Source organism: Hirundo rustica, chromosome 18 (assembly GCF_015227805.2).
Source record: "Hirundo rustica isolate bHirRus1 chromosome 18, bHirRus1.pri.v3, whole genome shotgun sequence".
In the NCBI taxonomy this organism is placed as follows: Eukaryota; Metazoa; Chordata; class Aves; order Passeriformes; family Hirundinidae; genus Hirundo; species Hirundo rustica.
The window spans coordinates 5,109,545-5,177,313 of record NC_053467.1 but is presented as its reverse complement, the minus strand read 5'-3'; the positions used below and the strand labels follow the sequence as shown (position 1 = coordinate 5,177,313).

The window sequence follows — 67,769 nt, the reverse complement described above, 5'->3', positions numbered from 1 at the left end:
AGGAAGCTGGAGATTTGGGGGACAAAATCTCCCCATGAGATTTTGGGAGACAGCCTGCTGGAGATTTGGGGGACAAAATCTCTCCACAAGATTTTGGGAGACAGCCCCAGCTGGGGATTTGGGGGACAGTCTTGGCTGAAGATTCCCCACAGTCTTGGGGAGCAAGCCTGGGGCACGGCTCATGCACAGTTACTACTAGCGGTTTCTCTACTTGCGGTTTTTCTTCTCACTAGAGCAGGAAGCAGGTGACATGGGGTGACATTGCCACAAGGCCCCAGACAGTTTCTCAACAGGTAGGAGCAGGAAATCTTGCGGCTGGGGGCAGGGCCCAGTGGAAAAGGCAAGTGAATTTAGAGACATCGCCCCGACCGGGTACCCACCAAGCAAGGTGAGAAGATGCCGGGTGGGGTGCTGAGCCGATTTCTCTCCAGTGAGGCAGGAACACACTGGTGGCCTGTTCCCGGCCACTGGCAGGCAACTGGGGCCAGCTGCTCCATCCCCCCACAGCCCCATCCCATCACTGTGGGTTGGTGGGATTCCCTGGGATCCCACCCAGGGGAAGCGGGAGATTTGCACGTGTCAGAGTCCTGTTTGCTTTATTGGGCTGGACTTGCCTTTATTTGTTTAACAAGCCTGGAGACGCTTAAGAGCTGGGAGAGCTGCTTGTGGTGAGCAATGTTTAGCGTCTCCCACCTCCCAGCAGAATCTATTCTCCCTCCAAACCATGCTGGGTCCTCCATGATTGGGACTGCCAGGGGGCTCAGGCACCCCCACAGATCCCTGAGGCAGAATCAGATCCCTTGTGGGAGACTCATCATGGGTTTCTTTTTCATTCCTATAAAACCTTGAGTGTGTAAATCCCCCTGATGCTGTGGTGGAGATTTTGAGCCTCCCTGGGGAGCTGATCCATGCACCCCTGTCTGCAGTGCTGAGCCAGCATGATGACAGTTTCACACCCCTCAGGTCTGCCCAATTTCCTGGGACCCTGTGCTGTGGGGGTGTCCCTACACTGAGAGCTGTGACAGTTCGTCTCCCCCCATGTTTGTTTCCGGAGGCTTCAGCTGCTCAGGAGTGTCTTGAGAAAGTTTCATGCAAACCACACAGTGTTCCCAGGGCAGCACCAGGTGCTGCCAGCATGGTGCCCTGGTACAAGGGCAAGGCACTTGCTACCAGCCCCGGGCATCTCTCTTGCAAATTTAGTGTTAAATTAGAGCTCTCCCTGCCAGCAAGGCTCATCCCTCCTTGTAAAACGTGGGAGAGCCTTCCAGGGCTGGCTTTCAGAGTGTAACAGGGAGTAGTTCCCCCAGCACTGGGAGCATTGCACTGGGGTAGCTGGTGTTTAATTAGGAAATGAATTAATTCCTCTCAAGGCAGCTGCATGAAAAGCAGCTCCAGTCAAACAGGACGTGACAGGGATGCTGCAAGGAGGCTGCTTTGCATCCCCTTTGTATGAAACCCGAATGTGTGCGCCAGATTTTGGGACCCGTGTGAATTTGCTGGCTCAGGCGTCCTCAGAGCTCTTGTGTTTCTTTTTGAGTAACTGGGAATGTTGCTGCCGCCAACAGGCTTGATGCTGCTTGTAGGGCTGCAGGGAATTTCCTGCGACTTGAGGCTTCAGAAGCTGTCCTGAAATTGCTGTTGGGGGGCTGGGAAATGGGGACTGAGTCCTGACATGCTGTGCAGCTAGGGTTCCCCCCAGTCCTGGGATTGCTGGTCCTGCCAGGTGGCTGAAGGTGCTGTGGAGGAAGAAGCAGCTGGGTGTGCCCCAAATCCTGTTTCAGGGTAGGAACAACAGTGCAATTCTGCAGAAGTTCTCATCCCAAGCAGGCATCTTTGCAGAGAGAGGCCTTTCTGCCTTCCCTGGGTATAGAGGAGAGGGGTGGCATAGCATGCCTGTGCAGGGGGCTGATTCCTGCTTCCCCCGCTGCCCTCCCTGAGAGAGGTTGTAACTGCTTGCAACATGCCGGCTAATCCCAGCGGTGGGAGAGCTGCTGGCCTTGCAGGACAGGATGCAGCAGCTTAGAGAAATTAGGGGCATTTCCGCTGCCCAGCTCCATAGTCACGGGTCTTCTCATGTCCTGGGTGTTGGCTCCAAACCCTCTTACCTCACATTGCTCAGTCCAAAGGGGACTTTGGGGCTGGAAGGATGCCCTGCCACGGGGTGCTCTCCCCGTAGATGGGCAGGATACGGCTGCTGGAGGATCAGTTGCATTTGTTTTCCTCTCTGGGAGGCAGAGTGGTGGATGCCCGCAGGGTTTCTGTGATTTGGGGAAGGCGCAGGCAGCCTGGCATGCTGGGCTGGAGGAGCTGCTGGTGGGGGGAATGCTGCGGGGCCGGGTCATGGCTCAGCTGGGCTACCCTCACACTGAGTGCTGCTGCCTTGGCCAGCTGCCTTTGCAGAATCAGTGCCTCCCTCACCGCTGTGACCTGTCCCTGGTGTCCTGAGACATCTGTCCAACCTGCAGGACTTGCCATCCCCCAAAAAATTCATGGCACCAGCATCTCAGGGAGCCCAGGCTGCCAGGGCTTTGTTGGTATGGGTGGGAGGGAAGACCTCCCTCCTCCTCCTCACCCGGGAACACTGCCAGCACCACTTGCTGGGTGCTCCCTCTGGCTTTGTCCTTAGCTATCGGCGTGGAGCAACCCCACAGTGCTGCCAAGGGCACTGGCAGCGTGGGTGCTCCAGAGCCTGAACTCCTTGCTCAGGGTCGAGCCAGGGCAGGGATCTGGGGAGCTGCTGCCTTCCTCCAGGCTCCAGCAGCTCCTGCCTTTTGTCCTTATTTTGGGTATTGTCGGTCCTCACCATTGCTTGGGATTTCTGCTTGGGTGGAGGATGCTATCACACCCTGTGAACCTGCTGCCACTTGGGTACGGGAGGGATGGGAGGGCAGAAGGGGCGAAGTCAAGGGGGTCACAATCCTCCTCCCAGCCGGGGAATCCACAGCCGGGCTGTTGCACTGGGCATGTGAAGCTGAGACACGTGGAGAGCAAGTCTTGCATGCCAGTGCTGAGGCATCCTCGAGATCACCTTCACTCCGGGCAGATGTGCTGGGTGCTGCCTGCACCTCCCTTCCCAGGGTGTTGTCTGGGGTGGCAGCCAGCCTTGACCATGAAGGAAGTCATTGCGCAAGATGATGGGGCTTTATCAGGGCTTTATCGTGGTGTTTGGCTTAGCAATTGTAAATGTGTCACTCTGGCCCATGTGGGACTGTGTGCCATACCAGTGTGTCAGATATGGGGTGTCAGCACTCCAGGACCCAGGTTTTCCCTGCAGTGGGCAAAGGTGATTTTGTAGCAAGATGCAAGAGTGCTGTGCAGGGGGCAAAGAGTATCCCAGTGCAGGTGTGGGAGGGAAAATTGCTGCAGTGTCTGCCCTCAGTGATGGGTACCAACAGAGAAAAAATTATCTTGGATGGAAGATTAAGTACTAGCCCCCTTGGTGAAGAATACCTCAGCAGTTTGAGTGAGGCTTGGCTGCTGGGAGAGCCCAACCGAAGCTCAGGTTCCGGTGGTCACGGTGTGATCAAGCCATTTTATATATAAATTTTAAAAGTGGTATTGGGTGCTAGGGTCAGAGCAGTTCTGACAGTGCCACATGCAGGTGTCTGGTTTGTGTTACCTGGTTCCTCTGATACTCCCTGGACATCCCACTCCCTGCTGGGTGAGCAAAGGCAGTTCCTGTGTGCCAGCCTCCCAGGGATGCTCCTGCTTCTTCCTGCTGCTCACTGTGTGGGGAGCTTAGAGAGCATCAAGTGAGTGGCTGTGGCTGCTCCAGTATGGTTCCCTAGCTCCAGGTGCTGGTGGATCCACAGCTCAAAGTGAAACCAGGTGCTGATGAGCTGGGTGTTGCTTCCTGGAGAGATGAATGTCCCAGTCGCACCACCCCAGTGGAGCTGGTTTCTGTTTTGCAATCCTGGAAGGTCATGCTGGGACATGGAGGTGCCTTGGTATTACAGCTCCTCCATCGGGGTCCCAGCTGCCTGCCTGAGCCCTGTGTACCCCTTCCTTGCTGACAGTGGTTGTGGGGTGTTCTGGAGTGGGGGATCTCCCTGAGCCCATGGCTGGGTTTGCAATGGAGAGGGGCTACAGCTGGCAAGAAGGTGATGGAAGGGACCTGTGCCAGCACCTGAGACTTCTCCAGCAGCCAAAGCTTCCCGAGCTGGGTGGGATGGAGTGAGGGTGCTTCCCAGCAGCCTGGGCTGTGTTTCCTCTTCCATCTTCAGGGCATTTGCAATCCTGATCCCAAAAGGAAGAGCATAGGCTGGGAACACACATATGATACCATGTTTCTTCAGTGTTTCACTGCAATTGGTGTGCTCTGCACCTAATTAATTAATTAGAGCCCAGGATCATACGGTGTTTGGCACCCTGCATCCCATCTTGAGGTATCAGTGCCCACAGGTGGTGGTCAGATGGTGTCCCTGCCACTCCAGCAGCTGTCTGGGGTTCTTGGTGCTATCCTTGGGTGTAGGGGGGTCCAGGAGCAGTTCCACCCACAGGTTGTTCCCATTGCAGGAGGAGCTGAGACCTCGGCTGTGCCACATGAAGAAAGGCCCTGATGGCTACGGCTTCAACCTGCACAGTGACAAGAGCCGCCCAGGGCAGTACGTGCGCGCTGTCGACCCTGGCTCGCCAGCTGAGGCAGCGGGGCTGGCCCCTCAGGACCGCATCATCGAGGTGTGCTGGGGTGAGGGGGGGTCTGAGGGCTCTCTCTGAAAAGCTGGGCATTCCCTTGCATCCTGGTGCCTGGGAGACAGCTGACCTTGGTCAGGAAGGCATGCAGTGTCCCTGGTGCTGGTGGTGACTCATGGCACAGCCACCCGACCTGCACCAGCCTGCCAGTCCCCACCCAGGGGTGCAGCACTGTGGAGTGCTGGGACTGAGCATTAATTAGCTGTGTGGGGGTTAATTAGCGGCAGCACTGTCCCCGGGATGCTGCTGGGGTGGGGTAGGCTGGGGACAAGGTGCATGATGGTCACAAGTCCTGCTGTCAGGTGTGACCGGGGTGGGGATGAGCTCAGGTTTGTGCCAGGTGGGATGATGATCCATAAAAGCAAGGACCAACTGAGCCCCAGCCCTGCTGTTCACCAGGGTGTGGGGCTGCTGCCTCTTCTGGGGTGAAGCTTTTGGGGTTTCTGGAGACCCTGGGTTTTGTGCCAGCCCCGGGTCCATGTGCTGCTGGGAGTTTCCTGCCAGCTTTGCCCATTCAATCCCATGCCAATCACTCAGAGGAAAATCTGCTTTTAATGAGGTTTTTCTGGCTTCACTGCTAATCCCTGCGAGGCCACCAATGCCTGTGGGGCTATGGGGTGGCTGTGCTGGTATTATGACTGGTACCTGACCTCTCAATGGTGCTTCTGAGGGATGGATATCCACTAGCTCCTCTGGTGATGTGGTACCTGCAGGTGAATGGTGTGTGCATGGAGGGCAAGCAGCACAGTGACGTGGTGGCAGCCATCAAGGCGAGTGGTGACGAGACCAGGCTGCTGGTGGTGGATGTCCTCACAGATGAGTTCTTCAAGAAGTGCAAAGTGGTGCCCTCGGAGCAGCACTTGACAGGTGGGATGGGGACTGTGCTGCTGGGAGGGGTTTGTGCCAACTCTGCTGGCTCTGTGTCACCTTCTCACCAAACCTTAGGGGGCTGAGCTCTGGGAGGTGGTCGTATCACCCTGGGGCCAAGCAGAGTCACTTGGCTTTGGCATCTCCCTGCCTGGCCCCATGCCGGGCTGGTGGGGCTGACGTGGGCAGGTTTATGGCCCTTGGTTGCACTTTGGCAGGGTTTATGGCTTGGGGAGCAAACAGGCATCAGCTGCCCTTTGCTCTCCTCTGCTGTCACAGTGGTCCCCAGAAGGATGGAGAGGGGGTCTCACTGGGCTCCACATCACGGCTGCCATCATGGGGATGTGTCTGGCAGCATTCCCCTGTGCCACAGGGCTGGTTGCAGCAAGTGGTTAAAAAATCCAGGACCTGGCCAGACCCTGGGCAGTGTTGTGTAAGCATTGGCCATGTACAGCCTTGGCTTGCCCTCCATTGGCAGGGGGACAAAGCAAACACATCCTCACCCGGTGCCCACGTCTTTATCCCACAGGTCCCTTGCCAGAACCAGTTGCCAATGGTGATGTAGGGAAGGTAAGAGCCTTGTCTTGATTTCAATCCCATCTCCAGTCAGGGACCCTCCTGTTCATGTCCCCTCTGCCCATGGGTGGGTGATACCACCAGATAACACAGCGGTCTCAGGCTGCCACACCAGAACTGGTGCCACTGGGAAGGGAACTGGTGTCCTCCAGGAAGGGGGATACTTGTGATGCTGAGTGTCATGGAAGTGGCTGTCTTCCTCCTCTCTTTGCCTTCTGATGCTCCAGGAATGGGAGCCCTCGTGCTGCAGTAGGGAAGTAGCATCCAGCCCTGCAGCCACCCTCCCCCTCCCGCTCCTGCTAAAGCCAGGGCAGTCAGTCCGGGGTTTAATCCTTCCCCGCCCTGGATGGGCAGCGCTAGAGGTATTTATGTGCCTGGAGCTTGCAGGGGATTACGTGTGGGGAGGACGGATTTCATGGCCCCCTGGGTGGGACTTGCAACTCTGGAGGCTGTTCTCAAGCCCCAGGGCTGGAGCTCACACTCCTTCCCTGCTCCCCCCAGGAAAATGGCGGAGAGCCACAGTCCAACTCGGTGTCTGAGAGCCCGTCCAGCCCCACGCCACTGGGCGTGTCCCCCAACTCCAGTGAGACCCACAGCAAGGTAGGGCTGGGAATGCCAGGGGGAGGTGGTGGCTGGAAAGCAGGATCTGGGCTGTGCCCCCACCATGGGGCTGTCCAGGGGAACACACAGTGGGGATGACACTGCCTTTCATCCCCAAACACACACAGGAGAGTGACAAACGCCATTCAGCATCTGGCTCCCTCCTGGACCTTGACATCCCGCTGGCTGTGGCCAAGGAGCGGGCACACCAGAAGCGCACCAGCAAGAGGGCACCCCAGATGGACTGGAGCAAGAAAAATGAACTGTTCAGCAACCTGTGAAGGCCCTGAGGCAGGGTGAGGGTTTTCTAGCCCCTCCCAGCCCCATACCCACCTCTCCTGCACTCCTCTCCTCCCTGCCATGGGCTCCTGGTGGATATGTGGGGCTGCTCCCTAGCACCCTGACCCAAGTGCTGTGGTTTGGTGGCCAGTGAGCATCCCTGCAGAGGGGTTCTGGGCCGGGGGTGCTGGGGGTGCCCCCTCCCAAAAGCTCATCCCCAGGGTGCTCCTTCAACCCTGCCTTGAAGCCCTGCACACCCTGGTAGGCACAAGCAGGGGTTTGGGAGGGATCAAGGATTTGGGGTGGCCTGATGCCCAACACACACTCCTGGTCCCCACTGTTCCCTGTTTTTTTCCCCACCCCAAACCCCATCTCCATTTGAGATCCCTCCAAATTACCCTTTAACTGCAAAACCTGAGGTTTTTAGTGTCTTCTACCAAACCCCACCTGCCCAGCCACTGGCCACAGCTGGGGTGTTTGACCCTACCTGGCAAGCTCCGTCCACAATGACCCTGTCCCTTTGCCTCTTCAGCTGCAAGGAGGGGTATGGGTGTCCAGCATTGGGGAGTGCCCAGCACCCTGCCTAGGGCAATTTTGGGAGAGGAGAGGGTGTCTGGAGCCAGCACACCAAGCAATAATAGTCTCCTTTGCTCCTGCACACTCCTGGAGACAGAGCCAATCAGGGTTTGAATCCAACACTGTTTAATTTAAAAGCTTCTCTTTTTTTTTTTTTTTTCCTGAAATAAGCATTTTTCCAATCACTTTTTTTTTTTTTTTTTTAAACCTGTATTTTGTGGAAATTCTTCCTGTGGATGTTTTGTTTCCATGTACTACAATCAGGTGTTGTACTGTTGAGCTAAAGAGAAATTCTGTTTACTGGAATAAACTTTTCTGACTTCACAAGTCTAGTTTAAGGCTAAATCCTTCCAGAGCCTGAGTGGGTGCAAAGGGCTTGCTGTGACCAGGGGTTTGGGGGAAAGGCAGGTAGCTGGGGGACACTGGGCCTGGTTTGGGTACCCCTCAGCACGTGCTGGTGACAGGCTGAGGGGGGTTGGGGAGGCACCGGCTGGTCCCAGTGGGGGTTAATGCCTAGGGGTGATTAATGAGCTTTAATTCCCTGGGGAGTTTGAGGCGGGGGGGGCGGGTGGTGGGTGGGAGGGGGTGGTGATGCAAAGCTCTAATCTGGGTCTGCCAGCCAGGCTGGAGGGCAGCAGCTCTGCTGGGGGCAGCTCAAATGTGCCCCCAGCCCCGATGGGGGTTTTTGCGATGAGCCTGGGTTCCACCCGGGTTGAGGGAAGGCAGAGGGGATCGGTGAGGAGAGGGGTGCTTGTCCCTCTGAATGAATGGATGTAGACCTGGGTGGTTCAGTCGGGCCAGACTGGTCGCACAGTAGGACAAGGCAGGGCTGTGCCTGGCCTCTGTCTGGTATCTTCACTTCCTCCTCTTCTGCACATTCTTGTTTTGTGCTCCAAATCTGCAAAGAAGCTCTTCCACCTGGGCACACAAGTCTTTGCACCTCAAATGACACCCAAGTGACAAAGTGCCACCAGAATGCTGGGGAATGTGCAGGCTGTCACTTTCTCCTGGACGCTGGGGGAGCCCATTCCAACCTGTCTCATCCTCTGAATGTGTGTCCTCTGAGGGAAAGTGAGCCCCTATGCCCTGTTTTCTCATCCTCATCTCACTGGGGCAGCACGACACCCCTACCTGGGATGGATGCATGCAGGGCAGGAGTGGGGGCACCCAGTGGGTCCCAGCAGAATCTTTTGCCTCTTGGCCTGGTCAGAGCAGCTGGGCACTGGTTCCCTGTGGGAACCTGTTTGAGCCCTGCTGGGACTCTCCCCCCAGCCTTTGGGGCGGGCTGAGCTCCGGGACAGACCCAACTTTGTTTTGGGTTGCCAGGGAAAGGCTGTTCCCAGCCGCCCGTGGAGCTGGGGCAGCGCCGGCGTTGCCGGGGACCGGGGATGCCAAGCAGGGCCCTCACTGGCTCCAGAGCAACCAGCTGGGCATGGGGAACTGCGACAGGAGATCACCCTGCCCCTTCCCCGTGGCAGCAGAGGTTAAAAGAAATTTTTTCCCACCTTGGTCGGGTTTTAGGGGAGCAAATCCCAGCCCAGCTACATCTTTCCTGCCGGTTTGGCCTTGCTCCTCTGGCAGAGGGATGAGACGCTTCACAGAAGGAGCACCAGAGCCAGCAGTTCACCCAGCAGGTTCTGCAAATCTTGTTCTGGAGGACAGAATCCATTTCTGCCTGCAGCAGGTGACGAGGAGCAGGAGGATTAGTAGCCCTTGTCATGGTAATCCCAGCAGGAAGTAGAGCTGCTCTTCACTTTACTACCACACAAAGCTTTCACTACTACTAAATCCACACTAAATACTTGTTTAAAATGCCATGATACACTGTTCCTACACTTGGCTTTAATATTAGTCACAGGAATCATATATTTAAATTTGCTAAAATTGGAAAACTAAAGCCCCCCAGGCCCTAAAAATACACGCACAGCAACACTAAAAATCCCACATACTGCCAATCTCCAAAACATCCCTGGGCAAATATGAAAGTTATTACCTGATCCTCCATTACTGAAACGGGTAATTTGTGGTCTAGGATTACCCATTACAGCTGCTGTTATAGTAGGAAAATACACAGGAGCATCAGTTATCCTTCTTACCTTCTGTCCTCTCCTCTTAGCAACTTCCCTGCTGTGGACAGTATGTGTAGGGCAGGAGAGGTCAGGCTGAGTAACTGCACAGAGAAGTTTGTCTAGTGGGAGTCAGGCAAGAGTCTCTTTTTCATCCATGGATCTACGACAGAAAGGCTGGATAACTCCTGCCCTAAATATATCTGCCCCCCAGTAAGAGATATTTTCCTCACATTCATCTTTATCTCAGTGGAGCGCAGCAAATGGAGCCTCCAGGCTCAGCAGAGCAAGTCCTGAGCTGATGGAAGAAGGGAGCTGTCTCCTTTCAGTGTGTTCTCCTCCTTGCTTTCATCAAAGCAGCCAAGGAAAATGAAGTGCAACATCACTGCTGGCCTGAGGTTTTCAGATCTGGAGCATAGCCCTGAAGCTGAAGGGGGGTTTGTAGTGGGGCTCAGCTCTACTCTTGATCAGCTAATATCATCAATTTCCATCATATTAACTTGTCCTTTGTGCTCACCCACATCTGGGCTTCTCCCTGCCAGGACCCAGCACTGCCCCCCTGCAACCTACCAGACCCCAGGAAACTGGGTTTAGAGAGTCTCTCCTGTCCTTTACAACTTCTAAACCACTCTTTGAGCTGCCAAAGAGAGCTGCTGAGCCCCACATAGTGCTCAGGCACCTCAGATCTTTTGTGATTTTTTTTTTTATTCAAGAGTAAAAAAGACTGAGATGCCAGTATATGAAACCTCACTGATGAATCCCGATTTAAGAGCAGTGGGAGAAGTTTCTGCTTGTCCAGGAATCAACTGTTGGTGATTTTAGGCTCTGTTGGAACAGCACATCAAAGTTAGAGTCATTCCTAGCCAAACCTGTGAGTTAGTGGCTGTTCCCCAGGTCCAAATTTCAGACAGTAATCCTGGCTGGTGGAGCAAAGTGCAAAGTTGACAAGATGACAAAACAGCTGAAGGAGACAGATGAAAACAGTTCCAGTGTTGGCTCACTGGTGTCTCCCACACCCAGACCTTGCAACAACGTCCAACTTCTCCCTGGAAACCCAGCCAGCGTCTGCCGGTGTCTGTCAGGTGTCCAGAACCCCAGCTGGCTGCTTCAGCTCAGCGTAGCTCATCTCCTCCACATGGTTTGTCTGCTCCAGGAGCCACTGTCTCTCCTGGTCACTGACATCCAGCCTCAGCGTCACCTCCTGGAAAATGCTGTTCACAGCAACCTGCAGCATACAGAGAGAAAGGAGTTCAATCCCAGCCACAGGGCAAATGCTGTTCACATTCTCTGGGGAGATGGGCTGCTACTGCACCTCCTTGAAGTGAAGCTTTTTGAACATGCAGATACTGGCTTCATTTTCCTGACCAATCTTAGCCTCAAACTTGGTGATCCCGAGTTTTCTCACTCCTGCAGGAGAAATCAGAGAGAGAGGCACTTCTATTACGTGCCACATCTATAAAAGCACAGGACTCCAGTTGCAGGGCAGATGCACCCCTTAGGACCCTGCCTGTATCACCAGGAATTATGTGCTCCCCGATCCCAGCCCCATCACACTCCTGTTCCCATGCACTGAGCCACCCTCACCATAGGCCATCATCAGCAGAGTTGCCTCCTTGCCGAACCCTCTGCCACGGCAGCTGGGCTCTGAAAGAGACAGCACAGAGTCAGCATCCAGTTAGGGGAGAAAAACCAGCCACACCAGACACTTCTCAAAAGAGGCTGTGACCTGCACACGTCATGGACTGATCAGGGCTAAATAGCCATGGTAAAGCATGAGAATAAAAAGCTGATGCAGGAACATCAACATCTGTCTGCAGCATGCAGCCACAGTGATAGAGCCCCGAGCTATGAAGCAGAACTTGACCTGCAATCATGATTTCAATCTCGCCCACAGTCGGATCCTCGGCGTTGGTGAGGAAGAGATTCACATCCCCCACCATGGAGTTCTCCTCCACCTGCCCAGGCCAGCGCTCTGAGTCCAGCACAATGAAGGTGCACTCTGGGGAAAACAAGAATGTCTTCAGAGTGCCGATAATTATTCAAAGATTACCAAAGAATGAAATTAAAGGTGTATAATGGACAGAGGAACAACAGTTTACATGTTAACAGCAAGGAAGTGTTAATAATTTGGCTTCCCACACCAGGTGTGCCTGTTCCCACCCACAGAAATGAAAGAAATACTTGGAAAAACCTGTTGTGAGGGTGACACAGACACCAAGACTAGAAACAACCTGTGGAAAGAGGTGTGAAAACTTCCTTCCCATGTCTGAGGCCTCCTTGCCTTGTCTTACTCAGCAGCAAGCTGGGGCAAAGAATTGTTTGGTGCACAAGAAGCTGACTGAGTGATTCACCTGACCCATGTTACTGCTGCTCTGAGTAAGGTTTTTGATGCCACCTAAGGCACATGCTCCAGACTGAGGTCTTTGCCAGCTTCAGTATTTCCCTGCTCACTAAATTTCTACCAGGCTTTTATGGGCAGTGATTCATTACCTGTAGGAGAGTCAGGGAAGCAATTCAATCAACACACCTCAAACAGGTGACCATAAAATCATTCAATTTATCAAGGAGAAATACAACCTCCTTCCACCTTTTTGCAACGATCAGACCTGGGGAGTGTTGGCTGTGCAGGAGTGATGCTTCACAATTTTTAGCTCAGCACAAAATCCTGTGGGAAATGAATCACTACAATCTCTGGAAAACTGCATAAAAAGGATACAAACAGCTCAAGGAAGTGGATATTCTCCACTTCCCTGAGTATATACCGGCTGTAATGAGAAAACCAGTTCAAGCTGCTGTTGTAGAAAGTCTCACATCCCCTCTGGTTTAGGGGAACCCACTCACGGGGCACTCCCAGCTCACTGTGGGTCCTTCCCAGAATGGAAAAGACCTGCTCACCACTCCCACCCTCCTTCAGGAAGCATTCCAGATGCTCACTGTCAGCATCATCCCGCCAGCTGCGCTGCATTTCGTGCTCCTGCTCCAGGCTGAGAGGCTCCGAAGCTGTCAGTCGCTGCAGCTCCTCCGACTGCATCCACTCGTGGTACCTGGCAATGGACCCGGCCCCACATCACTGCCCCAGCCGCAGCACCAGAGGAGGATCCCTCCCAGTGCTCTAGGGGTCAGGCCGTCACAAAGCAGCTCTGGAAACACCAGCTGGGCTTTCGTGGCAACTTAAAATGTATCCACAAGCCCTCTGTCCCTAAGCGCTCTCTGGAACTTTAGGAAGTTTGCCCCTCCTGTGGCTTTGTCTGGAGTGCCCAATGCACACCTTATGTTTTTGAGTTCTGGTGCGTTTCATCCTGAGCGACACTGACACAGCACCTCCTGGACACTGATGAAACACTAACACTGGTATCTTTGTGCTGATTTACTTTACAAACTGTTGACATGCCTAATTTATCAAATATCCACCTGGCTTTACACACTGAAGCTTTGCTCTTCCACCGTTACCGGGGAAAGACCTCAATGAACAGAAGAACTGATGTGTTCACTCACAGCTAGGTATTTCTTAGTGGCACAGGTGAAGTTCTCCCTGACAGCAGAACTGGCACAGAGCACAGCCCTGACAGGGATGGTGCTGCTGGGCACGGAGGGCACCTCACTGATTCACAGGGGAAAGTGGGCCCTGCAGCTGGCAGTCAACAGCTTTCCTGACCCCGACGCTGTCTTCAAAGGGAGAAGCACAATCAGACCATGCAGGAGGACCATCACACCCGAGGAGGGCATGGGGCACGTACCGGGGCACGTGTGCAGCGGTGTAGGGCACCAGCGTCACCTTCTTTCCTCGCAGCACCGTGTCCTGGTTAATCTTCATGGCCTCTGCACCGAGCGAGAGGCCCAACACCGCAGTCCGTGTCTCCTGCGAGGCCAGGGGATGGGGCAGGGTAGCCTGGTACCTTTCGGCAGCGAGAGGCGACTCACACTGGCCAGATCTCCCAGGTCACACCTATACCCCCGCATTAACACGCCCGAATCCCTGTGCCAACATGCCGACGGAACCCCCGGGGCTGGGGGCGATCCGGCGCAGCCGGTACCAAGGGGGATCGACACCGGGAGGTCACGCGTGCCTGCCCTCCCGCTTCCACGCATGCGCACAAACCCCGACACCTCCCCGCCGCGAAATGTGTGGCGTCATCGCTCCGCCCCACGTGACCCCGTCCCTTTCGTGCCGCGCCCACGCCCCGCCTCTCCCCTGCCCCGCCCCTATTGCCCCGCCCGATGGCCCCGTGCGGCTCCGCCTCTGCCTCGGCCCTTCTCCTCCCGTTCCCCAATCGCGGTCCGTGCGTTCACCCTGTCCCCGCCCCTGCTCTGGCCCCGCCCCTCTCCTGCCATTCCTGGCCTCGCCCCTTCGCGGCACGGCCACGCCCCTCTAGCCCTCGCCCCATTCCCCTTGCCACGCCCCTGTCTCGGCCCCCCAGTCGTGTTCACGCCCCCTGTAGGCCACGCCCCATCCCCACCCGTGCCCCTCCCCCTCCTCTTACCCAATCGCGGTCTGCGCCTTCGCCCCGTCACGCCCCGCGAGCTTGTCACGTGCGCGGAAGGCCCCGCGCTGGGGCAGCGCGTGCGCCGTGAGTGCCCCCGCGCGGCCGGGGGTGGGGCCGCCGGCACGAGCTTCTGCCGCCGGTGAGGGGCTGGGGAGTCTTGGGGGGCCCCGGGCGGGACGCGGCCCTCAGAGGAGGTTGAGGGCGGCCCAGTGTGGGGACAGCGTGAGAGGGAGATGAGGGCTTGAGAGGGGCTCGACGGGCGGGAAGAGGCCTGGGGAGAGTCCTGGGTGTGGGGCGGGCTGTGCACTGGAGCGGTGGGACCCGGGCGTGGGGAGAAGGCCGTGGAGTGGAGGGGCTGCCGGGGTTGCGGGCGTTCTGTGGGGCGGAGGGAGTTCCCCCGGAGAGGGCAGGGTGGACGAGCAGCGTTCCGTCTGTGGGACAGGCCCGTTGGGAGCCAGGCCGGGGGGCTCTGGTGCCCTCGGTGGGCCCTGAGGTCAGTTCCCCCTTTCTAGGGTGGGGACCTGCACGGGGACACGCTGTCACCGTCCGCGTCCTGGAGTGTCCGTTGTCTTGCTGCTTGCTTTGGTTTACCAAGCTTGGCTTCAGTGGTTTTAGCCGAGGTTTGTTATAAAAGGTGGTGTTTGATCTCTTCTGAGGCTGGTCCAGTTATGACCTCAGCGAGAGCTATGCTGCCTGATTCTTTTCTGGCATTCAGCATGGGTGTACGAGCTTATACTGGATTTTTTAGTGGCGCTTGACTTGTGCTGATGGTTTGTCCCTGCTAGTGTGGCTGAGTAAGAGCACATGGAGAAGCGTGAGGCTCTTAATTCAATAATGGCTAATCATTGACACTGAAACATTCCAGAAGACTTCAGTTCCCCAATACATGTCTAGGTTTTTTTGAAACAACGTTAAGCTTCCCATATGCTTCTGCTTTGGAAATGTTGGTGCATGAAAAGCATCTTCATGTGTCTTTAATAGGTCCAATATTTTCATTTGTCTACTTATTTCTGTACTTGAATTTAGGAGAAGAGACTTTAGGCTGGTTTTTTGATTTGCAGGAGGCACGTGTTTGCAAGGAGTAGTAGCTGCATGAAAAGCAGCAGTTTGAGATCATCCTCAAAGCAGTCGTTTTTCCTCTTGAGGTTTTAGTTGTCTGAAACAGCCCCTCTGGCTATTTGAGGAAGATCGAGTTTGGTCATCACATGCTGTGAAAGGGCAGGGCCTTTTGGTTGTTTTTAAACCAGTTTAACAGGTGTGAAAACTCAGAGTATTGAACAAGTAGTTCTGGCGAGTGGGGTCTATCTGAAGGGCGAGACCCTGCTGAAATCTGTTCAAATACCAGAAAAGTGATGTGCCAAAGCTAACTTGTGAGTTCTTCCTTTTTCCAGCAAAGATAACACAGTGTTATGATGTTTCCCTAGGTTAAAGGCCACAGAAGTTGAAAAAACCCTCCCAAAAATACCCTTCTGGCTTTGCTCTGGGGTTTCCCTCCATCTCCCAATGGCTGGTGGCATCACTGACACCGGAGAGCTTTACTCTCCCTATGTAAGTTCCGCTGCTTATGGGTTTGGTCAAGTTTTTTTCAAAATTGTCTTTCCTCAGCATTGCGTTTGCAAATCCTGCTTCCTCATGGACATAACCTCAGCACTTCAGGAGATGATGGAGGTCAAAGGCTCGTTAAAAATGCGTAGTGTTTGTAGTTATATGGGGGTTTTTTACATCACAGATCACTTTTCATAAAGTAAAGGGATGATGTATGCTTAAAGTATAGATTTAAAAGTGCTAAAAGAGCTTCATATCCCGTACCAGCTCTTCATCCTGCTGCCCACTTTCTTACATTTTGTTAATGTTTTCATCAACTCAAATTGTCATTATCATAAACAGGGGGGACTGGGACATTGAAACTATCCCACTTTCTCCCTTTTGTTGCTTTATGTAAACATTTTCCCCTGAATTTCTCAAAGTTTACTTAACTGCAGCTGTTGCAGTAATTTGTTTTATACCACTTCACTGAAAGTGAGTAATTAAGAGGTTTCTTCCCTGTAATGTGGTGTCCTATGCAACTACAGAGCCAATTACTGCTTTCCTATATTACTGGAAATACCAGTTTTCATAGCCACAAGCCTTCACAAAATGCCAGCTTTTATAAACAGCACTTTATAAACTCTGGTTTTTTTTGAAGTGATCTCAATAAATTTAGAACCAGCCCTGAAATGTGTGTGTTGGATTTTAAATGCTTTAAAATTTTCATCTCCACGTTAATGACTAAATGTAGGAGAAGTGGATGTTAGGCTGCAGAAATAGGTCACAACTGAGAAAATGGAGAAGACAGTAACTGGGAGGTCTGTACCCTTAAATATTAGTGTCACCTGCTCTAATGTTGTTACGCTGGTGCTGCATGAATTTCCTAGAGTAATCTCAAAGGCTGAGACTCTCCTCTTTGCCTGAAGATGTCTAATCAGGCTGAGCATTACAGGCACCATTCTCATTCCTGCTTTACCAAAGGAAAATCATCATTCTGGGGTGTTCAGCAAAAAATGAATTTGCTGTGCTTATGCCAGTGAAGTGCTCTCAGGGTCGTTGGGGAATAGTTCTGATGTTAATTGCTCCACACCCAGAAAAGTCTGCTAATATACAACTCTTTACTGGCTTTCCTCTGAAGAGATTCTGACTTGTATTTAAAAAAAAAAAAAAAAAAAAAAAAAAAAAAAAAAAAAAAAAACCACCACAAAACAAAACAAAAAAAAAACCCAAAAAAACCCCACACCAACAAAAACACAACACCAAAGCACTAAAGTTTGGCAGTTTTTGATCTTGAATTGAGCTAAATTCATACCCTGGGGGTCCTGTCCAAATACAGAGTCCTTTTTGTCTCTGGACACTGAAAAAGCTCATTGCCAGAGAAGATAAAATCCTTTCCCTTCTGGAAGTAAAATCCCTTCTTCAGAATATGCTTCTTACTGGTAAAATGGCAATTCAAAGCAGGCTTTGAATTAGAATTCTGTTTGGATATTTCCTGTTTGACTGGGAATAAAAGGTCCTGAAAGGTACAAAGTCATGTGTTCAGGTCAGAAAAAGCGGGGAAACCCCAACCCACAGCACAGGCCTTCTGGTAGAAGGCAGTGATTTGAAAACAAGCAAACAACAACAAGACTCTCATGTACTTTATAACTTTACAAGTTAGAGAGAAAAAATAATTTAAAATAATTAGGAAAATGGAGTGGAATATCAGTTTCTCCAGAAATGTTCTCTTTAGATTTCAGTCCCCTCCTCCAGTTATTTCTCACAAAAACTTTTTCCCACCCTGCTGGCTCAAGGACTGCTCTCTCCTTTTAAATCAGGGTGTATGTGAGGTGTTTTGGATGATTCCTGGCACACTCTGATGCTGGACCATGTGGCTGATTGCAGGTTGGCCTGGTGTACATGTTCAACCTCATCGTTGGAACGGGAGCCCTGACCATGCCCAAGGCTTTTGCCACAGCAGGGTGGCTTGTCAGCCTCATCCTCCTGATGTTCCTGGGGTTTATGAGGTAGGATGTGTATGTGTGTCTTTAGGGAACTAACTGGGAGGCTCAGCTGGGTGAGCACAGTGTAAGGACTTTTGCTGTTTTTCTGTGTGCTCTGGCCCTCTGCTCCCTGAGTGTTGGTTTCTGCAGTGGTGTTGCCTGTGGACCTGATTTGGAGGGATGCACTTCCTGACTCTCTGGTACATCCCATTCCCTGGCTGATGGGAAGGTCTTTTCCTCCCGTCCAGAGTCTTCTGGGACCTTTTTCCCAGCTACCTTTTTGACATTGTCCTCACTGTGGATACATTCCATGCTTCCCTCTGTCACAGATCAGCTCCCCAAACGCCAACCAGGTCACAGGTGGCACAGGGTCAAGTCTTTGCTTTGTGACTTGCAGATGTGTAAGCTTTCCCTTGGCTTCTGGCAATGCTCTCACAGCTGCAAGTGTGTCAGGAACACAAATTCCTGTATAGTTGGGCCTGTCTTAGCCTCTCCAGATGTTTGCTGCTCAAGACCTTGGAGGTGGCCTCCTGTTTGTCACGCTGGTTCACTGTGAGCCCCTGTCCAGGTGCCTCCCTGCTGGAGCAGCAGGTGGAGCTCAAGGCTGCGGATATGGCACTGATTTCTGAGGCGTTAGTGCTACAATTGTCCTCTTCTGGTGAGCTGAGAATCCCTGCTTGTTTCTTGCTTGGTTTTAAAATAAAATAAAACAAAACAAAATTCCCTCCTGCTATTTGTACAAATGGACTTTTTAGGTGCCAGCCTTTTCAGTAACCAACCCTGCCAGCCTGGGTGTGCCTTTGGTTTGGAGGCAGAGCTTTTGGGATCTGTTCTGTGCTGCTGTGCAGGGAGACTGTGTGGTCAAATACTTGTGCATGCCCCACCTCAGAGCTGGGTGCTGCAAAGGCTGTTTGGTAAAATGATATCTGTGGGGTTACCAATAACTGGGAGTTTTAGAAGCAAGTCCTTTTAGCTACATTAGTTTAAATGCATCAATTCAACTATGGAATTAAGCACCAGCAGACAATCCTTCAAGGTCAGCAGGAGAGCACAGACCTCCAAATCTGTGCACCAGAACTGCACTGGATTACATTGAGAAGACACAGCTCGAAGTACTGCATGTCTTGGGATCTCTGTTGCTTTTGTTCTGGTACTTGTGACTTTCTCATGCCCCCTGGGCACCTTTGGTACAGGAAAAGCCTGGGCGGAAGTTGCTACATGGGACTCAGCACTTCCTTTTATTCTTGCAAAACTGATCTCTTATTTGAGCTTGAGAGATGAGTCCAGTTCCTGAAGAAGTGAGAAACCACTTTAAAGCCTCAAATAAGATTGATCTGTGGGGGTTTTAAAATTTATTATTTAATATTATAGGACTGGTTTTAGCTGAGATAATGATATTCCTTCCATAAGTGGCTCTCCCTGTCTCCCTGGACAGCTCTTTCACTGGCCTCCAGTATTTGCCTGCAAGTGTGATGTGCTCCTTGTTCTTGTATTGCTGCTTTGCTTCTGATGCCATGTGTAAGATTCTTTAAGGGATCAGAGTACCTTTGCCATGAGCTTCAGAATAGAACTGGGTTTGTCCTAGGTTGTAAAAAGAGGAAAGAAATTTGCTTTCTAGCAAAAGTCAACGTTCTCTTGCTGCCTTCAACACACAAGAGCACCAGGAATGTGCTTTCCAAATACCTAGAGTGTCATCCTATATCTGAAGGTGTGTCATATTTTACTGCATACTGTGGTCTGCTTGAACACCTGAATCTCAAGAGCAGAAGGGAGCAATAAAATGAAATGAAACACTATCAAAACAGTGTGTGGGGAGCTGGAAAAAGGATTGTTCTGGTTTGTTTGTTTGCACCTACAAACAGATGGGAATTATTCTCCATCTCTCTTCAATGACAGTTCTTGACTATTACTGATGATACCAATTTAATTCTTCTCTCTGTAGCTATATGACTACAACCTTTGTGGTGGAAGCCATGGCTGCTGCAAACGCCCAGCTGAGATGGAAGAGAATGGAAAAACACAAGGTTTGTGTGGGGTTTAATTTTCCTTTTCCTCCTGTTGTTTTATCATAGGATTTTCCTGGCATTCTCCTGCATCTTTGCCTTGCCTCAGTAGTTAACTTTGCCATATAAAATACAGCTGTTAATTCCCTGTGGGGTTGCTCATTAAAGACGGGATTTTCTCCTCCTGCTTTGAAAAATCTCTTGTGCTGTTCACATTTCTTACTGATCATGCTCTCCTTGCCCAGAAGCACTGCTCAGTGAATGTGGAGAGGTGGCAGCCAATATATTGGTGCTATTTGGAGTGTGCTGAGGACTCTAAATCCTTTCTGATCTCAGGGCATTTAACTGGGACAGCCTGGGATGTCCTTGCTGTTACTTGGGCAGTATCCCAGGTTGTGGACAGTTCTGAATTATATCCTTGATGTAAAACTTACTTGTGGCTTTACTGGATCAGAGAGAGGCATAATTGTTTGCACTGATTTAGACCCCTGGCTTGGTGTTAGTGGGATGGAGTTAGGAACCAGACCTGCTTGTGCTGGCTAGATAATGCTTTGATTTATTTTTTTGCTCCCAGTTCTGCAATATTGCAGATCTGCCTGAAGTTTCCAACTTCCTTGTGCTACTTACCACTACGTGAATTGTGCAGTGCTGTGTGTGTGACCTGGGGCTGGGACAGCAGAGCCTGTCACTCACTTCAGCCTGCTCTGCTACTATCCTCTTCTGCCCTCCACAGCATCCCCTGAGCTCCCTGCTATTGCCTCTGCTTGCATGTCCTCCCCTCCCTGTTCGGGGCCTTCCTTTGAGTGTCTGGAAGTGACCATGACTCTAAGGGTGGCACAGCCTATACTGTGGGTAGCAGATATCTCAGCAGTGGTCTGGTCTTTTTGTCCAGGAGGATGATGAAGATGAGGATTCTTCCTCTGGAGTGTCTGACAGTGATGTTCTCCTCCAAGATGGCTACGAACGAGCAGAGACGCGGCCTATCCTGTCAGTTCGTGAGTACCCAGTTCATGCTTTCACTGGTGTGAGGCCTCTTTGCAGACAGTATTCCAATGGATTCCTCTATTTCACCATTAATTCCACATGCTCTGATCCCAAAGTCCTCAGCACTTGCACGATAAGACTCATTGAGAATTCAGTTTGCCTTCTGCAGCCTGATAAAGATCTTTTCCCTCTAGGTCACTAAGGTGAGAACATCTTATTTTCTAAACACATTTAAACTAGCTTCAGCACGGTAATTGGCCCAGTGACTCTGCTGCTGTGGAGTTGTACATACTGTCCTTCAAACTGCTGCTAGAGCTTTCCAAGTATCCAGGTAATCTGGCTTCAGGCCTTATTGGAGGCACTAGTTGAAACACTTCTTGTTTTTTAACTTGCAGAGAGACGTGGCTCAGCCAATATCTTTGAAATCACTGAGAGGGTGGAAATGGGACAGATGGCTTCCATGTTCTTCAATAAAGGTAAATGTTGAACATTTTCAAAAGTTCCTTTGGGTCCTCCTGCATGTTTGCGTGCTTCTCAGTGTGGGTTTGCATCCTGAGTTTGAGATAATTCCACCCAAATGTGCTGTTCCTTCTCTCTGTGGACTGTATTCATCCTCCTGTGTGGTGTTTCCATAAAGTGTTTATGGGCTGGGTGGGCCAGAACCTGCTGTGGTGGGCATGGAACCAGCAAAACACTGCAGTTTATGGGAGCAATTTCTTCATACATGCAAGTGTAAGTCAATGCCTCTTCTCACTGCACTTCGCCTACCTCTGAACTGCATTTGTCCTCTGTGATCTTCACTGTCTGAAGCAGTAGAGCCCAACTGTAGTGTTTTTCGGTTGCATTTTGGTTGTAGCATTTGAGAATCAGATATTCAGGCTTCTCTGAGCCTGAATAGCAGTAAATAGCAGTCTGAAGGAAAGAGACTTCTGATAGGAGCTTCTAGGAATTGTCTGCATCTGGGGCATCATCAAGAGAGCTAAGACGTGAACTGCTGAAGAGGGCCCTGCTGAGGATGATAGACAGCTGGCTTGTCTTTTTGCTTTTAATGTCTTTTATATGCCAGGGAACAAACTTGTAACCCTGCTCTAATAAAGCCTCATCCATTGCTGCATATGATAAAAATGCAAACCACAGTGATGAGGATTCTGAAACCTGTAAAGCAGGACAATGAAATGCTGCACAGAGCCAGAACATCATCAGACACCATGGCTGTGCAGTTATTAGCCTGTCAGGCCCCATTTTTTGTGGAAAGTGATGTTTCCCCTTGTTCACTGGCCACCTTGCAATGAGGCGATGGAAGGCTGGGTTTTTTCCACTACATTACATCAGTGTTATGCCAGCATAAAGCTGTTACCTCTGAAGGACAGCTGGGCTTAAGAAGTGAATATTCTTTGAACTCTATTTTTTGATTTTAAAGTTAATTAAAAAAAAACAACTAAACCTTTATAATTTTCTTGCATTCCTCTTCTGGGATTTTGTAGATTTGAATCACTTAGGACTATTAAAATAATCTGCATTGGACTAGACCGCCACATTTTTAGTCAGAGAAGTGTGTCAGAAACACCTTGTTCCTGGTCTTTCTTGCACCACTGAGTTGTTATGACCATAGTCAAGTTTTCTTGCTTGTTTGCTTTGCTTGTGTGTAAAATATGGTGAACTCATCCCTCTGTCTCTTGGTGTTCTTCTGAGGAGTAATATTTGAGAAGTGCTTTGAGAGCAATCCATGTAACAGAGTTTAGCAGTATTGCTGAGGATTGGGCTGTGGAGGGATAGGCATCACAAGAGTCAGTGTTCTCATCAAGTTTCAGGAGGCCCCTTCTTTGCATGTGCTTCGCAGGGGAGCTGGAAAGGACCCCCAGAAGTCAGGCAGGTTCTGTTCCTCTCTGGTGCTCAGCCAATAGAGGGTGCTGAGAATATGTGTTCTCTCTCCATCGGCACTGATGTAGCTTCCAAGCAGAGAGAAATAAACTGCTTAGTACTCTTAATCCCTCTTCTTAATGTTGCTTTAGCCAGAGTTAGCTGATTTCTGTGTTAGGGATCCTCCCCAGGGTCTCCTCAGCCCATGGAAAAGGGATGAATCCATCTGCAGGAAGGTGGCTGTAACAGCTGCAGGCCATGGCCTGACCCTACTTGTGACTTCCAGATGGGATGAGGTGCCCACTGCAAAACTGGGGCAGCTGTAACTCATTTGCTGTTTTCCCTTTGTCTGAGCTCAGCAGTGACTTCCATCCTTGTCACTGTTTCATAGATACCCTCTAGCCTTTGAGTGGCTGCAGAGACAGACAGGTGAAGGACCTTCCTCTGCAGGTCCCTGGTGAGGTGCTCCCTCCCCATAGCTGGACAGAAAAGCAAGGGCAGCTGCTCTATGACGATTTAGTGCTGAGAAACTGGGCCACACTGGGGAATTCCCAGCTCCAAGCACCAGCCTGTGAGGTTTCACAGCTGGCAAATGTCTGGGTGTTTACTCATGATATACAAAGTATAGATCCAAACCCAAGATGATGGAAGACTTTACGGTATCCAGAGGGAAGGCTGATGAAAGCTATGAAGTAGACCTCAAAACTCCTGATTTCTAGTGAGTTCTCTGCTCTTTTCCCTTGACTGATTTTTATTTTCAACAATCTGACAGGAGTTGAATCTGCAGTCCTAGGAGGTAAGCTGGGGATAAATCTCAATTTCAGATTGTCTGCTTTCTTAAAGGGAGGTGACTTAGGTTTAGGCTGTGAAGAGACTGTGTGCTCTTTTGAAAGAGCTGGCTCTGAAAAATGACTATTTTTCTTGGGTTTTTTTTTTTTTTTTTTAATTTTTTATTTTTTAATGTTGGGTGCTTTCTTCTGGGGCTGAGCAGTCATTTATTGCAGTAATAGATTCTAGGCACAAATATCATGCTGTTTCCTCACGGGAAGTAATTGCTTTTTTTTCACCCTGTTTTGTACCCAGTAATGAAAGTATTGATCAGGGAGGGTCAGCAGCAGTTTATAAAAGAACTGTTGCTAAAGTCTTCCTGTCTTGGAGAGGATGAGTTTGTGAGAGGAGTGTCACCTGTGCTTCCTGCAGACAGAGAGGTCTGCATTGGAATGGGGTGCTGCAGAGTGGTGCTCTGGCTGGTGCTGCTCTGGCTCAGCTGATCATGTCAGCTTTATTTTGTATGTGTGGGGCAACTGAGTCCTGAGACCAGGCGCAGATCCCAAAACAGAATATTCGAGTCGGTGTAGTCCTGAGCTTCATGTCTCTGCAGCTTCTGTCCTATGTCAGATATTTTTTAAAACCTTCAACCCTTTTCAATGGGAAATTGGAGAAGACTGGTAGGTAGTTTGTTAACGTCTCCAGAACAACGCAGGGACTCCCTAACTGTGAAGACATCTTTCACAGAGCAAGAAAGCAAGGAGAGAGTTATATAGAATGATCTGACAATTTCTGTAGTAAGTCCATTTGTCCCCAGGAACAGCTCTAGAGCACTGATTTAGTGTGCTACTGTACAGAAGCAGTAAAGTTCTCTCAGTGCTTTCCTGACACAGCCCCTTTCAGCTAAGCAAGCTCAGCATATGGAATAATTTATCTGAACAAAGGAGAATGCTTCATAATGTTTCCTGACATCCAGAGATCCAGGGGCAGTATGATGGCAAAACATGGTAAAGCTTTGGAGCACCCAAGCACAGGAATACGTCCTCATTCCTGCAGCAGTGTTGCCCTTGTTTGATAGTTGTCACAGTTGTGAGTGTGATGTTTGTTCAAGCTGCACTGGGATTAAGCATCAGGTGGCATCACAACTTGAAAGTATGGGCAGGTTTCTTGAGCTGTTTTCCTTCAGTGTCACCTTCCTAAATTAAATAAATTTGAGGCTTTTATTCTGTAACTCATCTGACTCTGAAATAAAATAACTTCCAATTTGTTGGTGAGATTTATACAGACTTGCTTGCAAGAAGAGAATCCTGGAGTCTCATCAAGCATTTCTTTATCCCTTTGGATTTTAGCCCTTCACAGTAGTATCTTGTTGTGCCTCAGTAAGGCTGTTCTGTGCACCCAATTAATTTGTGTAAAATTTTCTTTTAATCTCATAGGTGAAGGCAGGGCAAGCTTTAAATTAAAAACAAATTTAAAAAATAAAAATTAAAAAAAAAAAAAAAAAAAAAAAAAAAAAGAGAGAGAGAAAAAAAACTTACCCCCCCAAAAAAATATGAGAGTAGGGGCAGGAATAGTGTATGTGGTGTCATCAGGGTAAGTGGAATGCAGTTTTAAACAGTTTTAAATCCTTTACAGGATTGCACCTTGGCTCAAGTTGCTAGTGGTAGGGAATCTCCCAAAGCATTGCTCCATTTCGGCCCATTGGAATCTGAGCTCTGCAGAACCAAATCCCTACAAGTCCATATTGTGAAGGTCTGTAGGTTTGAAATCAGAGGATTTTAGGCAGAGCCTAAAAACATTCTCTCTGCATTTCACTTTGTCAGGCTGTGCTCACACTGAGTCTGAGAGCATCACCTGGATGTTTGCGTGTGGCTCTTCAGAGCTGACAGCTTCTTCTGGCAGGTGACTTTTGTGAGACCTGTTGGTCTTGACTGCAGGATGGGCTTGAACTAGAGGGTTTATTTAGTGTCAGGGCCAGGTATTGAAGGAGGCAGAGTGGAGCTCTGAGGCCCCTCGTGCTCCATCAGTTCCTGTTCCATGGTAAGTTCCCTGAGCTTGGGTGGAGTTTACTGCAGAAACTATGGAGGCAAATGGTGATTTAAGATCTTAAAAATGTTGTGTATTTGAAGTGCAGAGAACAAGAGTCTCTGTGTACTCTGCTGAATCTGAACAATATTTTCTTTTTCTGCAGTGGGTGTCAACCTCTTCTATTTCTGTATAATTATCTACCTCTATGGAGATCTGGCAATCTATGCAGCAGCGGTGCCAGTCTCCCTAATGCAGGTGACCTGGTAAGTGTGCATACTCCTGAGAGGCTGTGTGCTGCCAGGGAACAGGACAGGCTTAGGGTTTGATGGGATGATAAGTCTGTCTAGGATCAGCTGCATTTTCCAAAGCATGGGGTGGAGAAATGACTCAAGGACAGCTCATCTCTGGTGGGTGGAAGGTGAAGTTGTTTTGTATTCCCCACCTGAGCTGGCTGCAAAATAGCTGACCTGATTCCAGACAAGTCCTCAGGTGTGAAGTATTTCCAGCTTCAGCACTTGCAGACACAAGACTTGTTGCTCCATAGTTTGATTGCAGTACTCTGCAGTATGTTGTCTTCTCTGTCTCTTTGGGTAAGAGTTGAGGGGTGTGATGTCTACTAAGCCTGAGGCCAGTGAGTGGTGATGGTACATGGCCTTAGCTGTGGTCTGGGGCTGGTGTCTTTCTCAGAAAAACAGATAATATAAAAGATTGGTTTGATCAAATCTGGGCTGGATTTGGACTTTTATCTCGAAAATGGAAAACCTCAGCGATCCATAAAAGATCTAAGCTCACTAGCTTGATGACTAAATGATAGAACTTGCAAATAACTTCAGGCAATTCAAGAATTTGCCTTTAAACCTCTGGTACTCAGTGACTTGCAGTGTTACACAGTCCAGAAAATGTAAGGAAGTGAGTGTGGTCAGGGACAAAGAGGAGGATTGGCTTCTGCTCATTCTTTTTTCTTGAATGCAGGAGAGAGGGGAAGACATCTGCTAGGAGTTAATTACTGTCTTTTGTTTCTCCCTCCTATCCCAGCAGTGTCACTGGCAACCATTCTTGCAGTGTTGGAGATGGCACGAAGTACAACGACACAGACAAGTGCTGGGGGCCAATTCGAAGGATTGATGCTTACAGGCTGTATCTGGTGAGCTCCTGGAATTGGGATAACCACTGTTGCCATTTAAAGTCTGCTTCTAGTGCTTAGGGATTTTTTTTTTTTTCTTGTAGAAATAATGTAGTTCAAGTGAACACCAGACTATGAAACTTTTGGTTCAGTCTGACTTTTTTGGCCAAATGCTGCCTCCCTATTCTTGGTGGCATAGCTGTGTTTGAACTTGTTGGCAGTCAGAATGATCTTAATGTTTTGAGTTCTGTCCGTCTTGGTGTGTAGTTTTATATTGCTTAAGCAGGTGGGGTGTTTTTGTCAAAGGCTGGGTTTTTCTTCACTGGGTTTTTCAGTGGCTGGCTAAGTAATATTCGCTTGGGGGTAATTGTTGTCAAGATACTGAAGTATATTAAACTCACTTGAGTGCTTTAGAATATAAAATACGCAGAGTTAGAAGGGACTTGCAAGGACCATTGAGTCCATTCTTTGTGTGAATAAAATTGTCAATGCTGCAGGAGAATCTGCTACTTGAAAGATGATGGAAACAACCAGGTTAGACAACATCCAATGCCATACACTGCCTTAGTAATAGCTTTGTCTAGTTCAAGATTATCTATTGCATCTAATGCTGTGCTGGCATTCTGCTCTGAACCCAGGGTTTTTCCCATAGGATGATGAACATGGCTTCTCTAGAGCCTGGGGAGTGCTGAGTGCTCGTATTTGGAGTCAGATGTCGGTAGGGCAAAATGGGAGGAGGGAAGGATGCTAGTGCTGTGGAGTGTGGCTTCTGTTAAGGGTCTCAGTGAGAATTTTAAGTAAAAGGAATGAGGGTGGCTGCATGTGTGCAGAGAAATCCAGAGGTAATTTTGGAGTTTGTACATTTTGGATATGCAGTGGATCACATCCAGTGTTATTGCAGAAGTAAGAGCTGGGCCTCAGAAATATTAGTGAATGTCAAAGTCTAGTTAATTATTTAAGAGAAATATTATTGCTTTATTAAATTCTGTCTTGGTCTGTTTCTTTAAAACTTCTAGAAGATTGAAGATTTCCTTCCTGAATTTCAATAACTCTCCCTGACCCAGCAGAAGAAGCTAGTCAGAAAAGGCAGACATACATTAATTACTGCCTGTGTCTCTCGGATATTATGTCTATAATTCATGAAGATAATTGTTGTTAGGACTTGCAAAATTAAAAAAATTAAGACTTTGTAAGCATTAGCCTTGCAGTCTGTGTACATAACTCTCAGAGGAGCTTTTCCCTCTGCTTGTCTTGTGGATTTGGAGAATAAATATCTGCAAAGTCTTTGCTAGTGGTTAATCCTTTCCTGCTCAGTAACTGGGATGAGGCTTCAATGTTGTTCTCTGTGCCCTCTTAGATGGAGGGTGGGATTGTTTGTGGCAGAGCAGACCAGTCTGTAGTGGCTAATTGGTGGGGGTCAGTTCTCACAATCACTATTTTCAGGATACTTCTGGGTGTCAGCATTACCTCTAAGTTCTGCTTTTCTGTTAAAAGTCTCTAATGCTTCTTACTGGGCGAGGATGGGAGTAAACTGGGACTTGTTCTGCCTCCAGCTCTTCTGGTCCCACTCCCTGCTTGACCTGTGTGATTTCATTCTCCAGAAACCAGAGAGGATGGCGACCTCTTCAGAGAGGCATAAGAGCTATAATAATTTATAAAACACTCAGATCACAGTACTGACCCTGGCTTTGAGTTTGGGCTGCCTCTGACGTGGCTGTGCTGCCTAATATTTTTCACCTGCTGTCCTGGTTAATATTTTCCCCACTGTCCTGTTTGCAGTGTGGACATCTAGTGACCAGTTGAACTCTTAAACTTCCTGAGAGAAATCTGGGGGTGAGAGGGCAAGACAAGGAAGCCATTTGACTTCAAGCAAAGAATTTAGTAGTAAACCATTGTAATTATCTCTACACATGTTGTCCAAGCTTCTTGTGTATAGGAGTTTTGAACATGCCAGAAAAGCTGAAACCTGCCTGTCTGAAGGGGAAAATGCAACATGAAAGTAAGGAGGGGAGAGATGCATCAAGAGCACAGCTCCTCTTGGTCCCAGGGGATCATGCCCATAGAGAACTATGCTGTTTTCTTAACTTTCTATTTTGAATTCTTGCCTGATGGAATAATTCAGGTTCCACATTTCAGTGCACAAACAAGGTCTCTTTTTGCAAACAAGTTCCCCTGTAGCAAGGGACAGATGGACACTGTGATCCCAAAAGAAAGCAGCTGAGTTTTTGGATGAGTCCTTTTGTCCTAGATCTAGTTTTCCTACCTTATCTTAGTACTGTATTTAGGTTTAAGTGACTTTTAGGAGGAAGATGTGTGGATGTAACTGAAACTTCTTCCCTGTTCCAGTGAAGAAGCACTTCTCTGGAGATAGTATTATATTTCATACGCTGTGCATGACCCTACAGAAAACCTATTTTGGAGGAGAATAATCTATTTGAGGTTTTCTGGACAAATGGTGCCAATGGGAGCTGCTTTGTGCCAAGTCCCACCAGTCTGCCAAAGACCCGTGCTGCCTTCCTCCTGTCAACTTTTTCTCTCCCAACACTGTGTATTCTTTTCAACAAAAAATATTTCAAACATTGACTCTTCAAACTGGGGATGGAGAGAAGAATAATGACTGACATAAAAATCCTTTTTCACACCTAATTGTCTAAAAAGGCTTCTGAAAGCAATCTCTGCTCTGATTACTGTGAATGGAAGTTGAAGACTATGTATATAATGAGAATATTTAGATATAATTCTTCTCTTGAGACTTGCTTGTCTGTGCAGCATCTTTATTGCTGCTCCAAGATTTCACACCTGAGTGTGTCGGCAGAGTCTTCAGAGACTGCTAGGCCCCTATTAACCTTTGTCTGAACAAATGCTTGTCCTGCTTCTTGTTTATAAATTGCTTTGGAAAATAAAAACTTGCGAAGCAAATAAGTGAAGGCAAGTGCACAAAATATGTAAATAGACTTCTGCCCCTCTCCCATCACCTCCTTGCTAATATTTGCCTCCTTTTTGGGACCATAAAAGACCTGGGAGGTTTGAAGGGTGAGTCTTGTTGTGTTGTTCCACTCCTGTGAGGGCAAGACCCTGCAGGACAAATTTTCTTCCAAGAGAGGTGTGTGCTGGGCAGCCCAGTGACCTTGTTTAAGGCAAGCAGTGATCACAGTTAAAGCAGATCGATGGCTTTCTATCTTTGCTTCAGACCCATTACCACCCTGCCATGTCCTCAACAGCTGGAGTGACTCCCAAGTCCCTTGGCTGTCTCTGGCAATGCCGAGGACAGAGTCACGTTCTCTCACTGCTGAATTCACACTTCAGTGCAGCTGCTTTATCATGCTCTCTTGTAGGTTCCACTGGGCTGTGTTGGGGAGGTCATGGGGAAGGGGTAGCAGATTTAAGTTTCAGATCTTTCATTGTAACACTTTCTTGTCTTTCTGTCCAAGTCATGTGGGACTGTGATATGATAGTCCCTATTTCTAGAAAGCAGATGCTGAGATAAATAAGAGATTAAATCCTGGGGATCAGCAGCCATTCAGAGTGTCTGATCCAAACTGTGTTCATGACCTGGCAAACAAGGCTTCTGTTCTGCATCAGGGCAGCCGTTGAGGCTGAAACCTCTACTCTTTTCTCAGCCCTCCTCTTCTGGCAATCTGGGACATGGTGTCTTCCCATGATGGAAAGGAAATGGCTTAAATTCTCAAGGGAAGCCATGTACCTTTCAGAAGAGGCAGTGGCAGAGGTACTCCTGGTAGCCTGGCTCGGTAGCACGTCAAAGCCACCAGGTGCATCTGTTCTGTCTGAGTCTCTCTTGATTTTTTTAGCTGATTGGGAAAGGGACACGGCATCCGCTTGTGCCGGTTCACAGATGCTGCAGTATCGCAGGCAGCCCAGCGGGTGCAGGCCGGGCGAGGATGGGAGCGCAGATGGTTTAATGGAGATTATCCCAGTTGGAAACGTGCTTGTGCAGTGAATAAAATGAGCGGGCTCGCAGGCGCTTACTGTCCCTCTTCAGGAGGGGACAATGTCACCCCGGCGCGACGCTCTGATCGGTGACCAGAGCAGGGTCGGGCTGCAGCTGCAGGAGGCTGTGCAGGGCGGTGAGGGGTGGTCTGAGGACACACGTACTATTGTACCATTGCTCAGTACCAGCAGAACTTAATCGGCAGATGCAAAGGCTGAACTGGTAAGTGTTGATGTGGATCCCGTTGGCCTTGGCACAGTGCTGCCTTCCCGGTCTGCCTCGGCTGTGGGCTGGAGTGCTGGGCTTTGTGTGCCTGCTGTACGTGCGCTGCTTCCCTTCACAGCATTTCTCCTTCTTAGCTCTGCCTGTGCCCTGCTCTGGGTAAAGGTATCTCAGATTTTTATTGTTGAAATAGATCTTTCCAAATGCATTTACCTGCACTTGGGCAGCTTTATCAGCTTGTTTGGTACAATGATGCTCTTGAAGCCTCTCGGTCCACTGTTGGCCTCTGTAGATTTTTTGTTGTTGTTTTTTGGTTTATATTTTGCCTCCCAGCAGTGATATGAGAGGAGCCTTCATGGCAGTACTTGAACATCCATGCTAACCTGTCTGTTGCTGACAGGGAGCTGGAGCAACAGAGCTGGAGCAGTGCTGCAGGCAGAGTACTTCTTCCAAGGGCACCTGGGTTTTCTCCACCATTCCCTTTGCACCAAGTGCTTTTCCTCTGCCCTGCCATCCTCAGCTGTGCCTTGCAGCAACATTCGGTAATAAATGGGTCACAGCTGCTGTCTCCTGGATATTTATTCTTACTATGTCTAGAGACATTGAGAACCTGTGGTGGGGAAGGAAGCTGCCTTAGTGGCTGGAGCTGGACCAGGGAGGGCTGATTTCACAGCACATCAATCAAAAAGGTTTGGGGCGCTTGTCCTGGGCTCCCAGAGTGAGCCAGTGAAAAGGAAGCCAAGCTGATGGAAGTTTATCTTGATGATGTGAAGTCATCGTGTTGTTTAAATAAATTGCTTAAACTGTAGCATTGTTGTGTTCTAGGTTACTGCAGCCTGCAGTAAGGATGCAGCAGGACTGGGGCACTATTAGCTTGTCACCCTGCATATCCTATAAGAAGTTATTAATGGTAAAACCTTATTGCCAAAAATATTGCATTATATTCCTTACCACAAATGCTTTGATGTGGTTTACTATGATGTAGAATTAAATGTACAAAAAAAGGCAGCTGCTACTTCTGTGCATAAAGGCAGTTCTGAAAGCCTGCAAAATAAGGAAAAGCTTTTCAAGAGTTCAGAATATTGTGCCATTTCTGTGTGTACAGGCCACCTGAGTTTTGAAGCATTGCTGTGATATGAGAGCAATTAGTACTGCATTAAGTATCAATATCAGTAGCTCAAATTGTTATAGGTGCCCCTGAAATACAGCTTTGTCTGGCTAAAAGCCCTGTCTCACAGGCTGACTGGAGTCTTGTCGTGCCTCTGGTCTACTCAAAGTAGCAAAAAGTAAAGTCAGCTACGTTGTTGCTTTGGTCTGAAGTGGTTGAAGAGGGATAGGAGCCAAATTCTGCTAAAATAAATGGTGTCTGGAATGTGGAATGGGAAGGCAAGTCTCAACTCTATTTATTGTGCAACTAATAGGTTGAAATTGTCTCACTGCCTTGTTAATATGGCATAAATCCTGCCTTCTTCATCCCAGTCTGTTCTTCTGTGGGCTCGTCAATAAATCCTTTCAATTGCTTGCTCATCATATGCCTGTGACAGATAGACTGGCTCTGCTGGAGATTGCCATACTCCTTGTGTTTCCTAATGCAGAGGGAGCTTCAGATAATAACTGGCCTTGTGAAAAAGAGGTTACTCCTGAGCCGTCAGGAGGAGAGGCAGATGAGTGTGGTGTTGTGAAAGTGAAATATTAACTTGTTGTACCAGTGACCTAAGAGCTGGAGTTCAGCTTCTGATGGGTGATTTTTCTTGCTTCCTTGTAACTGATGGCATTTTGGGTAAAAGAAACATCAGCCAGAAGGCAAACACGGGGTGAGAGAGTCAGCCTTTGGGACCAGACTGAAGCAACTGCAAGGCCACGCTTTGAAGCAACTAACATTAATGGATCAGCTTGTCTCTTTTCACTGGAAAATCAATAGTGCAGGGACTGGAATGTGTTTTCTGTACAGAGCTGTCTGTTCACTTCACAATGAGAAGTGGGTTTTTCCTAAGTGGAGCTTGGGTTGCACTTGTCAGTTGGATACTGAGCTTTTCTAAAGAACCAATCCTGCCCCTCTGGCACCTCCAGCAGGCTGACAAAGCCTGTCTGGAAGGGAAGGGTGCTGTGGTGCTGCTTGAATGCATGGCCAGGTGTGCTGCAGGTGCTACCAGCCCTTCAGAGAAGCAAGGTGCAAGAAATGCAGAGATACAATGGGCAGAGGCCATCATTGAGCTCAGACACCCTTGGCTTCCCCAAGGAAGAATGTCCTGCACAGTTTAGTGCTTGGTTTGACTTCGGTGGTGTTGGATGGTGGTCATGAACCTTGGAAGCAAACCAGCTAAAAAAACTGGGTGAAGCAGTGACTTTAGATAGATCTCTGTTTGCTTTTCTGCACATTCTACAGTTGAGAGCTCACCAGAGGTGATGTTGGGCTCAAGCCACAGCCCTGTGCACAGTACAGCCACCCTGCTAAGGCTGAGAGGCCATGCTGCTGCTTTCCCTGAATAAAGCTGTCTCTTTAGAGTCAACTCACTTGGGCATCAAGGCACCAAAGCTGACACTGTTCTCTCTTGATACTGGAGACCAATCTCTCCTTAATAGGGCAGGTGTCAGAACTAATACATGTGATCACCCGCTCCCGAGTGGTAAAGGTTTAAAAAGGGCCTTTTAAAATTCCTTTCTTGGACTAGGCTCTTCCAGCAGAGCCACAAATCTTAGGTTTTCAGAACATTTGTGGAAAATAGTTAATAAATACATTTCCCCTGTGCAATGTTACTTTTTGCAGTGATCGTGACAGCATCCTAGGAGCCAGAATTGGAGAAGACCTGTTAAGTCAGCTAAACAATCCCCTGGGAAATGCAATATAAGCCTTTTTCTTAACAGCATATTTTCCAGTATTCTGGCTGGCACTTTAGCACCAGCTTTGTTTTTAAACAGAGATCTGACCTTGCTGCCTGCTTGATGCACATCAGTGTTTTCATTGAGTAAGACAGCAGTCTTGATCTCTCATCCCCTGAAATTACCATTAATTCCTTAATATACAGGTAGAACTGTGCAGTTCTGCTGCTATGAACATTATCAGAAGCTGTGAAGGAAAGCTCTAAACAGACCCATATATCTTCTTACTCCTAAATAAGTCTGCAACTAAACACCATTCTAAATTGCGCTGTATGTCTGAGTGAGATCACTGACGCTCTTGTCCAAAAATGTGGATTTTTGGACTACATCAGCAAATCCCACACGTAGCTCATGCTTCTGTAAGCAGGACTATAAATACAAATAATGCAGCTGGGATTTATCTTGTAAGTTGAAGTCCATATAATGCTCTGGAGCAGAGCTGATCTCCCAAGCCTGTTTGGTGCTCACTGTGGAGGGAAGAAGGCTGGAAGTGACACCCCACTAGCCTCGGGCAACAAGGCTTTATCTCTTCTTTTGTGCTAAGTAGTTTCAAAACAAGGGACTTTTGTTCCCTTCAGGCAACTTCTGCATGACACAGTAAGCAGGATGATGCTGCCCCTGAAGCTACATCCTCCAGGCAACTGGGGAATCCTGTGAAACTCAACTGAGAAGTTTGTAGGGGAAAAAAAGTAAAGAGGGCAAATAACGGCTTAGCGGTGGAAGCACTGTTGGTGTTGTGGCAGACAAGGGCTTAGTGCCTGTCAGGAGCATTTATCCTTGCTGAACCCAAGTACCTCCTAACCCTGGCAGCTTGTAGTTTGACATGTTTGTGGGGCCCTCTGTGCATCTGTGTCATGCTGGTCCGCATCTCCCTTGCTTTGTGCTGTCCAACACAGGGGCTTTTGTAGTCAATAGAAATATTGCTGTAGTTGCCAATGCCCTGCCAGGAGAGGCTACAAATATGCAGGAATTTGGGGCAGTATTTGTGATGAAGATGATGCCCTCAAACTTTCTTGGGGGAAACTCATTCATCTCTCTTACCATGCTAATGAATTGGGGAGGCAGAGAGCAACTCTTCAAGGTCACCAAGTGTCAGGAAGGAGGAAAGCTCCACTTTCATATGCTGTGGGAGATCAGAGCAAGCTGGTGGGGGGGGTACAGCGAAACTTGGCTCTGTACCTCCCATGCTGTCCTTCCAAGTATCACAACCCAAGCATTCCGCTCTCCTGCATCCATTCACTTTGCTGCTTCCCTCCTGCTTGTTCAGATGCAATTAGGAGATTCAGAATAAGGGGGAGCCAGGGGTCAAGGAGGCGGTAAAGTGATTACAAGATGCTGCAAACGGCTGTGCCATAAATACTCCAATGATGAAAAATTAGAAGCCAGTCACCTCGAGGTTACTGCTGGCCTCTATCTCTCTCTTGTTGTGAAAAATGATAATGGAAGTGTATTTACCCCAGAGTATAAGCTTGCCGCTGGCTGTGATCCTGCAAGCCCCAGGTATGCCAGGAACAGAATCTTTGCACCTAATGACTTTCTGAGAACACTTTGTGCCTGAATTCCTTCAATTTAAGTGGAGAAAAAACTGATATTTCACAGTATTCTTTCCAAAGTGGAAAGTTCCTGGTGCTCAGAGATTGACCAGCTCCAGAAACAGGCTGTGGCCCTGAGTAAGGATAGGGAGAGGATGAGGAGAGAGGAAAGGAGAGGAGAGGGAGAAGAGTACCCTCAAGCAGTGCCTTTCTGTCTGTGTGATGCTTCTGCCTTGGCTTCCCAGAGCTGTATGTGGAGGCTGCCCAGTTCACAGCTGTTTTTTTGGTGTGTTGGATGACCAGCAAGATCAGTGCTTAAGGAGCTGGGATGACTGCACCTTTTTGCTGGGTGGGCAGTTAGAATCAAATCCTGGTGCTGAGCTAGAGCTCTTGAAAATCTCTAGATAGTATTCAGATCCACTGAAGCTGGTATCTTTGTGGATACAAGCACTTCTTTTCATCCCTTGCAGAAGATCTTCCATTTTAGAAGAGGCATTAGGATCACTGTGGCACAGGAACTGTGGGAGGCAGCATCCAGCTTAAAGGGTGCTGCAGGTGAAAGGCCACTTTGCTGGCAAAAACCAGCCTGGCAGCAGCCGAGGTCTTCATTCCTGGAGGATACCTCCTCCCTTCCTGAAGGAACCGGGGAAGAAGGTGGGTGAGGACTCCTCAGTGCCAGGAATACGCCTGGTGTGAGTTATGATTATAAAGCTCTGCCAGGTGTCCCGAGAGCAGCACGTTAATTACCGGAGCTGCTGTGGCAGCTGCCTGCTGTACCCATAGCATAACTGCCCTTGTTTCTTCAGCTATAAATATTCCTTGTGCGTTGTCTGCTGGCTGTAGCCCCCCTCCATTGTGACTTCCTGACTATGCAGGGGCTCTGGAGGTTAAAATCCCTCTTGTCTCTCTGCTTCTTTGAGCAATCCTTGTTCTGTGGCTGGTTTATCTCTTTTCAACCAACTTTGAGCTTGACAACTATCAGCTTGTCTGCTGATAACTTGCTGCCTATCAGCACAGCCCCTACTGCAGCCGTGCCTCCAGCCTTGAGAGGCTCTGGATTTTCAGCTTTTTTCTCTTTTTTTTTTTTTTTAGCTCTCTAAAAAGCTTCTTCCTGAACACTGAACAATCAGATTCTTTCCATGTATTTATATTTGTACTGTTCGCTGCAAGGGGTAAAGCTTTACCAAGGAAAGCTTGGATCGCCGCCCTTGCTGATATGCCATCTGGCTCTGTAGCTTGAGATATGAGCTCATGTAGGACAGAGACATGGCCTTGTCACCCTAGTGAAGGGGACAAGAGATGGCAGGGGGACACTACGCTCAAGAACCTTTTCCCTTAAGGTATTTTAGCTTAAAAGCCCTGGAGCCCACCTTATAGCACTGCAGTAACCACAAGCTGAAGTGGGTACAGAGGAGCTTGCAGAGCTGCAGCTCTGTGCTGGGAGAGCTGCACGTAGGTCTGAAATGCCATGAAGCTGTTTTCTTTATCTAGGCGTTCCAACCAAGAGTGAAGAAAACACCATCCATTTATATTTCTCTCCAAAGTCAGCCCTAAAAATTCCCTGAGGATGTGAACAGAACACCAGTTCCAAAGGAATTACTAAAGGTCTGGCTCAGCTTTCCAACCAGGAATAAAACCTCTGACCTGTACTGGCCCATGCCAGTAAATCCAGTTTTGCTTTTTGGACTTCTTTTCCCAACATATGACACGCTCTAGTGGAAAGCACCTGGGGTGGGAACAGAGTATTCCAGTTCCCTGACATCTTGTTTGCTCTCTGTACTTGCGCAGTCTGGTTTTGTTGGATTGTTTCGTCTGTCCCTTCTAGTGCTCATCTGAGTTGTGAAATAGCTCTGAGCTTGGGGATGTCTTGCAGAAGCAGAGTAAGTGTCAGAGTTGCCACTTCTGACAGCATGTAAGAAATGTCTGCTTTTTCGTGCCGTGCTCAAGGAGACTTTCCTTGCATCTGAGCACTGAATCATGCAAAGATTCCTTTGGGAAGTGCTTGTCCAGTTGAGCCTGTGTCTTGTTGGTGTCAGGCTTTGCCATGGAAATGTTGTGTACCCACAGTCCAGTATCAAGCACTCAACCCTTGGCTTTCCTGCAAAAGTGTCAAAGTCGACTAAGGAGAGTGATTGTTTTATTAAGCCAGTGATTTTTTGATGAGATCTTATCTTACCCCTCTTTAGAGTAGAGTTGTTTGCTGTGCTTGCTGTCATCTGGGGCAGAGGTACTATTGCTCCACAGCTGTGAAATCTAAACATCAGTATCTCCAGAGATGGAGCTGATACCATCCTAAAGTGAAGCTTGTCTGAGATGTTGTGACTTCTATCAAAGGGGGGAAGCAAGAACTCCAAGGAATGATATGGTTTGGGATGGGTTCTAGTTTTGAATGAGGGTGTGAAATGCAGGGAGGAGGAAAGGAAAAGGCACGGTGGCTGGGGCCCAAAAGGGAGAAGGTTATCTAAGGAATAAGTGCTACAACACCTCTTCTCCATCTTCACATTAAAACTGAGGGATCATTGCTCTGTTATCTGAAACTTAGTAACTTCTCTTTGGTATGATAGCCCTGTGCTGCACAAATTATTTTATTCAAAAACTCTTGCATTTTTGCGCTGCTCCTGGCACATTTGCTGCATTTAACAATCACCGTCTCAGTTTCCTCAGGTACATACCTTGCTTCCACCCAATCTTTCTGAAAGTTTTAAGGCTCTGAATCAATAAGAAGCAATAGCTACTGTTTTTAAGTCACTACTTGGCAAGCACCAAAAATAGATGTAATTCTTACAGATGAGTTTGTATAGCATGAAAACAAGAAAGTTCTGATGACAGTTATGAATGAGGCTGGTTTTTCAGATGGTCCTCTTGCAAATGTATGCAGGCACTAGCCATAATGCTGTAACTACTGTATCTAATACATGAATCATCCATGTTTTGGATGCTAATTGTGGTTCCTGAGCTGTATTGGCTGCTGCTGTAAAAGCCACATGCTGAGCAGCAGATTAAAGCTATTGAACTGTACTGGTCCAGAGTGATAGATGGACCCTTCAGGTCAATAAAGAACCCATTTGGTCAAACAGCCCTCTGACTGGCTTAAAGCATGTTTGTATGGTCTGAAAGACCCTGGCATTAGCTGGCCATCACTTAGTGGTTGAGAGCTCTCTTGGTGGTCCTCTTGGCTGCAACTAAGCTGATAAAAACCAACCAGATGTCCTATTAACGCTTGATCTTACTCTTGTTTTTATCAGATGATCCAATAAACAAGGTTATGTAACCAAGTTTTAACATAAGAGCTTTAATAAAATATACTTTTAGAAATATATAAATGTATATAAAAATATATTTCAGGCAATGCTAAGCCCTAGTTAGTTCCCCTGTGGCAAGAAGACTCGAGTTGACCAGCCTGCTTTTTCATTTTGAAATGCTGAGAGCTGACAGGTGCAGAGGCTGGGAGAATGGTATCAGCTGAGTTGCCAGCTCAGGGAAGATCCCAAACCTCGATGCCTATGTTGCTGTGGCTTGGCTTGGAATGGATTTGAAGACCCTCCCAGGGGTTGAGCAAGCTGGTGTGCTGCTCCTACTAGCCTGCAGGGAAGTGTATAATTCAGGGTGACAAGCTATGTTCTTTCTTCTACCCTCACTGGTTTCTCTTTTTTTTTTTACTGGAAATGTCAGTAAAGGCAACAAAAACACCATCCTTTTTTTGTTATTAGTGTGCTGGATTTTAATGCTGTTTTTCAGAATGAGAAAGGAAGAAAAAATAAAGAATTATGAATTTACTTGCTGTGTGTGGATTCCACATATCCCCCACTATGAGCCTGGTGATTTACCTGGCCTTTCCCATTTAATGGAGGAGTTTGGAGGGAATCACTCTTAATAGTCAGCCCTGTGCAAAAGCTCTGTAATGGTTTCTCTCTGTTATCCTGTGAATTTAGACAACATTTAATAGATTCAGTTCTCCTCCTTAGCTGAAGGAAGCATTCCTTTACCTTGTTTTAGTTTAGCAATGAATCAGTCCCCTGTGCCTGCTTGCTTCTAATAAACCATTTCACTAGCAGAAAAATCTTAATCAAAGTAGACTCTGCCCATTCTGCCTTGGGTGGGTTTATTTGCTGAATCTTAGCAAGAGAATGATAAACTCCTAGAAGATACCTCAGCTGACTCAAGAGGTGAACTGGAAAAGTTGGGAGGGTTTTTCATGTGCCAGGGCTCTGCATATTTGACTTCTGACAGGGCTGACTGGTACAGTTTTCTATGTAGGTTTTAGATTGCTTGAATTACATGTGTAATTAAGTACTTTGTGAATGGTTTTCCTCTGGGGGAGACTGGAGCTTGGAAAACATCAGGTAGAAAGTTTGGGTATGTGTCTGAGATGCTAATTTGGGCTTACTTTTTCCTTAGGGAGAAGTTAGGAAACTAATTAACTTAATGGGCTGGAAGAGCATAGAGATGTCTGGCACAGCAAGGCAGAGGAAGTAGACATCCTCCTGCTAAGCACTTTGGTCTCTTCTCATTGTTTGGGGGATGTGTTTTTAAACAGGATTCCTGACCTTGGGACTCTTCTGATGGTTGATGGTGAGATGAGCTCTAATCCAGGGACTGAGTTCTTGTTCTCATGTCCTGTCTGTTGGTGAGAGCTGTACAGAGTTTCACTTCAAAATTATGTTAATCTGGATGTTTAATGTCCAGTTCTGCCCAGGCTTTCTTCTTCCAAGCAGTCCAGTGTGTTCTGTAGCTTCCCTTCCTAAAAGTTGTTGGCACAAATCCCTGCAAAGTAAGGCAACCTCATCTCATTGCAGGCCTTAGCGTTGTTTGTATTGATCCATGGATATTCATCTTGGATCACTAATGGGTGTCAAGTGGAAAAGGTAATAAATTTCTATTGCATTAGAATTAATCTCTTGCTTGGCTCCTTTGGACCAGGATCTTGTTAAGAACAGACGACACTGATCATCCTGAAGGATGAGGGGGAGGACGTTCAACCATTCAAGCATAACGACTTGTATCTCTCCCCATGAGTTTAGCAGCAATGGCCAGAGAGGAGGAGAGTTGGAAACCTTGCTGAATGGATTTGGTTGTTTAAGGTGTTCTGAGAACTGGACAATAACTGCAAAAGGTGAAGGACACCCAGGTTCTTCCAGTATCTAAGGATGCTTTTTGATGCTTTTCAGCAACTGGGCCCCAAATCCACCTTGACACATCTCCTTTCCTCAGTGGGTAAGGCAAATCTGGGTTTCAGACTCAGCTGCTTTGGTGCTTGGTGATTTTGTGTCAATCTTTACTATGGTTTGACGAGCTGTTTTGCTGATTGGTTCTGGAGCATTCTCATTTGCAGTAGACACCTGTTCCTTAATTATCACATCCTTAGTCTGTCTCTCTGTGTTCAGTGCTTTCTGATGCAGGAGCTATAAACTGATTTGAAGGGAGGCTGTGTTGAGCAGTGTTGGGAGAGAAGGTTGAAAGAGATTAGTAACAAACTTAAGAATATTTGTCAGTAAGACAGTTGGTGTCAACTTTTGTTTGCCTTGGACCTGTCCTGGTTTAGGGCAAATTTGGGAGGAAACCTCTGAATAGGGTTCCTCTGGAAAAGCAAACCCGAACGGCCCCTCTCCCAGTTGGTCCAGGAAAAATCTCCTTAGAGAAAAGTGGAAAAAAATACTTATTTAACAAACAAAGTGCCCACAAGCATAAAGAATGAATAATAAGAAGCAATAAAACCTCTCACCGCTCTGAAGAGAGATGGCAAACTCAGAACATCCTTACCATGGAGCGCAACTCAGCTCACCCAGTCTCTTATTAGTCCCTTTGGCACTGGAAAATGCTGTCCTGGGCCCTGGTCAGCCGCAGGTGTGAGGTCTGGCTGTTTTCTGCATTTTTCAGTCCAGGACAGGTTTAAACAGTCCCATGAACAAGAGAAAAAAACAGTCCAGGGAACTTCTGCCTCAGCCAGCTGAACTAACTAAAAGGTAAGGGACATCTCTGTCCTGCTGTCTGTCCATGCTTTAGACGGTCCAGGAGCCAGAATGTGGAGGAGTGAATGCTGCTTCTGAAAACAAACTCTGCGCTTCTCTGTCTCCCCGCCTTCCTCTTGGAACTAGTCTTAAAGGTACAAAACATAATAGCCAACATAAACAGAATAGACAACTGGGGATACAAGCATCATAAAGTCACCCTAGGACACGGTCCTTGCCCTACATCACTTTTTAGTCAAAGGTTTATTTAGTCTGTTGGAGTTTGTGCACTGCTCTAGGATGGAGTGGCAGTCCCTAGTGGGCAGGAGAGTGGAGTTGCGGTCCCAATTAGAAGAAAGGAACAAAAGGAAGAAGAGTAAAAAAAGGTTTGTGACTGACTGGTTTGCGTTTATGTTAAAACCTCAAGTCCCATAACTGTTAAACCTGATTTGGCTCTTAGTCTTGGCATTTATGCCTGTGGCATTGTATTCTGTGTGATTTCAGCATTTCCTCCAACAACCATCAATTGCTTCACAAATTTGAATTCTATGCATGCTTCCTGTCCTTTTTTTTATCTGAGCAAGTAAAAGCAGTCTTGGTGTAAGCAATGGTCTCGGATCAGAATATATTCCCATCCAGCAACGTGTCAAACCGAGGGTTCTCTTCTCCTCTCCCCTTCTGGGTTTACTTTCGTCACCTGAGAATACTTGTGATGCGAGACATTTCCAATTTGCCTTGCAGATATTATGAAACTGTCTCAAAAAAGGTTTCTTGGGGTTGTACTAGCCTTAAAATAGCTTGGATTCTGTTCTGTCCTGGCTCTGTTGGGGTTGACAGAGACCTTGAGGCTTGGCAGACCTGCCCCTTTGAGTCCCAGTTCTTTGCTCCTGGTGACACCTTTTCTTGAACTGCTTTAAGAAGTCATGGAAAAGAGCAATGTGTAAATATTAATGTTGAATATTTGTCTTTAAAAATCTCTTTGGTATGCTCTACAAATTTATGCTGTGTGTGCTTTGGCTTTCTAAGCACTGCCTGCTTACAGGTCCACAGCGTTTTGACCTGTTTGTGTATTGCGTTGGTGCGATCTCATGCAGGACAGGCAGGGCTCTCTTCTCTAACACCCCTCTGTCTCCCTCTCACAAGTAGCTTCTCTCAGTCTATGTTCAGACTACAGCCAGGGTCTGTTTCTTCTTGCAGTGGAGCCTTTTCTTCTCTCTAGGATAGGTAAGGCTTGAGTGCTGCTTAGTGCCCGGGCAGAGGTGACAGTGCTGCACAGGACGTGTCACCTCTAGGCGTGGGCTGATAGCATGGTTGTCTTGTGTGCTCTAGGAGGTGCTAGAAGAAACTCTCATGGGAAGCTGTATAGTCCAGATTCCTAGGATGGATCTTTGTTGGATGTATTTTGCAGCCCAGCTGGAAGAGAGGCAACAGACTGGTGCTGCAATGAACCCCAATTTAATTTGCCCCATCCCTGGAAGTGTTCAAAGCAAGGTTGGACAGGGCTTTGAGCAACCTGGTCTAGAGGAAAGTCTCTCCCCATGGCAGGGGGTTGGAACGAGGTTGTCTTCAAGGTCCCTTCCAATTCAAACCATTTTGTGATTCTATGAAACACTGGTCTCTTAATAGTCATCCAAGAGGGCAGTGAGGAATTTCTTCATTAAAGAACCTTTACTTTCCACACTGAATTAAGTTCTCTCTCATGAGTATATCTTCAATGACTTTTTTCCTCACTTTGCAAACTGAACCATTACACTGTAGCTTCCCACTATCTGTTTTTACATGTACAAAAATCCCTCTATGTTTTACACAGGCAACTTAAAGCATGGGAAAAAAAAGCTCCAGGCAGACCTGGCTCCATTGCTGTTGAGCCTGGGATACCCTGAAGCCACCCCATCAATGTTAATGGAAGCAGACTGGTGAGGGCTCTTGCTATTCATACCTAAACCGAGCATGTACTTGGGCAAAGAGGCCACAGTTTAATATTTAATGTTCTGTAAGGCTGCACTGAGAGCTTTTACTGAAATGTGTCAGTAAAGGAATGCTGTAGCAGTGATAGCAAACAGCTGAGAGCCAAAAGGATCCTGAGCTCTACTTCTGCCCGAGGCATGTTCTCTGATACCCAATAGCTTACTTGACCCCGTGTCTCAGCCAACTTAGCTGTAAAATTAAGCAACAAAGAAAGCTTCATGACAAACGGACATGTCTAGAGGTGAACTTTCAATGTAACCTTTATTCTTCTGATAAATTCATCTTGCTGGCAGAATTTCTGTTTTTTAATCTAACGTGATTTTGTTGTCCTTACAGGCAGCATTCACGCTCCTCCTGGGTCCTTTCACCTTCTTCAATGTGCAGAAGACCAAGTATCTTCAAATCATGACGTCCCTCATGAGATGGATAGGTGAGTCTTGGCAGAGGCTCAGCCACCTCTTTACCACTGATGGAACCTGAGTCACACCACTGATGCTTCTCTTTGGCAAGATCTTGTTTGGAAGCAAGTGCTTGTCAAAACAACCTCTTTGAGGACAATTGTGCAGGCCTAATACATTTTTGAGGAGAAGGTTTTAGTCTAGGATGAAATTTCTGATTTAAACAAAACAAATTGTTCTCAATCAGACATGGCTGGTAAATGAGGGTTTAGTCTGATTTGTATGAGGGGCAGAAGATGTTTGGCAGAGTCTACTGTCTGGCTGCTGGCTGTGATACCCACCAGTTGAAAGTTTCTCATTCTCACGGCATATGCACAACAGACTTTGGACAATCTTTGTTTTGATCTGAGAAAAAAAATGCATTTCTGTCAGACTTTCCACCCTTAGTTTTATCATCTGCTTGCATTTATTTTCCTTGGTCTTCCTTTATGGTAGGATGCATTGGAAACCAAACCAATGTGTGTTGTCCTTGGGAAGCCTGCTCCCATGAGTTCTTTCCAAAATATTGCCAAGAACTTCTAGGAAGACAGATAATTCCCTTAAGGGAAGTAAGACACACTTTTTTTTTCCCCAATGCCTTTGTCATTCAAAGATGCAGCTGCCTCATGTCTGGTTTGTGTGTGTACATGTCCTTAAAGGCTGAGAGGTGTCTGTGGGTTGTGGAGGTTTATGTTCAGGTTTGTCTATTTTTATGTTACCTAGACAGAGTGACTGATACTCAGGGCTAATAAGGAGCATTTCTGCAGGTTAATGACCGGCATTACTGCAGGTTAACAGTCTGGTATGTGAGTCCAGACCATTCAGACACAGAACTAGCTCTGTTTATACCTATAACTGGAATAAGAAGAAAAGCTGCTTCTCTAACTATTTCCCATTACACACATACTCTTGACCAGACTGCAGCTGGGTATTGTCGCTTCTCTGTGAATTCATCCTTTTTGGAGGTGGCTGGCAGTCACTGCAGAGGAATAGAGATCCTCTGTTCTAGAGGCTTCCTGAGATGGGGTTAAGCAGTTGACACCCAGGAAAATTAAGTTGAATTTTAAGCTCTCAAGTCTCAGATGCTGAACAGTTTGAGTTAATAAATCCTGAGTTTGGGTGGTGTGAAAATCCTGAATGCCTGTTTTTCTCCTTTGTTGTCTGAGCACATGAAAGGTTTGAAAGCCCCCCTATTCTTCAGAGAAAGAGGTTATCTCATTAAGGAGTACTAAAGGAAATGAGGAAGTTTTGCATGGGGGGGTTTTGTTGGTTTTTAAAATTATTATTATTATTTTTATTTATAAGAGCAATCTCTGCTCAGCTGACTAGCCTGATTCCAAGCACCCTGCCTTCTCTTTCCTGGTAAAGACATCAGTCAGACCTCATCCTGTCTCTGTGACAGTCTGATGCCTCCCTCATCTGTCATTGGTTTCCCTTTAGCCAGCTTTTTCCAGTATGAGGATTGCTAAACCTTGGCGTGATGGCAGAACTGTTCCTCTCTTTCATGGCTTGATAGAGAGGGATAAAGGCAGTGTTTGGAGAAGTGGAGGGGAAATTTATGTTTTAGCCTGATTGATTCCTGCATCAGCACGCTGGGGAACAGCTGCCCCAGATAATGATAGTTAATGACCCTGACAGTACCTCAGTGGCTACTTAGAAGAATAGATTCCGTATGTGTACAATGAGAGATAGATTTATTGGGAAAGACAATTTGTCAAAAAGCCATGTGATGCAGGGAGCAGAGAAAAGCTCTTGCTGCAGATCCCAGGGTAAGCTATACTGCTGAGATTGTCAAGCTGGCTTCTCCCATGTCCTCACATCACTGCTGTCCCCTCCTCCAAAAGCAGGGCTGTGAGTTAAACACAGGTTGATGTTTAGAGAGCTTAGATCCTAATGAATGATCTTGGGTAGTGTTTTGTGGTCTTCTGAACTTTTCCTGCCTGCATGTCAATGGCCAGATGTGAACTTTGTCCTGGTAAAAACTGTGCCTTTCCTTTACCTTCCTTGGGATGGCTTTAGCCATGTGGTGCTGAGGGTGGTTGTGCAAAGCACTCCAAGCAGCAGAGTTAACACTGCAGCTTCCCGCCTACCTGTTTGTTTTGTGGGGGACACACAGCTTACATGTGCTCATTGGCTTGGTGTGGATGGGAATCTGGCCCACGCTTTGCATCATGTTTTGAAAAAATCAAGCCTCCCTGAGCTGGGAGATCAGTACAGACTTTGCAACGTGCCTCCCACAGGACCCACCACACACCTTTCTCCCCAGCACGGTGGAAAGTCCCTGGATTTCAGAGCAGAAGAGACTGATGTAAAGCAGCACTGCCTCAGGTGTACTGGTGATTCAGATGATAGCAGCTGAGAGGATGGTTCTTGGCAGCAGAGAGAGCTAGCTGTGTGTGAAGGTCATTTCTGCTGGTATTTGTAACAGTGTCAGCCTTGCCTTTGAAAGTTACTTTCCCTCTTTCTCCTGATCTAAGTGATAATCAAATGTCACCAGCCTCTTCCAGAGGCTTATGCTCATCACAAGCAGCACATTGGCTATCAAAGCCTACAGCAATCTCATTCCACACCTCACAGATAAAAAAAAATATCCTTCTTTCTCTGAAAAATAGACTTAAACACTGGGATCTGAGCTGGAAATTAAAAATGGGCCAGTTCAAAAAATGTGGATATGTTCCAGGGATCAGCCCTTTATCTGGCATCCTCCCAGGATAATGGACAAGCCAGGACAGGCACCTCTGAAGCCTCTAAAAGGAGAAAGTTGAAGCAGGAGCTTGCAAGCTCAACTGTTGTGCTGCTAGAGAGCCCAGACAGATGGGCTCTCCTCGTCTGGGCCTGTTGATCATGGACAGCTCATCTGGAAAGAAGGTTGGCATGGTAAGGCACTTCCCTGCCAGGACTGATAGGAGCACAGAGGGTGGATCTGTGTCTCCAGGTGGAGTGGGGCTGGTGGCAGTGAGGGCTTCCAGAGGAATCGAGCTGTTGCCAGTCTTCTGAAGAGTAGCAGCTTACACACTTGGCTGCAGAACTGATTGTCTCTTGGCACTGGTGAGTGCCAATGGTTAAATTCAGTGCAGCAGTTGGTGCTTGAACTGCTGGCCTTATCCTTGCATAGAGATCTCTGTTCTCCAGGGGCTGAGAGATGGGTAGATGAGTAAGGCTTTGCCTACCCAAGTTCTCATCCCTTTCATAATGCAGGAGCTCCTCAGACCACTATGTCAGCCTTTTGCAGGTACCTAAGCTGCCTTGGGAGATGGAGCAGAGGCACTCTTAAGGGGTGCAGCAGGAAGCCTGCCTGCTGTTCTTTCCTGGAGAAAGGGTCAGTCATGAAAAATCATTTGGTTTAAATCCTGACAATGGTGCCTACAGTGAAGCCTTGTTCTGATTTGTATTTAGAACCTTGTTGGCTCACCCAGCTCTGGGGCCACGTGAGTACAGATTGTCCCTATGGTGTGAGGAGGGTCCTTCCCCAAAGTGTAATTCCTGCCTTCCTTTCAGCTCTCTTCCACCTCAGCCTCAGGAAAGTGTAGAGCTGTTATTAGGTCAATTCCTTTACCAGTTTTGGAGACTGTTTCCAGGTCTCTTACAAAGTTATTGGAGCAGGGCTTCCTGCAGAAGGCTAAACCAACTAAGCCATCAATAAATTGGTATTTCCAATTCTGCGGTTTGGATTTCAGACACTTTTTTTTTCCACTGGAAGGTTGAAATCTATGGTGGTGATGGATTGTTCTCTAAAGAGACTAGCTTATGTAGCTGGGTTTTTTTTCCCTCTCATCTCTTCAATCCTGATCAAGTGGGTACTGTTAGGGGTGAGCTGCTGAAGGGCACTGCCTAACAAGAGGGACTGAGCCAGGCAAGTCCCATGCACCTCTCACAGCAGAGGGGATGCAGCTCACTGGGGCACAGCTCTACCTCTTTATTATTGGATAATATTGGATAATAACTGTCTAGCAGCATCATGGGATAGGATATGGATTAGGAAGGATAACAAAAGGACAGAGCTTGGTGGAGCTGAGCAGCAAACATTGGGCTATTGTGTATTAAACAGCTAACCCGATTAATTGAAGCCTGTTTCAGCCTGAGATGTCCAGCTCTGTAGGTGAGGACTGCTGGCTCTAAAGACATTGGTAGCATGATTATTGCTGCTGTTATTAAATTGTCTCTGCCAAATGTTCCCAGACAGCTCCCACGTGGGGCCTGTGCTCTGTGTGCTGCTCATGATGCTGTATTGTAGTTATTAGAAAGTATTGTATTTTAATGAAGTGATAGTTTATAGAGTAAGAAACTTTGTGGTTTGCTTGAGGAGGCTCAGTTCTCTCTCCCTATTGGATCACACCACATCTATTCAAGTAAATGCAGCCCTTGAGACAGAGCCTTCGCAACCCTGCCCAAACAACGATCTCACAATTACGTGCTCAGGAATAAAATCTCTACCCCAGCTCTTTCCTCTGGCCGATAAGATGGAGGGAAAGCAGACAAGAATTGCTGGGAAGTCTGTGTTAAACCTTTCTTTTCCCTATTGCATCGCATCCCATCGCATCCCAATCACATCCCATTGTATCCCAATCGCATCCCATCCCATCCCCTGCCCAGATATTTGGTAGAAGGCTTCTGGGGCAGAAACTCAGAAAGGGCTGTTCAGAGCATGCTAGTGGAGCTGACTTTCTGTATCTGGTGGTTTGTCTGGTAGTTCTGCCCTTTCCACCAGAGCCCTGCTGTTTACAGTACTGCTCTGCAGAGAACTGGTCTCAGACCATCTCACCTTGCGAGCAGTCTCAGGTAGCTGTCACTGCCATCCTTAGCAGCAGAACTGTCTGAGCTGGAGTTGACTCGCTACAGGAACCTGGAGTCGACTCGCTACAGGAACCTGGAGTCGCTGTGCTACATCCCTTCAAATGCTGAGACTGAGAATTACAGAGGAGGCTGATTTAGGAGAGGGTGACAGTTATCTGAACTCCTGAATTTCCAGTCTCCTGCTGAGAATTAGTCTGCCAATGCCCACAGTTCTCAAGGTGGGTGGCCCCTTTTCCCATCAGAAAAGGAGCTTTCTGCAAATAGCTTAAGGAGGAACCATTGTCATCTCTTCCCCTCTCCTTTCACACTGCAGGACGTACAGGAGGATGAGGGAATGGACTGTAAATCAGGGCACTGTTGCATGTTCATTCTGACAAGCTGCTTCAACAAAGTTACTTCATGTTCTTATATCCCTTTTGGAGCAGATGAAGCTGCTGCCAGAGCCCAGGATAAATAATTCACTAAGAGAAGTGAATATATTTATAAAGAGTTAGCTAAAATGCTGTGCTTCTGTCATGCCTGCTTTTGGAATTGTTGGCTGAGGGGCTTATTTCAGTACTGTTTGTGGGGGGCAGCAGGGTGAAGCAGTGTCTGTATGAGAGAAAGAGCCTTGTGAGCTCCAGACACAGATGGAGAGTGATTTGCGGTGCTGGACGGGACCACTGAGATCATGCCTGAGGAGCTGATGCTCCTGAAAAGAGCACTTTATTCAGGCAGCAGGAGACACTGATGGGTCTGAAAGCTGAAGAAAGGGAGCTGGAAATGTAAGGGCACATTCAACCCTGCAAAAGGGTCTGGATGATGGTGCCCACGTAGGTTTTCAGAGTGGGGCTGTGGCAGTAAAAGCTGCTTTCTGTTCAGAGTGGATGTTGGTGGAACAAGATAATAAAAAACTTTGCTGTGTAGGGCCATAGGCAGGATGGGCAAGATGTGGCTAAGTCTTCAGAGCACTTGGATTTCATGGGACGTGGGTGCTCTGCAGCCAGTGCTTTCCAAAGCATGCACAGCCATAGTCTGGGCTCAAAGTGACACCAAAGTGTGTATTATTCCCTTCTCTCAGAAGAGTAAATTCTGGACAGAGAAGTGACTGTCAGAGCTAATAGGCCAAGCCAGCAGCAGAGCTGAGAGCAGAGTCCTGTTTGCAGAGGTTCTATAGTTCTTACGCCAAAGGTGGCCAGGAGAGAGAGGACCATAAACTACACAGGTAATTTTCCACCAGAAGCGAACAAGCCTTGCTGGCTGCTCTTTCCTTTCCATATGTTGAGAAAAAGCATCTGTGATAAATGTCCGAGTACAGAGCCATTTTTCTCCTCTGAACTGCTGCTGCTGTGCAGAGGTCTGTGGGACCAGCTGATGTGGACTGAGATGGGGCAGCTATGCTGGTTTCATGGCAGGTATTGTTACCACAATTGGGGAAGCTACTTGTAAATCTTGGGTTATGGTATTGCAAGCCTGATGAAGAAAAGCAGGGAAATTGTGCCCTTAGAGCAGGGAAGTTCCACTAAACTTTTAGCTGCCAAAAAGTCCTGGTAGGACTTTTTAATGGAGTTTCCCTTTGTGAAGAAAAGGAGCTCCACCTGGCCCCAAGGCAGCAGTGTCTGAGTTGGCTGCAGCAGGAGCAAGCCAGGCCTGGGGGAGTGGAGGTGCTTGAGAGGCTTTTTCTTGCCTTCTTGGTAAGCTGTGTCACACTTCCGTGTATGAGCAATAGTGCCCTGCCATGTGAACCCTGCCTCAGGCTTTGAGGCAGGGCAAGTCCCTGCTCTCCGTTAGAGGAAGGAGCCACAGCGATGTTCCACAACTTTTGCTCATACCTTTCTTCTGGGAAGTAATTTCCTTCCTCTTTTCCTTCTGATGTTTCTCTCCTGAGAATTGCTGACTTCTATGAACATATCCGTCTTGCTTCCACACAGTCTCTGCACTCATAAATCCTTCATCTTCCTAGAGATGGTGTTTTAGGCTCTGTCATCGTCAAATCCAGTCCTTAAGTACTCCAGCTCCCCCATCTAATGAAGCAAACCTGGTTTTCATGTCACCTCTTTACTGTCAATTCATATAGAAATCCCCTCTGAAGGCTGGAGAATTTAATCAGTTGCTGCTCTGGAGTTTGTGGAGAACTGGAGGTCATGAACAAGTGGCAGGATATAGCTTCTGCAAGAGAAACTGGCTAAATGAGTTTTAAATTAAAAAATCAATGTCTTAATTTCAGATACTTTGTTCTGCCAGCATGTTAGACTCCAGCTGTGCTTTAATACTTCAAATGCCCCAGGATCCAGAATGCCTGGTGGTTCCAGAGCTGCAGTGGGCTCTTCAGCTTGCCCACATCACTGCTGGAAGGCAGCAGGCAGCTGGCTCTGAGAAGGGGCACCAACATCTTAGAAAGACATCAGCAGGGAAGTAGACAGCACAAGTGTCAGGTGGGGATGCAGAAGGTAGGACTGTCTACGTGTTCCTGGGCCGTTCAGTGTGTACAGAGCAGATGCTCCTGGTTTTGTGCCCTTTCTATGAAAGAGCTGCCTAATGTTAAAGTAAATGAGATCTGTTCCTCTGTTTAAAAGTGGCCTGCTCTCTTTTGACTTGATATAGGATTGAGGTGGGGAGAAATCTTCCCTTTCCAAAGAGACTGGGTTTAGGGAGCTCCTGAAAACACCTTCCTCTTGGAATCCATCATGCTGCTTAATGTATGGAAAGGGAAGCGAGGGGCATGCGTTGGGACAGGGTGATCCATTATCATTATTTCCTGGCATATTGATTCTCTGCTTGGACAGGAAAGCTCTGTCACACCGTCAGCCAGCGGTGACGGATGGCCTTGCCACAAATGTGTCATGGCATCAGTTCAGACAAATGGCTGAAGGGTAGAGGAGCAGCCAGGCGTGGGGTGGCTGCATACAACTGCCTCTCTGGTCCCTGGAAGAGGTGGCAGGCAGGTGTGATATTCTCTCCAGGCTTTCCTTGTAGAAGTAGAAATGGGACTAGGGACAGGGCTGGAGAAGATGTGAACATCTCACAAGTACCATATCTTGCAAGGGTGCAAGGGGGTTTAACCAGAAGCTCATTCTGAGCATCATTTCTTGCAGGAACCTACCATCACAGGGGAAAAAATGTGTTTGAGGCTTGGACTTATTTCTTTTCTGCAATAGCCTTTCTGCAGAGAGATGAAGCTCATGTACCAACACTATTTTTCATTTACAGAGGTGTTTTCTCTGTCTCTGTAAAATGATCCTTAAACTCAGAATGGCTAAATTATCTTCACTGCTTCTCTGCAGCCCTGTTATGTTTATAGCAAAATGCACAAAAATGTATTTCTTAATATCCCCAGACTCCCGTATTTCCCAAACTGTACTACTTTGTACATCAGCTCATCCATATTCATCCTTACTTCACCTGCAAGAACCAGAGCAGAACTGCCCTGTCTCTGAATCAACATCTCCTGAGTCAAGCAGGAGAGGCAGACTGCAATGTCTGCTTTTTCTGAGAACATTTGTTCCTCACAGAGTGAGGGGAGCAAAGAGAGTCTGCAGGACAGGCAGTTGGATGATTGGGATGAGATTCATCACATGTTTTCCTTTATGGCGTAGCCCCTCTTAATTTTTTTCCTCAGGCTTACTTAGATCCTTCACTAAAAGTGATGCTCAAACATCTAGAGGAGACAAGATGAGACAAGAAGTGGCCTCTGTGCCTTGCTGACTGCCAAGCCTCCAGTGTGGGGGGCTTGGAGTGGGTTTCATACTCTGGAAAAATCAGGACCAGCAAAACCCTTGATTGCTTTTTAAACATTTATATAAAACGAGGCTTAAAACAAATTTTTCATATAACCAACTAACAATCCATAGTGCCATCACTATCAACCTTGCTTTGTGGCACTGGGTTTTGTTGAACGTGGTCTGAAGGTGTTTCATCCCTGGAATGTGTTGCTTGTGTCCTCTGTTCTTTGTAGAGAGGAACAGATCAAGGGTTTTTTTATGAATCCATGTCTTACTTCACCAGGATCCTTATGCTGAAGGAACACTGTTGGACAGCTAACGTGACAACAGTAGGTGGCATGAAATAGTGTCGTGTGACAATGCCTTCAGCCTGCTGTCCTGGGTAGGGGATGTGAGTGGGAGCTTTGTGTGTGCCTGAGGATCCTCTGCTGCCTCTTTTCTGCTCAAAGCTGCCTGTCCGTCAGCCTGTCATCTTCTTTTCATTTTGACTTATCATCCAAACCATATCTAGGTTTCAGAGTTTCATTTTTTTGGCTCACCTTCTCTCGAACAGAGAGATAAATTTGACAGGCAAGTGTTTTAGCTCTCCAGTACCATGAGTGAGAAATTCTTCTGCGTCAGGGACTGAGAGAAAACAACCATGGCGCAGGGCTTTTGTTTTTCTCTCTGAGGCTGGAATTGTGCAGGGAAGGTTTCCAGTTTACCCAGCACCATTTCTCTCAAGGATCTTGCATATGCAGAGCAACCGTGCTTAGGCAGGGGAAGCAGAGCTTGCCTTGTTGGAAGCAAAACTAGTTTGGATCTTAGTATTGGATCCTCACTCCTTGTAATTTTAATAAATTTCTGAAATGCATATTTAATGAAAAATGGATTAAATTCTAGTTCCTTAAGCCAAAGACCATCCATCATTTAGGGAATCCACAAGAATTCTGTTCCTTCAGTGTACCCTGACAGAAAAGCACATGTCAGGGCAGAGGAGAGTCTGTGGGAGATGGTTTGGATGGAGGGTTAGGTCTCACAGGAAGTACTTAATGGGACTGCTAAGGCATGTAGGAAAAATTAGGAAGGCCAAAGCTCAGTTCAAACTTAAATTGGCAACTTTTGTAAAGGATAATAAAAAATGTTTTTACAAATATATTAGACCAATACTGTGATCGTGACATGCAAAGCAACCACACGGAGACAAGAGATTTCGCAGGGGAGAGTTGTTCCTCCGAGAGAGCCCTCTGTCTGTTTATTCCTTACTTTTTATACATTTATGGGTCTGGTTGTGGATTGGCTTTTGGAGTTATCACCTCCCAGCTGAATGGCCAGACCAACTGTCAGTTACAATTGTTTTCAAGTTAGAAATATGCAAACAAAGGACAGGGAATGAAAAACAAAGGATTTTTTTATGTTACATGCGTAAGAAAAAGCAAAAACTGCTCCTAATATTGTACAGAAGCTAAAGAGACTGACTCCATCTTATGAACAATCAGAAGGCTTTAAAAAACTCAGAAAAACCAGGGTGACATAATACAATATATTAAGACCAATAAATTCCTTATTGGGTGAGGGAGGTAACTGCAGATGGGAAGAAGGCAGAGGTGCTTAACAGTTTCTTTGCCTCAGTCTTTAGTGGGAAGACAACTGTCCTCCTGAGTTGGTAGATGGTGTCAGGGAGCGGAATGGTCCCCTTGTTATCCAGGAGGAGGCAGTCAGAGAACTGCTGAGCCACTTGGATGTTCATAAACCTATGGGACCAGATGGGATCCACCCTAGGGTGATGAGGGAGCTGGCAAATGAGCTTGCGAAGCCGCTCTCCATCATTTACCAACAATCTTGGCTCACTGGTGAGGTTCCAGGTGACTGGAGCTGGCCAATGTGACACTTATTCACAAAAATGGTAGGAAAGAGGATCCTGGTAATTACATGCCAGTTGGTCTGAACTCAGTACTCAGTAAGGTAATGGAACAGTTTATATTGAGTGTCATAATGCACCACGTACAGGATGGCCAGGGTATCAGACCCAGCCAGCATGGGTTTAGGAGGGGTAGGTCGTGTTTGACCAACCTGATCTCCATTCATGACCAAGTGGCCTGCCTGGTGGATGCAGGAAAGGCTGTGGATGTTGTCTATTTGGACTTCAGCGAGGCCTTTGACACTGTCTCCCACAGCATACTCCTGGAAAAGCTGGCAGCTCATGGCTTGGGCAGGAGCACTCTGTGCTGGGTTAGGAACTGGTTGAATGGCTGGGTCCAGAGATGGTGGTGAATGGTGCTGCATGCAGCTGGCAGCCAGTCACCAGTGGTGATCCTCAGGGGTCTGTGCTGGAGCCAGCTCTGTTCAATATTTATATTGACAACATGGATGAGGGTATCAAGTCTTTCATTAGTAAAGTTTCAGATGACACTAAGCTGGGAGCATGTGTAGATTTTTGGAAGGAAGGAGGGCTCTGCAGAGAGACCTGGAACTGTTGGATGGATGGGCAGAGTCCAATAGGATGAAGTTTAATAAGTCCAAGTGCCAAGTCCTGCATTTTGGCTACAGTAACCCCCTGCGATGTTACAGGCTGGGTATAGTGTGGCTGGACAGTGCCCAGGCAGAAACCTGGGGGCATTGGTGACAGCGGCTGGACATGAGCCAGCAGTGTGCCCAGGTAGCCAAGAAGGCCAATGGCATCCTGACCAGTATCAGGACTAGTGTGGCCAGCACCAGCAGGGAGGTCATTCTTCCCCTGTACTCAGCACTGGTGAGGCTGCACCTTGAGTGCTGTGTCCAGTTCTGGGCCCCTCAGTTTAGGAAGGACATTGAGATGCTTGAGCACATCCAGAGGAGGGCAACAAGGCTGGTGGAGGGCTTGGAACAGAAACCCTGTGAGGAATGGCTGTGGGAGCTGGGGTTGTTTAGCCTGGAGAAAAGGAGACTCAGAGGTGACCTTATCACTCTCTACAACTCCCTGAAAGGTGGTTGTAGTCAGGTGCGGGTTGGTCTCTCTCCAGGCACCAAGTGACAGAATGAGAGGACACAGTCTCAGGCTGCGCCAAGGGAAATATAGGTTGGATATTAGGGAGACGTTTTTCACAGAAAGAATAATAAAGTACTGGAATGATCTGCTCGGGGAGGTGGTGGAGTCACCATCCCTGGGTGTGTTTAAAAGAAGACTGGATGTGGCACTCAGTGCCATAGTCTAGTTGAGGTGTTAGGGCATGGGCTGGACTCGATGATCTTGGAGATCTCTTCCAACCTAGTCATTCTGTGTGTGTCTGTGTGTGTGCTTCAAGGATGGGATGCCTGCCTGAAAGTTCCTCTGACCTGGTCCTGTTGGCATTGGTACAGAAAGTGGGGCTTTGAGCCAATGGTAAGTGTGGGTTTCAGGGATAGAGACAGGTCGCTCATTACTGTGTTGAGCAGAACATGAGGAGATTCACTGTCTAGTGTGCAGGGGAAGAGGTGTGAGACTGCTGAGTCACATCTTAGCCCAGATACAGGACCAGCTCAGGATGAGGCTGCAGAGCCTGACCACTTCTCCCATTCAAGAAGGAAAGGAACAGTCTCAGCACATTTGCAGAGTGTCCAATCTGCTTTATCCTACTACTCAGGGCGTCTTTTCCTCTTCCTTGTAGCCTGTGCAGCCCCAGGGAGTGCAGGCATGTTGCATCACCTGGAACACAGTTCTTTCTGGGTCTCTTGCTAAGCAGATATGGCTGGCAGGCATCTCCCCTCTGGGGAGCAGTGGGGGAGGCACAACAACTGTACCTCTGTTCGCAGTGTCCCTCACCTGCTGGGCTTGAGTGAAGGCAAGGGGAATTGCACATCCCCAGAGCAATGAGCTGTTGCCTTCCATAGCTCTCTGTGACTGCCCTTGGAGGAGGAAATAGAGCCTAGCACTCCCAAAATGACCTGGCCTCACGGTACTGTGAAGGAATGGGTCTGCTGCTGTCAGTGTGGTGTTTGGGGAGGGCTGGTACACGTGCCTTGTCACTTGAAAACAGTTGGAAGTGAAAGGTTTCCTGAGGCAGCAACGGATGAAATGCAGTGTGCGGCTTGGGAAGGGTTCAGCATGGAGCTGGTGTTTGCTTCAGGAGAATGTGAATTTCTGAGAGAGGGTTTTGGAGAGTGCTGGGGGTGTATGGGAGGCAATATTCAGGGAAGTCAATCTGATCTTGCTGGGCACAAGAGAGGCAGCATTCACTAACTGGTCTGTGACTATTTTCCCTAGTCCCATCCCTGGCAGGGTTTCCCATCTCCAGCTGGCTGTTGTGGGGAGCAGGACTGGGCACAGAGCAAGCCCGTGATCTTGTCACCCTGTGGTGAGCCTGCCCGGCTCCTAGCACTGCTCCTAGCACTGGTGCCAGCCTCCTGTGGACTCAAACTGTGCGCTCCTATGTTTAATTCCTCTGGATTTATATTAATGACATTCCAAGTTGTCTGTAGTTGGTGTCTCAGCATTTTGTTGATTTTTTCATTACCAGATAATTCATGGCTCTGTTCCTGTGCCCCAGACTGGTCCAAGGACAGCTCTGTGCAAGCCACAGTGGTCCACCTATTGCAGCATCAGACTGTAAATCTTACTGCTTGCTGCCCTGCCAGGCAGGTCCTTTTCTCCCCATTACTTGTTAACTCCAGCAGCTGATGATAATCTTTCCCAGGCTGATGCAATTTTTGTGACACCAGAATTCGTTTTCTGCTGCTTTTATGTACCGGGCTAGGAATGAGAGTCTCACAGTAACTGCTCTGGCTCAAATTTCCACCCTCAGAGTAATAAGGGCATTAGCCCAATCTCCTCAATTCATTTTGTCCCTGGCACGTTCTTATTTGTAATAAGCTTTGTAAAATGTTGTTAGGCTTTTTCCTGACATAAGTGAAGGGTAGACGAGCAGACTTTGTGTCTAGAAACGATGAATTTTAATAGCAGTCTTTCACTGCTGTTTTAGTCCCTTCCAGACTGGCTTCTCTACCCTGGGATTAGCTACAGACAGCCTATTCCTTCTGCCCAGGAAATGGCTGGCTAGTTCTTGCTCTATCATGCTTGACAGATCCCAGGGACAAGAAAGCTTGCTAGTAGCTGCCGCTCCTGTGCACATAGGGGAGGTCTTGAAAACATTAGTCCTGTTGGAAATGTGTAGGAATATTACTGGTGTTGACTGGAGCCAAGTCAAAGCTCAAACATCTCTAAGCCTTTTTGAAATGATGGTATTTAACCAGTGTGTGTGTGACAGAAGCATCCATGGACCAAAACCCTTGAGGGCTTAGGGTCCACCAGCTGTGTCAGCCTTCTGCTTCCTAAGAGCTCGGTGTAGCCCTGTGCTCTTGTGGGTGGGAGGGTGAGTCCCTGTGGGAAGGAGACTGGAGGGAGATGCCTGAGCCCATTCCGTTATCTGCTGACTGGCATTGACAGCAAGTCACAATTAATTCCTGTGCACCTCGCCTTTGATGTAGCACCCTCAGATAAGGTGGTGCATCAAAGAGCTAAGGAGATGCTCTTGCATAGCAGGAGAAAGGTGCCAAGAGTGCCAGTGCAATGGGAGGAGGTAATGGGGAGTGTGGGCCTGGGCTTGACATGAGACCTTCTCTCTCTCTCCAGCTTTCATCCTCATGATTATTCTGGCCCTCATCCGCATCAGCAGAGGCCAAGCCGAAGGTCACCCATCCATGGCCCAGCTGTCGGGCATCCGCAATCTGTTTGGGGTGTGCGTCTATTCCTTCATGTGCCAGCACTCCCTGCCATCTCTCATCACCCCCATTTCCAAGAAGAAGCACGTCAACAAGCTTGTGCTGCTTGATTACATCCTGATCCTGGCATTCTACAGCCTCCTGTCCTTCACTGCCATTTACTGCTTCCGCAACGACACCCTCATGGACATGTACACGCTCAACTTCACCAACTGTGAGATCATCAGCGTGGCCTTCATTCGGTACTTCCTGGGCCTCTTCCCGGTCTTCACCATCAGCACCAACTTCCCCATCATCGCTGTGACCCTGCGCAACAACTGGAAGACCCTTTTCCACAGAGAAGGGGGCACCTACCCGTGGGTGGTGGATAGGATTGTCTTTCCTGCCATCACGCTGATTCCCCCAGTGCTGGTGGCTTTCTGCACCCACGATCTGGAGTCCTTGGTGGGGATCACGGGAGCCTATGCCGGGAATGGGATCCAGTATCTCATCCCAGCTTTCCTCGCATACTGCAGTCGGAAAGACACTCAGCTGGTCTTCGGCAGCGGGACGGTGAACAAGCACCTCTCCCCTTTCCGGCACAGCTTCTGGATTGTGTTCGTGCTTATTTGGGGTTTCTCTTGCTTTGTATTTGTGACTGCAAACATTGTCCTGAGTGAGTCAAAGCTCTGATGAGGGTTAGCAGCCCACTCTGTCTGGAGCTCTAAAGCCTCCAGCATTTCAGCTCGCCCCCTGGAACTGTGCAGTGAGGGGGAGAGGCAGTATGAAGGGAAGTTTCCAGGCTGTTGGCTTGGTGACACAGACTTTCTTCACTCCAGTTTGGGTGTGGACAGAGCCTTGTTATCGTTCTGGTTTTCAGACAAAGCCCTGGGGCTGAGCCCTTGGCAGCCTGCATCCTTAACCAGTGTCCAGCCATTCCTGTTTGGTTCTGTCAGAGCAGTACATTCTCTGTCTGTCTCTCTGTGGTTCTCTGTGTGCTGCAGGTCTCGGCACACAGGAGAGAGACAGCCTTGGCTGTATCACTAAACGTCCCTTCTCCCAAAGGCAGAAATGTGCTGTGCAGAATCCAGCAGGAGTTTGGGATAACTGAGTCTCTTCTTTCTGTTGAGACTCCTTCAGACCAACCTCCTGTGCCAGCTGAAGGAAAACATAAGGGTGGAAATAGACCTAATTCAGAAGGAAATAATTCTGTGCTGTTACATTTTCTTTTTCTAGAAGCATTATCATGTTTGTGCACATTGCCTGGGATTGGGGATCTTTTGCTTAGGGCTGGATTTCTCCAGCCTGGGAGTTTACATTCCCTCTTCTGTCCTGTTCTCCTGTGCTGTGGCAGCTCAGTTGGGCAGAGCAGTGCCCCTCTGCATGCAGGGATACAGCTCTTCCCGCTGGAAAGGAAATCAGCCTTGCTTCCCTCAGCACCGGCACACGACTCGGAGCTTTCCACTGGCAGAGCCCTTCTTTGTTTCTCAGCTTTGCCCGGGGCTCGTACGAGCAGCCAGGCCCTTAATCCAGCGGCCGGGATTGGGATCGGTGTGGGCTGGGGAGGTGCTAATTACTCAGTCCGGACACGCGAGAGGCTCCGGCTGTGCACGCTGATGCATTCCCGGCTCCCGCGTTGGGTAATTAGCCTTGAAACAAGGTGGGTGTTAACTCAGGGGAATGAGCCGGTGCCAGGAGGAAGCGGCTGTGCCCTGGCTCAGCCCTGCCTGCAGCAGCAGAGCTCCTGAAACAAGGCAGCAAAACCTGAAACCCTGCTGGAACCGGGCTTGAATACTCCCTCTGCACAGGGTTAAGGTGGGCTTGGGGCTGCTGCTGTTCTGTTTCATTTGGAATTGGGCTGCTCCTACTTTAGGCAGCTCTAGGAGAGTCTCTGCTTTTAGGATGACTGTGGTCACTGTAACACCACACTTTGTCACTGGGTCCTGTGTTCAAGAAGCCCTGGGTCACACATCATATGGGCTTTCCTGACAGAAGGAAGAACTTTGAAAGTTTTCATCTGAACTATTTTAAACCCCATTATTAAAGCAGGTTCAAAGCCAGGTGCACATCAGATCCTCCTGCCCTCTGCACTTGCTGCAGTATTAAATGTCATCGCTCACTAAAGCAAGCTTTGAACTGCAGCTCTTTTTAATCAAGCTCTGTTTTCAAGTAGGACTTTCTGGTTTCCATATGACCTGAAGTGCTCCTCCTGGGGGAATATGCAAGTACCTAGAGCTGTATAAAACCACTTCATGGCTTTTAAAGCAAAACCCTGCACCTCTCAAGCCTGAGCACCGCCACTGTGTCCTTGCCGAGCTGCCTGGAGAGAATCTGGAGATTCTGTTCATCTTCTCTCCAGCTTGATCCTAAATAGGCACTGGCAGCCCCTGCTAGTGAGTTTAAACATCCTTAAGTGCTCCTGGAGAGCTGATGTGGCATCTTCAGTACCAAATTAAGAAGGCATTTTACAGGTATCTGGTGCTGGTGTCTTGTTTAGGAAGCAGTAGTTTGGAGAGCAGATACGTGGGGCAGCTGAGCTGGCAGCCACCTGCGTGGCAGCTGGGAGCTGGGCAGAGCTGGAGGGAGAATTGAATGCTGATGAAATGAGCCTTTGGAAGCTGGAGAGGCTGAGGGGGCTGTTCCTCTGCACGAGTGTGCAGGTGTGGGTTCGTGGAGGGGCTGAGGGCTGTCTGCCCTGAGCTGCCCATGCATTGCAAGGCCCTTGGCTCAGCCCCGACCCTCCACTTGCCCATTTCAGTCTCTTGCCTTTACATTTCATTGCAGCCAGGCAGCAGCGCTGTTATCTGTTACTTCATCTCTTTTTACCCTCCCTTCCCTTCTCAGGAGGGAGGGAGCCCAGCCTGGCACCCTCTTTCCTGGTGTCTCTTACATTTAAAGATGTGCCTTCTCTTCCCTGACCTGTGTGTCCCCCTCTCTCCCTCAACAATGTGTGACAGTGATTTTTGAGGAACTGCACCTCCAAGAGCTGCTTGAATCCAGGTTTTGGATGCAATGGGATGCTGAGGGCTTGTGTTCAAGCCCCAGCCTTTGCTGTGGTACCTCACTGGGAAGGACCATACTCCCCAAGGAGCATGAGTGCTTCTCAAATAAATAGTAATGAATTCCCAGACACCTGCTGTCCTTGCGCAGCAGCAAAACAAATATATCCAAGGAATTTGGGTGATTAACAGAAAGAAGCTCTACAGCAGAGAACATTTTTCATATAAAACATGACATAGCAATGCCTTAAAAATTACTGGAGAAGGCACGAAGGGGATGGTTCAGTGCAGCCAGCACTCGCTGAGGGGATGCTGGGTGACCCCATGGTGCAGGACACAAGCTCTCTCACTCATCACGAATAAGTCTATTTTTATTTGGCCATTATCAGCACTAACAATTCATTATTGCAGATTCACACATGATGCTTTGTCCTGACTGTAATTAGTTTTAAAAAATGGGATTAAAACCAATAAAATGCACATTATACATCTGGTTTAGTCTGACTTCTTTTTCAATCCCTTTCTTCCTCGTGCTTAGGCACGGAGCAGCTATTCCTGGAGGGGATGGCCATGACGGATGAGGCTGCAGGCCAAGGAGAAATGGCAAGTGGAGAGGCTAATGGAGACCTTCACCTCTTCTCTATTAGCCTACTGCAACTCTGGGTGCTAGCTGCAAACTCAATTAAAACATCTGTACTTTCGCCTTCTCAATTGTGGCTCCTTACACTTAAAGCCAAACAAATTGAATTGCTCTGCTGCCTCAGGCTGCAAAAGGCAGTTTCTGCCAGCAGATTTATTATCACCATAAAGCGTAGCTTGATTTATGTAAAAATATTAAAGCAGATCTTTATGATGGAAATAAACACTTTCTGCTGTGATTCTCTCGAAGGACCTCACAAACAGCAGCAGATTTTGGGGCTTGGGCTGTAAATCTGAGGCCAAACTGGTATCAGGGAGGAATTCAGTCTGTTGCAGCACTTGGAAAAGCAATGGCCAGGAAAGGAAAAAACTTTGAACCTGAGAAGAAGCTTCAAGAAAAGCTTCACCACTGTCAAGGAGCCACATCCCTGGGGGGGAATTCAGCTGTTTGAAGGTTTGGGGAAAGTGCTCACCAGCCTTTCCCCTGGGTTGATTTGGGCAGCCCAGGAGCTGTCAGTGGCTCAGGGAAGGGCACCTGCTGCAGGGTCTCAGCTAGGGAAGGTTTTGTGCCATGGCTTTGCCTTGGCAGGAGGCAGGAACCAGGAGGTGGCTGCACCTGCTGCTCCCTCAGGCATCCTTGGGCACAGGCATGGCAGCTGTACCCAGCACCTTCTTGGCCCTCTATGTGTCCAGGTTTGTGATTTAGCCAGTTCCCCCTGCCCTAACCTGAGTCACCATCTCCCCACAGCAGCACCAGCATGTCCTTGCTATCGGAACCCCTTCCCAGTGGCTGACCTGTGTGGGCCTGCTTTGTTCCCCCTCTCCTCATCAGGATGGGTCCTATTAGGCTGAGCAATGGTCCTGAAAATAGGACCTGCTATGGAGATGTCAGAGCTGGCACAGGTGGCGGATGGGTTTGGGGGGGACACTGCCCCCCACAGTGGGGCTGAGCCCCAGAGGTGGGTGCCCAGCAGTAATTCAGCCTTATTTCTTGCTGCAGAGCAGCCCACAGCCTCCCAGGGTGTCCCGGGTGCCAGAGCAGGCTGAATTAAAAAGTGATTGATTAGACAATTTCACCAAAAAGAAATATCCCTCAACGTCTGTTAAACATTAAATTACCCAGCCCGTCTTTGGAAAGCCTAGCCAGAGGGTGCTTCCAGACTGCTGCTTCCCTGAAGGTTTGTCCCTGGTGTATCCACAAGCAGGGAAATGCTGCAGGAGCAGCTCAGTCCTTCCTTGGTCCTTGAGGGTCACAGATCCCACCTGCACTGGACTAGTCATGCCCCAAACACCTCCTTTCCCACCAGTGTCCAGCACCTGGCACCAGGAATGGGAGGAAAACTGTACTTTTCCATCCCAATTTGCATGTAAAAATGATAATGCAAATGCTGCCACGGTGGCCAGGGACCTGGGCATTCACATGGGGCACCCAGAATAGACCTTACACTGTGTGCTGACACCCAGCCCTGGGACCACCTCCTCTGGGAGCACCCCCTGCACCCCATTTGCCCTCCCCCTTGCTGTCCTCAGCCTCCCGCAGCAAAGCCCTTCTATAAAACATGAAGCAGCTCCATTTGCCTCTGCTGAGTCACCAGGGATATCACTAATTAATTTAACACGTGGGATTGGGATTTTTGATACTTCTTTTTTTTCCCTTTTCTGGTCCCTTTTGTTGTCACAGCCCCAACCTCAGTTCAGGTTTGACTGCAGCTGTGTATGAGCCAGAGTGCCATAATTTGAGGGGAAGTTCCCAAGGCCACACTGAAGCTTCCCAGGGACCAGCCTGTCACTCTGGGGGCATCTAGGGCACTTGGCTGGGAAGAGCTGCCCTGGGTGAATGGGTGCCATCACCTGTGGATGAATACCCTCCTCTTCAGCTGGGTTTATTTATTTATGGCTTTTATTTATACACCATCAGCTCCCACCATCACCAGGAGACTTGGAGGGGCTGCCAAAGCCATTAAGAGACAATTGCAATGATAAGTAAGTAAAGAGAATTAAAGCGCCAGCACCAGTATGTGATGGCAGCCAGGCTGGGGGATGGAGGGACTGGCTGGATTTAACCCCAGACGGATGGATGCACTGATGGATGGACAGACAGAAATTGCTAATGCTTTTGAGCCTGAACCGCACATGGCTGGGCCCTTCTGGACCTCCTTGGGGTTTTGCAGCCGTCTCTGGGGCAGGACTGGATGTTCTGGAGCAGTCCCTGCCATTGTCCCCTCGCTGTTACCGGCCCTGGCTGCTCGGTGGCTGCCAGCAACCCCCAACAACTGTGTTTAAAAAAAGAAAAACAACAAAACTCTAAAGCAGTCTAAAGCAGCTTCCTAGGGAGAAGTTCATGGAGGGGGAAGATGATGCCAAACCAGCTGGGAAGAGGAACTGGGGACTGGCATCTCTCTGGGACAGCGTGCCAGCCAGTCACGGGAAGCTCTGTGTAGTCCTGGTGGTGCGGCTCTGGGATGGGGCTGGGACCGCCTGGCAAAGCCCTGGCTGCAGTCCGGGGCCCCGGAGCCTCAATTCCCATTTCCCAAAGACCCTCTCCCCTGCCCGGGGCTGCTGTGAGTCATGGCCGCCTCTGCTCACGCCCCAGCCCGGCAGGGAATGGGCTGTGTCAGACGTACATGAAGAGAAGAATTTAACCCGGCTCATCTATCACACCTGATTTATGGCTCTATCAGCCTGGGAAGGTGGGAGGAATTTTTCCCTTTCTCATTCCCCACAGCACACCTTCCCGGGGTTGCTGTGCCAAGCTGGAGATGCCTGCCAGCCTGCCGTTTGCAGCCGTGACAGCATCACTCACTGACCCAAGACCAGGGCCATCAGTGCCCAGCACCCCAAAGCCTGAGCAGGGGGCATGAACCCGGCTACAGTGCTCGGCTCCAGCCTCTGCACAGGCTGACGGTTCCTAATTAAACCCTCGGAGCAGCTGCCATTTTCCAGCTTTCCTTTGCCGGTGGGACGAGCCTGTGCCGCGGCATAGCAGTACCGGGACACGGACGGGGTGCGCAGGACCTGGAATATTCACGGGAATCCATTATGCCACAGGCAGCCCCGGAGGATGGAAGAAGGGTCCCCAGGCAGCTGAAAATGTCTTTTTAATGACCTGGACATGGTGTTTCGAGTCCTTTGAATGGAACCAAAACGTGACGGCGAGACGGCTGCGATGCGTTTGGCGTCTCCGATGCCAGCCCCGCCTGTAGCGAGAACTCGACCCAGCACGTACCAGCCCTTACCAGGCTCCTCTGACTCCCCCCAAAAGCTCACCGGGACCCGCCGAGCCGCTTGGAGCATCCCGCTACCGGCGGTGCAGGACTCCGGGAGGCCGGAGCCCGGCCAGGAGCCGCTGGCTTGGCCCATGGGGACAACCCGGGCAAAGGACAGGCAGAGGGGTGCGGACACCCCCCTGTCCCCCAATCACACCTCCGACTCCAGGCTGGAGACCCGCCGCCAGGACCCGCCGGCGCAGGGACTCGCCACCCCGCGGGCCACCAGCGGGTCCCTCCTCTCCGCCCCCACCGCCCGCAGCAAGGCCAGCTCCCCGCGCCTCCCACAGTCTCTGCAGGCGCCGTCCCAGCGCCCGGATCCCCGGTCGCAGGGATGCACCACGGAGCGCTCCCGGGGCGGCGGGGACCACCGCGAGAGGCGTCTCGCGTAGAGGGGCAGGTCGGCGTAGGAGTTCACGTAGGCGTGGGGAGCGCACGCCGGCACGGTGGCGGTGGCACGGGGGTTTTGCCGGCAAGCCTCCCGGTAGGACGGCAGCCGGGTCACGGGCGAGCGCGGCGGCAGCCGGCCAGCGGCCTGCGGGCAGCGGGAGCCGCAGCCGTAGCCGGCCTCAGCTTCGGGGAAGAGGTCGGGCACGTCGGCGCGGGCGGGCGGGCGGGCGGCTCCGCAGCGCCGCAGCCCCGCTGGACGCCGCTTCTCGCCGCGCTCCCCGGGCGCCCTGGCCGAGCTCGCCCACCGGCTCAGCTTCTCCCGCTCCATCGCCGCCGCCTCCGGCCGCGCCGGCTCGCCCCTGGCTCTGCAAGTCCTGGTGACTTTCGGGAAGGCTCCGCGAGAGCAGGATGGAGACAGAAAAGCGCTGCCCACCTCCCGCTTCTCCGCTGCCGAGAGCAGCCGGGGCAGAGTTCCTGAGCCCCCGTGTGCCCCGTCCCTCTGGAGAAGGGGGTTGTTTTGCAGCCGGTCCCCGCGTCCCGGCGGCCGCTTGTGCTCCCTGTAGATGTCCGGCGGTGGGAGGTCCCTGGGGGATGTGGGGGGCGGGAGGGGCGCCCCGACGTGGTTCCCCACCAGCATCTGCTCCCCATAATCCCCTCCTGGAGAAGTCTTCACCAGGAGGTGGGGGAAACCTGTGAGGGCTTCATCCCCTACACAGCCGCCCCGAAACTTCAGGGGGTGTAGCAGGTGGGGGTGCTCGTTTGCCCCTCTCCGGTTCTCCTCCCCGTGCGAACGGGAGTCCACAGGGATGGGCTGGGGCAGCGGAAGCCCCAGGGGAGCACCCTTGGGAGCGTAGGTTCTCCCCAGCCTCTCGGCAGGGTGTGGGCCAGAGGGGGGCCCCCGGTGTGTGCCAGTGCTGTTCTGCACCACGAGCTGGGGTGTCCTCAGGGAGAAGGTGGTCTGCAGGCGCTCGCTGTGGTTGCTCCAGTCCTCAATGGTGCGGGTGGCCTGCTCCAGTGAGCCGCCCACGCTGGCCGTTGTCACCATCTCTTTGGCCGCCTGCAGCATTTTCAGCACATTGGCCTGGGCTGAGCTGGCTGTGACATCGGGTGTGGGCGCCCGCCCGGGGCTCGACAGGGTCTGCACCCCATTGAAGCAGCTGTAGATGCCCTGTGGGGAGAAATGGGGGCCCCCTCATCGTCAGCAAGGTCAGTGGGGTCCTGGCCCCTGAGCCGACCCTGCTGAGCTGAATTGATACTGCTGAGGCTGAGGTAGCTTCAGAGCACTGACACCCCCTCTCCAGTATTCCCAGCACATGTCAGCATGGGTGACACCGTCCTCTATCACCCCTTTCCCCAGGGATGCTAATAAGGATGTAGGTTCATTCCCAGGACTGAGCCCTTTCCCCAAAAGCTAGCTTTTCTCAGCAAGATCTCCCATCAACAAGAATGTCTCCAGTCCCTCCCATGCAGGTCAAAGGACAATGCCCACCAAGCCGTGTCCATCCCTGTGACACTGTGTGAAGGCATTTGGGCCCCTTGAAAGCCTCTGTCAACATCCTCACCCTGCTGATGGCCAGGAGGAAATCAAGCTTGTGGGACTTGGGGACAGAATGACGCAGCTTCCAGTAGACAAGGTGCTCCCAGGAGAAGACCAGCAGGCTCAGCCCCATGGCCACCAGCAGCATGTAGAAAACCCCAGCCATGTTGTCAATGTCCAGCTTGCTGCTCATCACCTCATTCTTCTCATTCTGGCAGATCCCTGACAGCCAAACCGTCTCCAGCTTCTGGGTCTCACCTGGGACATGCACAACAGTGCAGGGGGTGAAAATCCACCCCTGAGAATCATCTTACCGAGCACATCCCTGCCCATTTCCACCCTCCAGTGGGTGAAGGAGGATAAAGAGACCTCTGAGCCTCTGGAGCTGCAATCACCTAACACTGCAGCTGTTGGCCTGAGCATCCCACCAGTCACTTGTCCCTCTCCAGGGTTCTCTTCTGACTGTCCTCCCATGTGCCAGCCAGTCATGCTTACTGTCCTTTTCCCAGGCCTCTCCTCAGGACCCTCAAGTGATGTGCACAGCCATCTCCAGGATTTTACAAGCCCAGAGGGAATGACACCCACAACATCCAGATGATTTCATATCCCCTGAAAGGAGCTGGCGAAATCCCTCAGTGCCATCCTGCCATGGGGATGTCAGCTGTGAAGGCTGCACAGGCTTTGAGGACCGAAGCTCTGTTCCCTGGGTTAATCTGCAGGGCAGGGGTGGGGTGAGGATGGGGACAGGCTAACAAGGAGCTCACACAAGCACCCACCGTCTCCCAGGAACTGGAGCAGGGCCAGGTCAATGGCCCGCTTCCAGCGTGAGTCCTTCTGCAGGGCGATGCCGTAGCCCGTGGTGGCAAACACCTTCCCGCTGCCGATGGTCACCAGCTTGCAGCCCTCGTCCTTGCCCGCCATGTAGTTGAGCACTGCCGCATCGTAGATGAAGGCATCCAACTTCCTGCCCCACCAACAGGAGGAAGGGTGAGAGGGGTCTGAAAACCTGGTTTTGGGAGGGTTGTGCCTATCTGGGGAGCTCTAGCCCTTTCAGAAAGCTGTAGCCCATCTAGAGGGGTTTCTCTGTGCTCTTGGGGTCCCTGACCCAACCTGGAGTGCTGTAACCACACTTGGAGGGGAAGTACCCCTTGGGGGGAGTTGTGTACCACTTGAGGGAGCCATGCCCCATCTGGGGTGAGATGCATCCCTTTTGAGGGGAGCTGTATGAAGCTGTACCCCATCTGCAGCAGGTTGTGCCCTGTTTGGGGGTCCTGTACTTGATCCAGGGAAGATGCACACAGCAGTACCCTGTCTGGAAGAGCTTAACCCAGCCTGAGGGGCTCACATCCAACTTCTGGGGGGTTGTACCCCAGTTGAAAAATGCCTTCTCCATCTGTGAGGTTCTGCACCCCATTCCAGGGAGTCATAGTTATCTGGGGGTGCTGTATGCCTTTGGAA

At 49.1% G+C, this 67,769-nt stretch overlaps 4 protein-coding genes across 10 annotated transcripts in view; 2 read left to right on the top strand and 2 right to left on the bottom strand.

Moving 5' to 3' along the window:
• Positions 1-7,922, top strand: part of NHERF1 (NHERF family PDZ scaffold protein 1) — a 9,914-nt gene extending 1,992 nt beyond the window's left edge. The window contains exons 2-6 of the mRNA XM_040081849.2: positions 4,516-4,677; positions 5,406-5,559; positions 6,089-6,129; positions 6,637-6,735; positions 6,864-7,922. Of these exons, the coding sequence (XP_039937783.1) occupies positions 4,516-4,677; positions 5,406-5,559; positions 6,089-6,129; positions 6,637-6,735; positions 6,864-7,016 (609 nt within the window). The 3' untranslated portion in view covers positions 7,017-7,922. The remainder of the gene's footprint in view (positions 1-4,515; positions 4,678-5,405; positions 5,560-6,088; positions 6,130-6,636; positions 6,736-6,863) is intronic.
• Positions 7,923-10,341: 2,419 nt separating this feature from the next.
• On the bottom strand, positions 10,342-13,759 carry NAT9 (N-acetyltransferase 9 (putative)). Of its 2 annotated transcripts, none has more exons than XM_040081852.2 (6): positions 13,394-13,759; positions 12,591-12,700; positions 11,521-11,655; positions 11,241-11,300; positions 10,969-11,063; positions 10,342-10,881 (listed from the first exon to the last, which is right to left on the bottom strand). In XM_040081852.2, exons 1-6 carry the CDS (start codon positions 13,468-13,470, stop codon positions 10,735-10,737), a joined length of 624 nt encoding a protein of 207 aa, XP_039937786.1. In that variant the 5' UTR covers positions 13,471-13,759; the 3' UTR covers positions 10,342-10,734. The 2 variants fall into 2 exon arrangements, with proteins under 2 accessions (XP_039937786.1, XP_039937784.1); XM_040081850.1 differs by having other exon boundaries at positions 12,552-12,700; positions 13,394-13,753.
• Positions 13,760-14,202: 443 nt separating this feature from the next.
• On the top strand, positions 14,203-58,684 carry TMEM104 (transmembrane protein 104). 5 transcript variants are annotated; one of them, XM_040081614.2, is made up of 11 exons: positions 14,336-14,362; positions 14,653-14,760; positions 15,565-15,688; positions 17,552-17,673; positions 19,592-19,673; positions 20,545-20,647; positions 21,032-21,112; positions 25,456-25,555; positions 26,328-26,436; positions 43,251-43,344; positions 57,413-58,684. In XM_040081614.2, the coding sequence occupies exons 3-11, from the start codon at positions 15,644-15,646 to the stop codon at positions 58,171-58,173; spliced, it is 1,497 nt and encodes a 498-aa protein (XP_039937548.1). In that variant the 5' UTR covers positions 14,336-14,362; positions 14,653-14,760; positions 15,565-15,643; the 3' UTR covers positions 58,174-58,684. The 5 variants fall into 5 exon arrangements, with proteins under 5 accessions (XP_039937551.1, XP_039937547.1, XP_039937549.1 ...); XM_040081617.2 differs by lacking the exons at positions 14,336-14,362; positions 14,653-14,760 and adding an exon at positions 14,203-14,279 and having other exon boundaries at positions 26,331-26,436; XM_040081613.2 differs by lacking the exons at positions 14,336-14,362; positions 14,653-14,760 and adding an exon at positions 14,203-14,279.
• Positions 58,685-62,716: 4,032 nt separating this feature from the next.
• Positions 62,717-67,769, bottom strand: part of GRIN2C (glutamate ionotropic receptor NMDA type subunit 2C) — a 16,611-nt gene continuing 11,558 nt past the window's right edge. For both annotated transcript variants that reach the window (XM_040081611.2, XM_040081610.2), the window contains 3 exons: positions 67,088-67,275; positions 66,337-66,569; positions 62,717-65,942 (listed from right to left, as the gene is read on the bottom strand). In XM_040081611.2, the coding sequence (XP_039937545.1) occupies positions 64,536-65,942; positions 66,337-66,569; positions 67,088-67,275 (1,828 nt within the window). In that variant the 3' untranslated portion in view covers positions 62,717-64,535. The remainder of the gene's footprint in view (positions 65,943-66,336; positions 66,570-67,087; positions 67,276-67,769) is intronic.

What these genes read in the sequence shown, in the direction of transcription:
- TMEM104 (XM_040081613.2), top strand. Translation starts at nt 15,644, where the DNA reads ATGGCTGGTGGCATCACTGACACCGGAGAGCTTTACTCTCCCTAT. An exon ending in ATGTTCCTGGGGTTTATGAG is followed by an intron (nt 17,674 to 19,591) that starts GTAGGATGTGTA and finishes TTCTCTCTGTAG; the next exon opens with CTATATGACTACAACCTTTG. An exon ending in TCCCTAATGCAGGTGACCTG is followed by an intron (nt 25,556 to 26,327) that starts GTAAGTGTGCAT and finishes CTCCTATCCCAG; the next exon opens with CAGTGTCACTGGCAACCATT.
- NAT9 (XM_040081850.1), bottom strand. Translation starts at nt 13,470, where the DNA reads ATGAAGATTAACCAGGACACGGTGCTGCGAGGAAAGAAGGTGACGCTG. An exon ending in ACCGCTGCACACGTGCCCCG is followed by an intron (nt 12,701 to 13,393) that starts GTACGTGCCCCA and finishes GTCCATTGCCAG; the next exon opens with GTACCACGAGTGGATGCAGT. An exon ending in GATTGAAATCATGATTGCAG is followed by an intron (nt 11,301 to 11,520) that starts GTCAAGTTCTGC and finishes TGTCTCTTTCAG; the next exon opens with AGCCCAGCTGCCGTGGCAGA.